Source organism: Sander lucioperca, chromosome 7 (genome assembly GCF_008315115.2).
Source record: "Sander lucioperca isolate FBNREF2018 chromosome 7, SLUC_FBN_1.2, whole genome shotgun sequence".
In the NCBI taxonomy this organism is placed as follows: Eukaryota; Metazoa; Chordata; class Actinopteri; order Perciformes; family Percidae; genus Sander; species Sander lucioperca.
The window spans coordinates 26,287,512-26,343,393 of record NC_050179.1 but is presented as its reverse complement, the minus strand read 5'-3'; the positions used below and the strand labels follow the sequence as shown (position 1 = coordinate 26,343,393).

General features: G+C 41.3%; 1 protein-coding gene across 4 annotated transcripts; it reads right to left on the bottom strand.

The window, feature by feature from the left end:
- Positions 1–1,270: 1,270 nt before the first annotated feature.
- On the bottom strand, positions 1,271–47,121 carry LOC116046495 (cytochrome P450 2F2-like). Of its 4 annotated transcripts, none has more exons than XM_031294842.2 (11): positions 46,903–47,121; positions 15,411–15,570; positions 11,442–11,594; positions 11,055–11,215; positions 8,728–8,796; positions 8,374–8,478; positions 6,561–6,699; positions 5,283–5,368; positions 4,921–5,022; positions 4,415–4,556; positions 1,271–2,381 (listed from the first exon to the last, which is right to left on the bottom strand). In XM_031294842.2, the coding sequence occupies exons 1-11, from the start codon at positions 47,062–47,064 to the stop codon at positions 2,194–2,196; spliced, it is 1,467 nt and encodes a 488-aa protein (XP_031150702.1). In that variant the 5' UTR covers positions 47,065–47,121; the 3' UTR covers positions 1,271–2,193. The 4 variants fall into 4 exon arrangements, with proteins under 4 accessions (XP_031150702.1, XP_031150700.1, XP_031150701.1 ...); XM_031294840.2 differs by lacking the exon at positions 46,903–47,121 and adding an exon at positions 17,355–17,607; XM_031294841.2 differs by lacking the exons at positions 1,271–2,381; positions 4,415–4,556; positions 4,921–5,022; ... (5 more) ...; positions 11,442–11,594; positions 15,411–15,570 and adding exons at positions 23,874–24,603; positions 24,729–24,870; positions 25,848–25,949; ... (5 more) ...; positions 36,702–36,854; positions 46,155–46,317 and having other exon boundaries at positions 46,903–47,118.
- Between the last annotated feature and the right edge of the window lie 8,761 nt (positions 47,122–55,882).

The following is a 55,882-nucleotide window of genomic DNA, read 5'->3' as shown; positions in this document are numbered from 1 at the left end:
ATGTTTGGAATTCCTTATATATAGCTATGCAGTGTTATGAGCTGCCTGAATGGAACGCGACAGGTGATTCAACACTCATTAGAACCACCAGAGACTTGAGACTTGACTTGGACTCGAGCTCAAAGACTTGAGACTAGACTTGGACTCGAGCTCAAAGACTTGTGAGCATCTCTGCCTGTACTGTCTGCTGAGAGTTGGTTATCACAAGGTGGGGGCTGTGGCTCAGGTGGTAGAGCTGTCGTCTACCAATCAGAAGGTTGGTGGTTTGATCCCTGGCCCTGCAGTCCCAAGACGAAGTGTCCTCTGCCAAGACACTGCAACCTGAATTTCTCCTGATGCTGCACCATCGGTGTGTGAATGTTTATCTGATGAGCAGGAGGCAGCCTCGGCCACACTGTGTGAATGGTGAATGGTTTCTGTACTATGTTAAAGCTAACCCTAACCCTCAACACAGAGACTTAAACACAGGCATATCTTCATATACAAGGCTACTTTAGGTCTACTTCAATCCTACCTTCTGACCTATATCAGTGTTGGGACATACAATCTTCATTCCCAGGGTCTTTTCCTTCTGTCTGTTCCAAAGGTTAGAACTGAACTGGGGAAAAAGGCGTTTAAGTTTGTTGCTCCCCCTACCTGGAACAAGTTAGACATCCATGAAACTTATTGAGCTGGTCTTATTGGTAGGTTTTTAGAGGATGTTTATTGACTTGGAGGCAGCCACATCTGGCTGTAGATGTTTTGCCTGATGTGTTTAGGATTCTGGTTGACTTTGAGGGATTTAATAATTCAGTTGTTTTATGTTTTTTGTGTTCTTGTGTATTTTGTGTTTGTACGTATGTGTGGTTGTACTGCTGCCTGTCTTGGCCAGGAAACTCTTGAAAAAGAGATTTTTAATCTCAATGCATATCATTAAAATGCTATTGCAGTTAATGTTGCACACCAGACTAAAAAGATGACGAATCGGCCAGAGTGGCCTTCATCATATCAATCCCAAAGCGAGTCATTCTTGTTCCTCCATGTTGACTCCAACATGTTCCAGATGGATGAAGTAAACAAAACAGAACCTTTTGCCCCCCTGATTGGATAGTTTGACTTCTCCTCTGATTGGATGGTCAGTGGGCAATGTGCTGATTGGCTAGTCAGCTCAGGGTCAAATCTTTTGCTTGTAACTTGTAGCTTAGTCTGTAACTTCAGGGCCGCACACAAATGCATAATAGCAAATTTGTATGTCCGTCGCTCACACTTTGTGAAATGTCACTGTTGAAAATATTCCTCCACATTTTTTATTTACACATGCACAACATAATTCTTCAGCTACAAAACATTTTACACATTTGCAAATTACTGTATATCTGTGTGCACAAAACCTTTTCACACATGCACACAATAATTCTACATCATTTCACAAGCTCAAAATATTAAAGACCCTTATTTGATTCCATAGTCATTTGAATACATAGGTAGGCCTGGTGGTAAGGACACATATCAAAGCATGTCATGGAATCAACAAGTTCTCCAAAACAAAGCAAAAAACATTGTTCATCCAAGCCCTACTCAAACTACTCAGAAGTGTTTTCCTGATCTGATGCTCCTATCGGCATGACAACATCATTTGTCTGTTCCTTTAAAAAGGTTACAAATCTCTGTTGGAAAATAAATCGCTTTTATGACTTTACAATGCTATGGTTAAGGTTTGGTTCAATTTAAGCACAAAAAGATCTTGGTTTAGAGAAACATTATGGGTTGGGTTAAAATAAGTACTCTGTTTAGGCTACAGAAACACCATGGTTCTATTAAGGTTAGGGGATCTTTGTCGATGTTTTGTTGACCATTCCACTCACCCGGACCTCTGCTATGCAGACTTAGTCGCTTTAAAACATCACCCGACTTCCTCCTTTGCTCTTATAATAATTTCTACTATTACTTGCTGAAACGACTGATGCTGTCGTTCTTCCTGGGAGGACAGTCTCAATTCAAAATGACCTAGTAAGTCTTAATGGAACACACAGTACATTAAAAGCACATTGTAGCCTGTGACCTAAACAGATATAATGTAGATATGACGCCTGGCATAATTCACTATGTGTGTTGTTAGCTGTCATAGCTTGCATTTAGATAGTGACTGCTGTGAATAGGGCAGCTGAAAACCAAGGAAAGAGCAAATGCCAGTCGGTGTGTCTGCAGACAGCCTCACTGTGTTGCCCTGAGTTCGATCTTCATGCGATAAGGTTTGGGAGTCAGTGTGACCCCATAGACTGGAGTATAGTCTGGCTCTCCTGCATCCTCAGGCCAGATGAACTTAAACTTCCTCAGCAGGGTCACCATGATGAGGAAGAGCTCCATACGAGCCAGACCCTCTCCGAGACACATACGAGGACCTGGGACATAAAAAAAGACTTCAAAGTCATCTAATGAAGCTTAGCATAAGTTCAATTCTCATTACCCCCTCTTTCTCTCTCACCCTCTTCTCCCTTTTCCTCTTATCAGCTAGGGGTGTTTTATAAGGCATGGATACCCGACCTGAGCCTGACGGGTCCCGACGGTACCCGACGGGCCGGGCCGGGTTCGGACAGATATTTAGAAATTATGGTTGGGTTCGGGTCGGGCTCGATCACATCAGCGCGATAAGGCATTTGTTGTAAAATGGTGCTGCGGCTCCTTTAAGAGAGCTCATTTCGTGTGTAAAGTGGGCAGAAGAGAGATAGAGAAAGAGGAAGCAGACGTGTAGATGCGACCGGAGCAGAGGTGGTGGAATAAGTTTAAGTTTTGTACACAGTATGTGCGGTGTCCGAGATAAACCCCAGACTGAAAGCCAAATTCATTCATTTGCTCACCAGAAACGGGATTTTAACCCTGACGTTATATAACGTCGGCCCTGGAGGTAACGAGTCTCCCCTGGTTTTCTGACCACGGTCGGAATCGAAGCTAGCAGGAAAGGTTAACACATTGAACATTTTAAATTAAACAGCTTATTAACGTGCGCTTGTTGCCCCGTGTGCGCTGATGCGCTCATCTGTTGACATTTCCGAATGCCTTCCTATAGTTGCTTAATAAAAGCGGGCTTTCCACACAAACAAACGTACATGTCATTAGTATGAGAAAAAAAACGAGATTTTAACTGTGTCGGGCTCGGACATAAATATCTTAATGCCTGTCGGGCTCAGGCCGGGTTCGGTCACGGCTCTGTCGGACGCGGGCCGGGTTCGGACGGAAAAATTCGGCCCGATCAGACCTCTAGTGTTTACTCTTTTAGGGCGCTTACACACCTATAGTTCGGTGGACTCAGTGGTGATTCGGGGGTAAAGTTGCAACATTGTTGCATTTTTCATATGGTTCGGTTTGCTTTTACACTGTACTTTGTCAAACGCACCAAACGCTGTAAACACACGTCACACGATCGAGGCGGTCGCTTGTTTATTGGACAGAATATCCGAAACTCGCCGATAATTCTGGTCTCAGAAATAATGGAGCAACACCACATTTATAACATCTTGGGTTTTCTGGTTCTGCTTTAGTGTTTCTAATATTGTATAAGAAGGCGATCAATGTGAGCAGCTGACACACAGCAAGTGAAGGAGAGAGAGATGATGATGTCACACAGACGACCAGCCATGGGGGCTCAAAACAGCTTATGGATATGAAAGTTATCATCCCTTAAATCATATATAAGTCCGTAAATTGTTTGCAAGGTTAAAATTGCAGGCTAGTAAATGCTCTGTTTTTGGTTTACTTCCTGTATTTGGGTAAGATCGCGTTCTCACCTGACCCCCGTTTTCAAGTGGACCAGAGTTTGTTTGTTTGAGCCGCACCATAGTTCGGATGAGCTTTCATACCAGCCCAAACCAACCGGACAATCCGACCAAACGCTCCAGGGTTCGTTTTAAACGGACCAAACGAGGTAGGTGTGAAATCAACCTTAGTTAAACTGCTCAGCTTTAGCCATAGTCTCTATCAGCAAATCATGTCCATGCTGTCAACATTTAACAAAAATGTCTCCTCTCTATTGCTGTCAGCCGTCATTTCAGTGTGAATCGTCACAACCTCTCTCCACCCTGCGTTTAGTACATCATTTCCAGCGTCCAGGTCTGAGATCGCAAAGCCCGCCCCACTTCTCAACCATCCAGATTTCAGCCCCCTCTTCATTCATCACCACCACCGTCAGTGTCTAGACTCCATCAAGGGTACCTTACACTACTCATGGCTTCTCTAAACCCTTTAAAATATGATTCCGTCACAATGGGGTCTAATCGCCAAAGACTTTTTCAGTTATCATCTGTTGTGCATGTGTTAATTAAATAATTGTTCACTTAAACTAGTCTCCTGACTTAACAATGGTTTGATTAAACCCACTGTGTCTGCATGCCACTGAAGGTGTGATACAATTGAGAGTTTTTTTTGGTCATGCGCATACCTGCAGAGAAAGGCATGAAGGCCTCTGGTTTAAAGAACTCTCCCTGGTCATTGAGGAAGTTTTCAGGGTTGAATTCATTGGGGAATTTCCATTGTCCCTCCTCATTCAGCACTGAGGTCAGGTTAGGGATGATCAGTGTGCCCTTAGGAGAAAATATCCCTGTTAGATAGAAGGCTAAATGCCGTAAACATATTCTTAGTAAAACTTTACAATCATTCACTGAAAAAAACCAACAATCAGGCCTGCCTTATTTCACGATTCAAAATGTCGTCAAAACTTACCGTTTACAACATTAGCGTTAGCTTGCTAGTTTTGGGTTGTTCCCTGTAGTGAAGGTGTTTTGACACAAATATAGCAGTAAGCTAGGGGAGGGGCTTATCCTATGCATTTCCTTGATCCAGACTAGAAAATGTGTTACCAACATTGAAAGACACTTAACTTTTTTACAGTGAGGTTTCTTTCCACAACACTTCACTATAGTGTTCACTATACCAGTTGCTTCTTACCCTGGGAATGGAATATCCCATGAGCTCTGTGTCTTTAGTTATACAGTGAGGGACGCTGAGTGGAACAGTGTTGGCTATCCTCTGCACTTCATGGATCACAGCCTGGATGAAGAGAAATTTAAACATGTTCTTATGCTTTATGTGACTTGGGGCAGAAGAAAAAAAATGAAGACTTTTTTTGTGTAAAAGTAGACCAATAAACTTGCAATATGGGAACCTGCCAGCAATATGCTGACAACCAGGCAAACAAGAGCATGATAAATGTGGTTCACTGTGGTTCATTCCCCTACCTACCACTTAGACCCATGTGTAAACATAAAATAAAAGTGAAATTATTATGTCAAATATGCCTGATGATTTACCTGCATGTAAGGCATGTTATGTCTGTCGTCAAAACTGGCCCGATCCTTCCCTTCCAACACCTCGTCGATCTCCTGCTGACAACGCTCTGACAGATACAGCAGAGAGATAATAATTAGCAATACAATTGAATTGAAATGGAAAGACGATGACACGATAAACATCATGACTGAGTGTGGGTGAATGGTAAACCTGGATGCAGGTGTAGAAGTAAAAAAATCCATTTACTCTTGTTACTGAAATAAAGTCGTTTTTTGCTGTACTTTTGAGTCCACAAGGTTTGTCCATCTTCCCACTAGAAAAAAAAGTCCCACAACACTCTTTGGCTATCATGTCATAGAAGTCTATCATTGGTCCGCAACGAATCGAACGGAATTGTTCCATATTCAAATGTATTGTCCCTGAACCATATCATAGTCACTGTATCTAGGTACACATTGGGTCGTCTTATATAGAGATGAAAACACCTAATCAATGTAGCTATCTTGTTAAGTGCAGATTTTTCATTCAGCGGAGCCATTGTGTGTGTATTGTAGTAGGAGCATTCAAATAGGCATCAGCCACCAGACAACCTCCTCCAACTTTAGATGGTGCACTAATATCTGGTATTTAAATAACTTCGTCCCATCTGGAAGCAGCAGGTTCTCGAAGGTTATTTTCAGACATGAACATTTGCTCAGGTCCGTATGTACAAAGTAAGGAATCAAATGTTTGGGCCCATGATATGAAGCTTCCATAATGGAGGCTTGTTGAGCTGGCACATATTGTGCTTTGGGCGCTGGGACCAGGGGAGGTCTGGTTGTTGTCCCCTGTTGCAGCTGATACCTTGAATAGCTAGAAGGTGGAGCCTCCAGAACATAGATACATTTACATACAACGATTCATTTGTACAGCATAGTGCGTTATTGTGATTAGCGAGCTATGGAATTTAATTAACTATTTCAGAGAGGACACATTTGTGCTAAAGTGTGCCTTTACTGCAGAAATATGGTGTACCTGAGCTGTTGCTGTGATTTACAGTATACTGTCCTTTTATAACTGAAGTGAGAGCTTTGTCCATATTTGCAGCAAAAAGTCAAGTGTATTATTGGTTGGTGTTGCATCTTGTCACTGCCTTTTTCACGTGAAAGACATTTTGAAATGTCTTTCATGAAAAATGCCCTTCTGTTTATGACTTTCATACAAATAATTCAAGAGCATGAAATGAATAGATCAACTTTTAGATAGAAAGACAATGGTAGAACTATGGAGCCGATGGCAATTTACATGTGCTTGCATACCTTGTATGTGTGGGTAGGTCATAAGGTAGAGAAAACCAGTAAGCAGGGTGTTGGAGGTAGTGTCTGTCCCAGCAAAGTGAAGATCTAGAGCATACATCCTCAGTTGTTCTTCTTCAAAGGAAGAACCATCATCGCCTCTCTTAAAAAATGGAGAATGATTGTTTTAATACAAACATACATTAAAGGGATACTTCACTGATTTAGCATTAAGCTTTGTATCAGCAGAAACACGGTAGTATTTTTGAATGACCGTGCTTCCCTCCCTCATGTCCCCCTGAGAGGAGAGATCTCTGTATTGTGGGTCTGGAAAAAAATTACAACTACTACTACAATTACTACAGCCAGTAGTAGGAGCTACTTCCGCATGTTTTCAACCAGCCCATAGGGGGTTGGAATGTTGTCTTTTTCCGAAAATTGCCGAGTCAAAAACGAACGTCAGCCATCTTGAATCCTCGCTTACTGCCTCAGCAGAAGACTTTTAGATAGATAGACAGATTGATTCATCCCGAAGGGAATCTTAGAACAACAATTATGTGCATTGAAACTACCGCACACGTGTACCACCAGGATACATTGGTACAGATCGGAGAATATGCAGGAAACTTTATTACGGACGGAATACTCAACACACTACGTGAGTTTCGCCCGCCGGCAATGGAGACCAGCTGTGTTGATCGATGCATCTGGCCGGTAACGGGACATCATCAGCGGGGAATGTGGAGCGAGTGCTGGTGGAACGCTAACGCTAGCTGGCCACCTGTTCCATCAATCCTGCTTGCAAGTGTCTGCTCATTAGACAACAAACTGGACTACATCCAACTTCAACGAAACTCCCAACGCGAGCTCAGAGACTGCTGTGTTTTTGTTGTTGTGGAAACATTGCTGTATCGGACTATCCAGCTACCAGGCCGGCTGCTCTGTCACCGGGTAAGACTAGCTAGTGGAGGTGAGCTGTGTTAACACGGACTGCCTGGTGCAGAAATGGGGTGCTTGTATCCAACTAACTGCTAACTGCTGGTGGAGTTTGTGACTGTTAAATGCCGACCATTCTACGCAAATTTACGGCTGTGTTTATACTCGGTGTTTACAGTCAACCAAGCGCTAATGCTAGTAGCTAAGTGTTAGCTGAACTTTACAGAGCATCAGAATCAGAAAAGCTTTATTGCCAAGTACGTTTTTTACACATACAAGGAATTTGTTTTGGTGTTGTAGGAGCATATTCACACATTCTCTAAAATAAGTTAAACAAACAGGTTAAACAGAACAAACAATATAATATAATAATGTGTGCACTAAATGTAGCCTGTTTCGTATGTCGTTTTTATATAATGTCGTTTTTATATATTTTAAATGTGTAACCACTTGAGCCATGGTGAAACGTTGTTTCGTGTATATGGTTGAAATGACAATAAAACACACTTGAGTTGACTTGACTGTCTCACTGTCTGTAAATAGTAGGCGTGGCTTGGGAGTAGACGCTAAAGCAGCGAAGCAATTGCATTCTAGGATTTGGTGTCTTTCATCCACATGAGCCAAAAACACATTTTCTGGCTTTTCTCGGCCTAGAATCCACCAATTTCTAAAACATTTCACATTTCTACTACATAAGTGACCCAATTTAAAGATATATTCATCTTTCCAACAGTGAAATATCCCTTTAAATGCAATCATGTCTTACTGATACACACAAATATACACTATGGGGCATGAAAACTACACACGCTTGTGGACACGTTTGTACATTTGAGTAGTGAGCTGAACTCTTAACATGACACACACACACACACACACACACACACACACACACACACACTTTATCCATTTCATCCAGATAGCAGTCAACAAAGTCTCGTGGCTCTCCAGGGACTCGGGTCTTCTTGTGCTCTTTCATCAAACGAATCGCAAGATTCTGACAAGTCTGAAAAACAGAGTTTTCAACATTCATAATTTGTATTAATTTAAATTTATTCCCATTCCACTGTCAAAATGCTTGCAATGTTTTAAATGTTGTCATTGTATATGTGTGTGAGACTAGTAAAAACATCCATTGTACCATTGTTTCTTTGTTTTATATTTAATCCTTAATTAATTTTTTTTTTTCAATTTAGACTTTTTTCCATGATTTAATATAGATATTTACATTAAGTTTTAGGTCCAATTAACATACCTCAACATTTTTAAAGGCCTTGGCGAAGGGCAGCGGCAGGCCACGAATAATGGGAAAAGAGTCATAGAGCTGTAAAAGAAGATACATAATTAGTTAATTTCAATCCAAACCATAGCCTGTATAAATCTGGAAGTAGTTTCCATAACGTCAGCCATAGGTTTCTGAAGAGCCAAAATGAAGCTCCAAGTGGGTGACTCCTGTTGGCTCTGACAGTCAAGGTCTTGGCAATGGGTTACGCTGCCTAACTCTCGGCTAATCCAAAAATGGGGAAAGAGGTGGAGCGTGGATTGCTTTTCCTAGGGTTCCCGGATGTTAACACTGAATTTTATACATTACATTTTGCAGCTGCATTTTGCCTATTGAATTTGAAAATATGTGAGTTGAATTTTATAAATTGTATTTTGCATCTGAATTTGGTATATTTAATTGATTCTGAATTTGTGAACTTCGAAAAATAAAAGGTGAGAATAAGTTGTTGAAAATTCAGAGGCAAACAATTCAGATACATAATTTCAATGCATAAATATTCAGTGCTAAAAATTCAATGGCTTTTTAATTTGAAAATCCGATGAATTCTTAATGGTCATGGGTAGCCTAAATGGGTTCCATTCAGACCTTAACATTAAGTCTTTTACTGTAAGATGTCAACAAAATTCAACAAGACATTTTCACCTGGCTATACCCAATGTTTAGATCTGTTGTTGTATTTATGCAAATTAGCACATATGTTATTAGATTATGCACCATTTGCCCATGTTAACAAACAATTTCAAAAAATTTGTAATACATTTTTTGTTTGTCTTGATGTAAATAATGAACTCAGTCATTTTCATGGTGATATCTAAAGGTTAACATTTTTACCCTATTCACGTGAGAAAAAGAATGAATAGGCGTATGAATAGGCTATATTTGGGTCTTTTTCAAAACTTTCCCCTAATGGGATTCTTCGGGGCTTTCTTTTCCTTACTCAGGACATATTGAGGATACAAAATCAGTTGAGTTTGCTTCTGTTGTAATTTGTTAGAGGTCGAACGATTCATCGTTTTGCCGATTAATCGGCACCGATAATTGATTGGTGGAACTATCGTTATGGGCAAAAATCCATACCGATAGTTTTTCCTGGTTGCGTCCGTTGCTGGAGCGGCTGAGAAGCGCGCGCTGTCATTCATTACACAATACGCGAGAGCTGAGAAGGGTCTGCTGGCATCATGCATTACAATAGCGGCCTCTAGAGGCGAAATAAAAACTATCACTGATGCCTTGTGTTTATTTTCGACACGTGTTACTGCGCGCTGCACGGAGAGCACATGCTGTGCGGAGAAGGCTGACATCAGATGCGCGTTAAAAGCATCGACAGCAAAAAGGTATGTATAAAGTTATTCATTTGTTGAATAGATGCTGCATTAGTAGAGAAAGAACAGTATGTTTGTTTGCTTTCGAGGCTGAGATGACGCTAAACATTAGTAGTAAAGTAAAACACTGACAAAAATAAACGCAAGTCCGACCCAAATGTCAGAATCAGAACCCTAAAGGATCGTCCACGATCCCAAACGGCACCTCTGATTCATATTTAGATAATCTCTCATGATGCCTTTGTTTATGTTTTCAACCAATGGGAAGGCAGGTCCGTCACACATTACGCCTTATATGGGCATCCAAGCGAGAACAAAGAGTATAAAGTGGGAAAGATAGATCCCTCCAGGTCAGAGATTGTCTGTTACCGTTCTAAACCGTTCTACAGAGAAGAATGGCGTCACTGTTTTGAGAATTGGCATACATTTGGGCCTTTTTTGAAGAAATGTAAATAGTTTGTCCTTTATATGAATTATAATGCTCATTATGTTTATTTTTGCACTGGATGACTCCAAATATATAGGAGAACTGTTTAGACAACACACATGCTTGTGTAGCATTGCTGTACAGTTAAACAGTTACATGTTGAGTTTAACTGTTTTTATTTGTTATTTATTACTTTTTGTTTGTTTGAATATCTTTTATTGACTTCAATATTTATTTATATTTATATATTTATTTCATTTAGCATGTTTTCATGGTTCAATACAGTTTTTTTATTTTTATAATAAAGTTCAGCACTGTTTTACTTGGAGTGTCATGTTTGTTTTTATCCCGTATCAATTCTAAATACTATCGGACGATTAATCGGTTTTCGGCAAATACGGCCCAACCTAGCTATCGGTAAAATCCACTATCGGTCGACCTCTACAATTTGTTCTACCTTTTTTCATAAAATCCTTTTGTGAATTTGAATATTAATCTTGTTGATATTTCTAAGCCAGGTTGTAAGGCAGAAACATGCTTTGACTCACCATAGCCCATGGTCCATTGGATATCTTGGCATTCTCAGTAAAGCATCGAACAATAACTTTGATGAACTCATCATCATACTCATAGCGTGTACCAAACAGAACCTGGCAGATGATGTTGGAGGCCGCATTATGAAACATAACTTGAGGATTCAAGGATTTGCCTGTAAAGACATAATGTTGACAAAAGTATAACATAGCATTGTACAATAATACAAGAAAATTAAATCGCACAATGCAAAATTAATTTATATTAATGAAAATGTATGATCAATGCCCACCTTTTTATATTATCAAACAATATTGGAGTATTTGTGCTGCTCAGATTTCCCTAATTAAAGTTTACCCTCCCATCTGTATGAAGATTGTGTGAACCCTCAGATGACATACCAATGCTCTTTTCCAGTGCATCAATGGTGTAATCAATCTCTCCATGAATCCTCTCCTCCATGGAATTCTTCCCCATACCAAAGTTCCTCAAGGTTGTAAGAGCAAAGCGACGATGCTCCTTCCAACTAGAGCCATAATCTGCCAAAATCACTCCTAGGTATAGTATAGTGACACAAAGAGCATACAGTATGAGCTTACATGTCATCTAATGTCAAATGTTATCACTGTCCAATGTGAGCATTGCTGTTCTATTCCAGAGCATATGTACTTTCCAACCTGTTTTAGTATTAACTCTTCACAGCATATTAATATATATTCTTTTTTTAACTAACTAACTTTTTAACAAACCTGAGACAGCTCTATGAGGGATTCAAGACAAGATTCAGTTAAGTTTATTCATAGTCATTTTCCAGTAAGTTACTAGTAGTAAGTTACTCTTGACCTGAAGTCAATGAGAAACTATCACCTCTTAAGCATGCTTTCCTGCGATTAGAAGATTCTGGTAAAAGTTCCTCATCTCAGGCCAGTTATTAGCAAATAATATGCAATGGCTATTTCACATGTTGCTACAAACAAATACTAGGAATTCTCCCAGTCATTGCTGCATCACTTTAGGCACAAAAAGCTTTTGATCAGTCTTGTCGAACTAGACCTGCAAGCAGGTGTGAACGGGGTCCAAAGCCCCCTGGCGCAAGTCGGCCCCGGCGGACTGCGGAGGTGATGCAAGTCAGACCTGCATGCCCACGGACGGGATGCTTGTTGCAGGTTGAGAGAAGAGTAGTTAGAAAAAAATAATTGTTGCACATTTTATGATTTTGCAACAAATGCACCTGGAACTGGCCAGGAGGTGACTGCCGAAACCTTAGCCAGGTTCGCCTGCACACTACATTGAGCCGCAACGTAACCTAGAAAGGAGATGAGGAGGCGTGGAAGTCATACTTCTCAGCCTTGACGAAGAGTTCTCCAGTAAGCTTTGCAGGACTGACTGGACATGGTAGACATGCTCCTCTTAGGACTTGGACATGGTAGACGAATACATACCGATGTCTCTCGGCACGTCATTAATCAGAACTTGGAACATGGTGGGGATGTCAGACCAAAGGGCATGACTAGGTATTCAGTTTCCAGTAGGGGTAATGAAAGCAGTTTTCCACTTGTCGCCCTCTTGCATCCTGACCAGATGATAGGCATACAGAGGTCGAGCTTAATTAAGATGGTCGCCCCCTGGAGCAATTCAAAGGCGGAGAAAATGAGAAGGAGTAGGTAGCGGTTCTTGATAGTTCTTAAAAAGCCTGGTTTGGAAGAGGGGTCTTTGGTTGGAGAAAGACAGAGAGGAAGTATGGCTCACCAGTAATCTACCCCGTACTGGTGAGCCCTGTCTTTTGATGGACAGCAGGAGGTATAGTTGCCAGCCTGACCACAGTATATGCCGAGATTAGCCTGTCATCGACGCTCCTTCTCTTCTGGAGTTAGACTGGTGCACACCAAGCTGCATGGGTTCAGGCCCTCCTGGCTGCATCCCCGTATAGACGTCTTGAACCCATGTGGTCAAATGGGAGGTTGGCGGCTGATAGGGTCTGCTTCTTCTTCTGTCTTCGAGCCTGGATAAGTACCGTTTGTAGGTTGTTGCCTGCTGGACGTTAGCGATGGCGTTAATTAATTTCGAAACGATTCTGCGGCATAGTGGTGTGTGCTGGGTTCTAACTGGCCAGACTGTACTGTTACGAGTGAGGTTAGGACCCAAATGCAGCACAACAGAAAACTGGCACAGTTGTTGTTAATTACCTTTATTTTTTGTCAGCAGGAAACACACAAGCACTGACTAAAAGAAGGCGCGCTCACGCTCATACACAGTTCACATAATCCAGGTTTGACAGACTCACACGAAACAAGAAGGGCTGAGACAGGACTTGTAGTCAGGGACGGCAGGCAGGTCTGGTTTCCAGGAACACGGCAAGGCAGGAGAAACAAGAACAGACAGGGTTGGTAACAGAGACTGAAACTGGAGAACACTGGAAAGTCTGGCATGTGAACCTGGAGAACAATCTAGCAATGAGTGAGTGAACTGGGGAGGCTTAAGTAGTGACTTGATCGCAGATGACTAGCAGCTGTGTGTCCAGGTGAGCAGAGTGGCTTATGAGGTGGGAGTGGCCAGTTGGCAGAGTGGAGCAGAGGTAGGGTAAGTGGAAAATTAGCAAGCAGCAGGTAAATGAGGTTGTGACACTAGACCTCAACTTCATGCAAATGAGGAGCGTAACGCCCCATCTCTCGAAACTCACTGCGGCACGAACCAAAATGCATTGGACAGCTGCTGGGAAGCGTGGAAAAGATGGTTCCTGTGGACACGTACCATAAGGTATGAATGAACTGCATGTGTGTCCGCATGACCAGTACCAGTCCGTGGAAGCTAAATGCGAAAAGTATGTTCGATTCTGATGCTTTAGTCAGTTTTGGCCATACCTTCTTTTCTGAAAACTAAATAGTATAGTTTACAAACATACACACGTTACAAAACATATGCTTGTTTCCCTAGTTTTGAGTTGTGTGGTGTTGGTAATCTGTAAAGTATTTAGTTATAAACTATTGGATATTAAATGAAAATGAAATAAAGACTTATCATGAAATATGTTTGCCATATTTCTTATAATACACTATTCTCTTGATAATTACTGATTTTCATAATATCAAAAGACATACATCATTTAGTGCACACTTTGTTTTTCTTAGAATGGCAAAGGGAACCCTTCCGTCCGAGGTGCTTGTTGCTCCCTTTTCACTATTTCCCAGCATGCTACAGCATGTGCCTGTGGATCGAGCTCATTTTCATTTACTGTGATACAGCAATAATGGCAATAAAAACTTGCACAACCATATGTTTTAAGATATATAGTAATCATGGTACTTGACCCATCTCTGCAAACCATAAGCAGAGTTTGACATTCGAGCCAGGGGGGCAAAAAAAAAAAACTCATTGTAGCAGCTGAGACCTGGCCTACCACTTGGGGAACACAGCACGAGCACATATGGACAAAGCAAACATGCTAAATAAACATATATGTTTATTTTTAATGCAGATTTTAAATTACATTGTAACAATTTAACAATTTGAAATCCAATCGCGGCACGGCTGTCTTGGAACACAATAGACAGACGGTGGCGGAATGCCCCGACACTTAAATTCAACTAAAATGTAACAGTGAACAATCAGTGTTCGACCTACAGTCTGTTGAGATGCCTCTCCAAACGCAGAAATGAAGCGCAATCACACCATAAAACGTTAAGACACGTTGAGAAAAAAGCTCCGTATTTTGCCATAATCCAATGACACGGAAAAAAAAAAGTAATCCACAGCGATCAGTAGATCCACAAAAAGGGTCACAGTGTATCGAGCAAGGCCTATACGAGCGTCACATTCACCAGCCAGCTCCAAACAGGTGAACGAGGTCTCTCCACAAACAAAGTGGAATAAACGTATAAAAGTCCAAATCTACACAAAATGCGCAATCAATTAGTAAGCTGACAGCAAATTTATATATATGGCATTTAGGAAACCTTTATTGCAACGTTGGCACGGCAAGATGTCCAGACTAGTGCAACAGTAACTTTCGTTTTTTGCGTCCTGCATATGCGTGGACAATAGTATCAGATGAGAGCCAGAGCCCTGAAAAAATTTATTTTTTACTAAAGCAATAGGCCTATATGAAATCCGATGTATTACCCACCACCATTTAGTTGTTTTGTGTTATTTCAAATATTTATAAAATATCTGGTAATGCCAAAAGTCCACTCATTTTTGCAACAATGCAATTACCCGTTTCAGCCACCAGGGGGGGCAGTGCTCCCCCTCCCCGCAAACTCCGCATATGCTGCAAACAGTACATGCATAGAATCTTTTTTTACCTAATCATTTTTAATTAGCTAAGTTTGATAATACATTCCCTGCCCTATAACATATCATGACTGTTCTACCTTTCTTCTGAGTGGCATTGACAAACAGGTCTTGGGGTCGTCCAGCAAAATCAGTGCCCTTGTTCACCATAGCCTCCTTCATGGACTTCATCCCATTGATGATTACAGCTGGTCTGGTACCGAGGAACAGACTGTAGACATTTCCATAAGACTTCCTCAGCTGGGAGAGAACAAGATAACATATCAGTGTTTAAAATATATATATATATATATATATATATATATAGTTTATATATAGTTTATAGTTTAATAAACCATCAATTTATCATTTATTAACAATGGTTATTATAGAATATTACCTTGCATGTCAGTCCGTGGGTCTGTGTAACGCTTATCAGTTAAATTTTCTAAACACAAACAGACATTTGGAAAAACAGAAAAATGGGTTCAAATATCCAATTTTTAATTTTTTTTCCGCCTTGACAAATTAAAACATTGGATCTTTAAACTGTTTTTCCAATTTTCTGTTTTTATTCAGAGGATCAGAAATTTTGAAAATTACAAAATTGCATCTGGGCTCCAATTATTCAAAACTGCAATGATATTCTCTCCCTCGTTCTGCCTAGCTACGCCCCGCCCCGCCCCCCACTCGAGGACAGCAGCCAGACCTAAAGACAGAATGAGAATGGACGACGTCTGGGAAGTCGAATATCCAAAAACATTCAGCGTTCACCGAGAGTTGAAATAATAATCAAGCCTGTGTATGTTGCGCTCTGTGCAAAACTTGTATAATGACGAGATGCTTGCCCCCCTGTTCAGTCCAAAGTTCGTCTCTAAGAAGTTTTGCACTTGCCCGCAAGTATAACCTAAATTCTCAACAAGATTCCGAATTATATTCTCGTAATTATCCAGCGGCGAGATGACTGCCCCGAGTCTTCTTGAATGCCTGCCTAAACACATCCAGACACACCCACGATAATAGCCAACCAAACTAGCTAGGTGGAACGAGGGAGAGAATATCATTGCAGTATTGAATAATTGGAGCCCAGATGCAATTTTGTAATTTTCTAAATTTATGATCCTCTGAATAAAAACAGAAAATTGGAAAAACAGTTTAATTTGTCAAGGTGGAAAAAAAATGAAAAATTGGATATTTTAACTAATTTTTCTGTTTTTCCAAATGTCCGCTTGTGCTTAGAAAATTGAACTGATAAGCGTTACACGGACCGTCCGTGTGTGCCTTATCCGGTTTGTAAATGTGTAAAAGCCTCTCTAAATACGTACTGAGATCTGTGAATCTGTACAGTTTAAATTTGTTTCATATTTCTGTTTTTCCATTATGCAAATTAGCAAAAAATCCATCATGGCGGGACGTTTACGGTCCAAGATGGGGTTTTTTGTAGAGCAGGGCGTTAACTACAGTGCTACTATGTGGCTGATTGGGCTCATATTTATTGTGAAGCATTTACACATGATTTCCAGTTAAGGTGAAAAGGTTGACCGATAAGACCCTATCAAGCGGTGAAACATTGGCGTCAGTGTCGGTGTTGCCAAAGGTCTTATTGACTTTTCAGCCAATAATATCCATGTACGCATCTACAGATTTGTCTACACATATACAGTTGTTCTACTCTCTACACATTTGGAAATATTGTTGCTACAGTGGCCCCATACCTGTACTGCATGGGTTGGCTATAGTCCAAGTGCACAGGCAGTCAACTTTGTACAGACAACCTGCTATGACTAACCTTTACCCTTAGAAGCATATTCTGCAAAGATTTTAGTGACTTTCCCACATCTTTATATTTTACACTAAAAGTGCAGTGCCACAGCAGTTTTGAAACTTGTATTATTAGGAACAGTAGCAGAGTGGCCACAAGTGTAAATATTCAACCATTGTAGATACATTTTAAGTAGCTACTAATAATAGTAATTACATCAATGTCATAACAATTTCAGGTTTTGGAAGAGCAAAACATCATTCATTTTAATGTTTTTTCTTACCCTCTCAAAGTCCTTCAGCGGGTTCTCTAGGCTCAGGTGCAAAATGTTCCCTAGTATCGGCAGTATAGGGGGTCCTGGTGGAAAGTTTTTAGGCCTCTGGGATTTGAATAGAAGAATGAGAAAAACAACACAGAGCCATAGCAGGATGATAGAGGCAAACATGGTTAAATTGATGTGGCTAAACTGAAGAGGAAAGCTGACTGACTTGCTTTCAAAGTGTAGCTCAGCTTTTAGTCCGGCCCCTTCTGGTTGTGTACCTTGCTCCCTTGTATTAAAGGTGAATGGGAACATCTAACAGAAACAGGTCACACACTTTTAGAGGCACAAGTTGACACAGACTTTGGTTTGAATTATCCACTATAAACACTATACTCAGGTTATACTGTATATTGCTAAAGTAGTTTTAAACAAGGAAATTTAGCTAATGGCATGGCTTGTCAATAGTGAAAGAAATCAATGAGTTCCAGCCAGTGGTGCAATGTAATCCAAGCACATTAACTCAATTCCTATACTTAGTGGACATTTGAAGTATTTTCTTTTTTATGCCACTTTCATGTCACAGCCCTTTCTGTGACATCTAGACTTCTCCAGTTTCTATGGAAGTTTCCTGTTTGTTTCCCTGCCTGTCTTTCCCTGTCCCCTCCTCTTTGTGTGTGTGTGTGTGTGTGTGTGTGTGTGTGTGTGTGCGTGTGTGTGCGCGTGTGTGTGTACTTCTCAGCAGGGGCCTGGCTCAGCAATCTTTACATGGCACACCTGACTCTTATCAACCATCAAACTCAGTATCAGAACCCTGGCTCTCCACTCACTTGTCGCCAGATTGTTCTGCTCTCTATGTGTAAACTCTCCAGGCCCATGTACATTGAAAGAAACTTGAATTGCTCTGTTGTGGAGATTGTGCTGAAAATATTCTCACCCGTTGTCTCTTCCACCTCCAGTATCTGCTAGAACCTGAGCTAAGCCTGCCACCTGCCATAACCTGCCACCAAACTCACCAGCCTGCACCAGTCCCCCGCCACAAGATGCCAGATCACCTTCCACCTGGATAGCCATCTCACCTGTTTATCATTCTAACACTCTGCTTGCAGGTATCGGCTTAAGCCAAATAAAGAACCTTCTACACTAAATCCAGTGTGTCAGCGTCTGAATCTGCCTTGGGGTCTAAACAGAGCTTAAATCAAATCGTAATATTTCTACTTCTGCTCATTCACAGAGAAAAAAAAAAGTACTTTTGTACTCTATTTCAATTATTTGACAGCTTGAATTACTTTACAAATTAAGACGTTTGCATACAAAACATACGAACAGCTTACAAATATGTTTTTTTCTAAATAACAGTAAATACAGCTGAAACACATAACTGATTAAGTGATTAGTCGATTGAAAGACTATTAATTGGCAACTTTCATAAATGTGTAAGTGATTTTTAATGCAAAAGATGCCAAACATTTCAGTTCCAGCTTCTCAAATATGAGAATTTGCTGCTTTTCCATTAACTTATTTCCATTTTTATTTATTTTCAATAATTTGGAGGTTTGGACTTTTAGAATGCTTTATATATTAATACAGTCACAGGGACCATTTGTTATACCTGTGAAAGGTAGTTCCCCAAGATCTAGGCCTCATTTATAAATGTGGTGTACGCACAAAAGAAGGCGTACGCCGCTCTCTATGCAAGAATTGGGATTTATAAAAAGCAAACTTGACGGGAAAATGTGCGGTCCTCCACGGACACTCTGACCCAGGCGTACGCACAGAAACGGGTGAAATGAGAAACGGCGACACTGATGGCAGATGGATAAAATACATGAAACTGTATGAAACTGAGACCATCTTGTAAAATAAATGGTAAGGTGGAGGGCGGGGGTGTCGCCTTGACCAACTGCCATGCTTCGCTCGTTTGCAAGCCATGATGTCTCTTTCTTTCTCATGGGCCAAATTCTCTGGGCGGGCAAAGCAGAGAAAGGGGAGGTAACCTTTCCCCTTATAACGTCATAAAGGGAAGATTCCAGATTGGCCCATCTGAGCTTTCATTTTCTCAAAGGCAGAGCAGGATACCCAGGGCTTGGTTTACACCTATCGCCATTTCTAGCCACTGGGGGACAATAGGCAGGTTTTGAATCTTTCTCTGTGTAGCGCTAGGTGCTTTTTTGCATCAACTTTAATACCGGACCATTTATTATGAAAGATGCTGTCAAATTTGCTGAAACTGACCCTATGTTCGAGTAGAACAGGGGTTAACTATGGTAGAACTATGAAGCAGGTAATTTAATTCCTCTGGCACCACCTACAGCCTGTAGTGCAATTTGCAAAAATCCACCGCTCCCTGTTCAGATTCACCAATCAGGGCCAGGGGGTGTGTCTAACTGCGTGTCTAGCTGCAGATGGGTTTTCTCCCCTTCCCCCCACTTCACACGCACTCTGTCGTGCACAGCTCTCCCTTGTGGGGGGAGGGGCTTAGGAGAATGGGCTTTAGCGAAAAGGGGGGAGGGACTAAGAAGTTGTCGATGTTCAAATTTTTTGGCTAAGTCTTGGATCTTCACAATCCTACCTACAGCACCTTTAATTTGGGCCATGGTCCAACCTCTGAGGCTGTGGCATTAATTGCGTCTGCAACATATTGTCACTCTACAGCTTTTTTGGCATTAGTAATGCCCACACTGTGCCCTTCAAACATATTCTGACAAACACCTCTCTGACAAGAACTACAACTTCACATCGAGTGAAAGTCCTTTACTTTGTTTTCTTCTGTGTGCATGATGTTGGTATGGATAAATATTAATTGATAATGATAAAATATTAAAGCCCCACATCATCACATACCGTTCACCATACCTAGAGATTGGCATGGGGTACTTTCCATAAAATCTCTCAATCCATCCATCTTCGTCCGCTTATCCAGTGTTGGGTCGCGGGGGGAGCAGCTCCAGCAGGGGACCCCAAACTTCCCTTTCCCGAGCCACATTAACCAGCTCCGACTGGGGGATCCCGAGGCGATCCCAGGCCAGGTTGGAGATATAATCCCTCCACCTAGTCCTGGGTCTTCCCCGAGGCCTCCTCCCAGCTGGACGTGCCTGGAACACCTCCCTAGGGAGGCGCCCAGGGGGCATCCTTACCAGATGCCTGAACCACCTTAACTGGCTCCTTTCGACGCGAAGGAGCAGCGGCTCTACTCCGAGCTCCTCACGGATGACTGAGCTTCTCACCCTATCTCTAAGGGAGACGCCAGCCACCCTCCTGAGGAAACCCATTTCGGCCGCTTGTACCCTGGATCTCGTTCTTTCGGTCATGACCCAGCCTTCATGACCATAGGTGAGGGTAGGAATGAAAACTGACCGGTAGATCGAGAGCTTTGCCTTCTGGCTCAGCTCTCTTTTCGTCACAACAGTGCGATAAATTGAATGTAATACCGCACTCGCTGCGCCGATTCTCCGACCAATCTCCCGCTCCATTGTCCCCTCACTTGTGAACAAGACCCCAAGGTATTTGAACTCCTTCACTTGGGGTAAGGACTCATTCCCTACCTGGAGAAGGCACTCAATCGGTTTCCTGCTGAGAACCATGGCCTCAGATTTAGAGGTGCTGGTCATCATCCTCCAGCTCTGCCTCTAACATAGAGGGCGTATCAGTCGGATTCAGGAGTTCCTCAAAGTGCTCCTTCCACCGCCCTATTACCTCCTCAGTTGAGGTCAACAGCGTCCCATCCTTACTGTACACAGCTTGGATGGTTCCCCGCTTCCCCCTCCTGAGGTGGCGAACGGTTTTCCAGAAACACCTTGGTGCCAACCGAAAGTCCTTCTCCATGTCTTCTCCAAACTTTTCCCACACCCGCTGCTTTGCCTCTATCACGGCAGAGGCTGCAGCTCTTCGGGCCCTTCGGTACCTTGCAACTGCCTCTGGAGTCCTCTGGGATAACATATCCCGGAAAGACTCCTTCTTCAGTCGGACGGCTTCCCTGACCGCCGGTGTCCACCATGGTGTTCTTGGGTTACCGCCCCTTGAGGCACCTAAGACCCTAAGACCACAGCTCCTCGCCGGAGCTTCAGCAATGGAAACTTTGAACATTGTCCACTCGGGTTCAATGCCCCCAGCCTCCACAGGGATGCACGAAAAGCTCCGCCGGAGGTGTGAGTTGAAAGTCTGTCGGACAGGGGCCTCCTCCAGACATTCCCAATTTACCCGTACTACCCGTTTGGGCTTACCAGGTCTGTCCAGAGTCTTCACCCACCCCCTGACCCAACTCACCACCAGATGATGATTGGTTGACAGCTCTGCCCCTCTCTTCACCCGAGTGTCCAAAACATACGGCCTCAGATCAGATGAAACGATTATAAAATCGATCATTGACCTTTGGCCTAGGGTGCTCTGGTACCAAGTACACTTATGAGCATCCCTATGTTCGAACATGGTGTTCGTTATAGACAATCCATGACTAGCACAGAAGTCCAACAACAAACAACCACTCTGGTTTAGATCAGGGAGGCCATTCCTCCCAATCACGCCTCTCCATGTGTCTCCATCATTGCCCACGTGCACGTTGAAGTCCCCCAGCAGGACTATGGAGTCCCCCACTGGAGCCCCATGCAGGACTCCATTCAAGGTCTCCAAGAAGGCTGAATACTCCGAACTCTTGTTTGGTGCATATGCACAAATAACAGTCTGAGTTTCCCCCCCCACAACCCACAAGCGTAGGGAGGCGACCCTCTCGTCCACCGGGGTAAACTCCAATGTAGCGGCGCTCAGCCGGGGGCTTGTGAGTATCCCCACACCCGCCCGGCACCTCACACCCTGGGCAACTCCGGAGAAGAAAAGAGTCCAACCCCTATCCAGGAGCATTGGTTCCAGAACCGAGACTGTGTGTAGAGGTAAGCCCCACCAGATCTAACCGGTAGCGCTCCACCTCCCACACCAGTTCCAGCTCCTTCCCCCACAGAGAGGTGACATTCCACGTCCCCAGAGCCAGCGTCTGCTGCCCGGGTCTGGTCCGTCGAGGCCCCTGACCTTCACTGCCACCCGTGTGGCAGCGCACCCGACCCCAGCGGTTCCTCGCCACGTAGCTTTTTCGGGCTGTGCCCGGCCGGGCTCCGTGGCAAACCCGGCCACCAGACGCCCGCTGACGAGCCCTCCATCTGGGCCTGGCTCCAGACGGAGGCCCCGGGCTTCCTCCGGGCAGGGTCACTCCATCTCTTCCTCGTTTTTTCATAGGGTTTTTGAACCATTCTTTGTCTGGCCCCTCACCTGAGACCACTTTGTCTTGGGAGACCCTACCAGGAGCACAAAGCTCCAGACAACACAGCCCTCAGGTTCATAGGGACACACAAACCTCTCCACCACGATAAGGTGATGGTTCCTGGAGAGTCCTGACAAAAATCTCTCAATCTCTCAATGCAAATCAAACCAGCTATTAGGCTAACTGAAATAAAACCATGCCAATCTCTAGGTATGGTGAAGGGGATGTGATGATGTGGGGCTATTTTAATTGCAAAGGCCAAGGGAACTTTATCTGGATGCATAGTATCCTGGATCCATGAAATAACTGGCCTTTAAAAATAAAAATCTGCCTGCCTCTATGGGAATTTAACATAGGGGTGTACTTACTTATGCCCCCTGTATTTTAAGGAAGAACATTTATTTATGTACGCTACATTATTCATTCACAAAGAAAATTGGTGTCCTTAAAGATTGGATTTTTCCTCATTTTTTTAATTAAGGCATTAAGATCAATTTCCTAAAGACGGTTTTTTTATTCCTCTTTTTAGTCAACTTTAGCATGGGTGTCCTAATTTGTTCACATGACTGTATAAAGGGAAACCGGTCTAGGACGTGCGTTCGCACGGTTTTATAAATCAGAATATTTCTGTGCATATTCACGTCCTATGTTTCGTCCGTATGCCACTTATGACGCAAATTCGCCGCACAGTTTTATGAATGAGGCCTCTGTTTTGGATTTGGTGACAGTTTCCACAGCCCCAATCTGCAGACGAGTCAGACATCTATTTTCCTGAAGTTATGTCCAAGTTGCCCGGCGGCTACGTTGACGTAGGATCCACAGGCCAATGCACAATATTATGTTCCTGCTATAGAGGAATCTTAGTTTCAGGACGGTAGTCCTAGGGCCGCATTTGTAGGTCCACATTTCTAGGACCATAGTTTTTGCGATGGCGCCACCTAGCGAATTGGTTGGCAGTAATAGCCAAAAAGTCACTTGCACAAATGCAGATACAGAAATACCCTTAACTGAGGAGCGTACCTATAATTCTTACATGACCACACTAATAACAATTGTTTCACAACCTATGTTTCTCATCCTGTCTCTAGGTATTTTGTACTTTTCCACTGTCCCATATTGATGTAACCTGTCAATACCAGCTCATCATGTGTTAACAGAGAGGATAATGATCTAAACAAGCTTGCACACATATTGCAAAGAGTACCATTGAATATCTAATCCAGTTTACACACATATTGCAAAGAGCATCATTGTTTATCTAATCAAGCTTACACACACATATTGAAATGAGCACCATTGCACTTCTATATTTATTCCACAGTTGCTATAAACATGTAACCTCTAAGTAATGCCATTTTGGTATTTAGGCACATTAGCTTGTTAACTTTCATTTATTTCTTCACAGAGAATGATATGATTTGGTTAATATTGCCATTTATTTTTTAACTCATAAATGCATATCATTGAAATGCTATTACAATAAATGTTGCACTCCAGACTAAAAAGATATATATTGGCCAGAATGGCCTACATCATATCAATCCCATATAAATTAATTACATATCAAACGACTCATGCTGTCATTCTTCCGGGGAGGACAGTCTCAATTGAAAAGTATCTAGTACGTCTATATCTACTTAATGGAACACACAGTACATTAAAAGCACATTGTAGCCTGTAACCTAAACAGATATAATGTAGATATGACGTCTGGCATAATTCACTATGTGTGTTTTTAATTGTCATAGCTTGCATTTAGATAGTGACTGCTGTGAATAGGGCAGCCAACAACATAGGAAAGAGCAAATGTCAGTCTGTGTGTCTGCAGACAGCCTCACTGTGTTGCCCTGAGTTGGATCTTCATCCGATAAGGTTTGGGATTCAGCGTGACCCCATAGACTGGAGTATAGTCTGGCTCTCCTGCATCCTCAGGCCAGATGAACTTAAACTTCCTCAGCAGGGTCACCATGATGAGGAAGAGCTCCATACGAGCCAGACCCTCTCCGAGACACATACGAGGACCTGGGACATAAAAAAAGACCTCAAAGTCATCCACAACAGTTTGATTAAACCCACCCTGTCTGCATGTAGCTGCATTTTTCATACAGTGAGATCCATACTGTTGTTGTTATTTTATGCTCTTATACCTGCAGAGAAAGGCATGAAGGTCTCTGGTTTAACAAACTCTCCCTGGTCATTGAGGAAGTTTTCAGGGTTGAATTCATTGGGGAATTTCCATTGTCCCTCCTCATTCAGCACTGAGGTCAGGTTAGGGATGATCAGTGTGCCCTGAGGAGAAAAGAAAGCAAAAGAGAAAAGGGCATAGAGGAAGGCAGAAAACATTTGTTAGAGGATTTATTTAAGTTACCATAGTAAGATAATGTCCCTACCATTATTGAAGTATGGTACAAACAGTATTGTAATCTGTTTGGAAAATCTGTAGTGTCGCATTGCCAGACCTTCACAGCGCTGCGGAGTAAGGTCTGGCTACACCAAGGATACATTCTAGGAAAGGAGGAAATAAAACGCTCTGGGTTGTTTGCATTTCTTTAAACCAATTCCAATTGCCTTGGCAGCGATAAGTTCCAGACGCAGCAACGGTGGCTCTGAAAAATGTTCTCGAGAAGGAATTTGTTTTGTGGAACATTTGCCTCCCGCAAAAGAAAACACTACTTAAAATATTAAATGAAGTGTTAATGTTCACACAATACAGTAACGTGAGCTATTTAAATTAGCTGGATACATGTCTAAACATGATTTGCTTTAATCGCTGCATGTACTTTGTCCACAGCAATCCCTGCCAATCGGTGCAAAAACATCCCAGTTAGACAGTAAATTCCATAAACATATTTTTAAATCTTCACAGTCATTCCCCAAAAGGACCAAGCAGGCCTGCACTATTGCAAGATTCAAAACTACGTCATACCCTTCCATTCTGAACATGTAACGTTAGCTTGCTAGCTCTGAGGATGTTCTTGTTGTTTCAACACACAGATAGCAGTAGGGGATGGGCTTATCCTGGTAATGTACTTCCGTTGATCCAAACTAGAAAATCTGTAACCAACATTAAAGACACTAAACTTTTTTCTTACAATAAATCAAATCAAATGAGAATTAAAATTTGAATTAAGAGTCATGTTTAACTTGGTTCCCTTCAGAGGTTACCATACCTTGCCTCCACAATAAGGTACTGTGCTGATACAGTACAGTGAGGTTTCTTTCCACAACACTTCACTATAGTGTTCACGATATCAGTTGCTTCTTACCCTGGGAATGGAATATCCCATGAGCTCTGTGTCTTTAGTTGTACAGTGAGGGACGCTGAGTGGAACAGTGTTGGCTATCCTCTGCACTTCATGGATCACAGCCTGGATGAAGAGAGATTTAAACATGTTTTTATGCTTTATGTGAATTTACGGAGCAGAAGAAAAGCAATGCGGGCTCTCAGAAGCTCAGCCACAAAACAGTAGACCAATAAACTTGCAACATGGGAACCTGCCAGCAATATGCTGACAACCAGGCAAAAAATATCATGATAAATGTGGTTTAAAAGCAGAGATTATAACTGATCTAACCCAAGGATCCCAACCTAAACAGATTATTTTACCAGATTCATGGTTGATTTTAACACGTTTGCAAATGACCCCCTACCTGTAGCAAATGCTCTAACAAACATGCAGACCCATGTGTACACATACAATGAAAGTAAAATGATGACCTGCATGTAAGGCATGTTGTGTCTGTCATCAAAACTGGCCTGATCCTTCCCTTCCAACACCTCGTCGATCTCCTGCTGACAACGCTCTGAAAGATAAAGTAGAGAGATAACGATAATTTGCAATACAATTTAACTAACACAAATTGGCACACCTTCTAAAATGAACCCTAAATAAAAATATAGCCATTAAATTACCACATCATTAATTTAACAATGAATACCAAACTAAGCAAACTAACACCGGGAAATACTAAGAAATATACAGACACTACTCACAGGATGTACACTTTTTGGATAAAGTCTGCCTACTTCAACCAGCATTATTCTCCCCTTGCGCTATCTCCGCTATCTATTTTGCAAGAGTACCGTCTCTGCATCCGGGGCTTAGCACCACCAAAGACTATTGTGATTGGTTTAAAGAAATACAAACAAGCCTGGATGTTTTTTCCCCTATCTTGCCTTGTGCAGCCAGACGGGTTTGTAAATTGGGTAGGTAGCTTCTCACAAACTGTGACCAGAAATGGTTAGCAAGCATCAAGCTGTATCTCCAGCGGTGCTTGCTTAGCTGCTCCATTGCAGGGTAAATCACTTGAGGAAGTTCACAGTGCCTTGACGCATGATTAGCAAGAGCTTTGGGGTTATTTTTAAAGAGATTCTCTTTACTATGCACCACCAAAGTGCAGGGCAGCTATCTTCTTGCTAGCAAAGGGCTGTGGGTCAGATACAAACCCGACCATTGCCAAGGACTCTACCGGGTGAGCACTCTAACCGGGCGGGTGGATTAAAGTGTTTTTTGGCCAGTTGGTCTTTCAACTTGGTCTAGACTTAGGTTGACTCAGTTTTGTCTCAACTTTTTCTCCCTAGCATAAAAGTTCTGCAGGGGTTCCTCGGCGGGCAGTAAATCTCAGCGCCATGAGAAATTAATCCACAATGATGTTTGCATGAGCACTTTGTCATGCTTATTGTGTTTCCACAACAATGTTAGTGAGTAAATCTACTGAAATGGCCACCACACCATAACAGAGGGCTGGGACGTGTAAAATGAGAATGCAGAGGTTAACTCCTGTACATTGTGGCTGTAAAAATCAAATGGTATCTGTACTTCTTTGCTAAGTGCAAACTTGCACGCGAGGGGAGGGTCATTCCTTTTTTTCAAATCATTTTGGAGGGTCATAGGAAAATTATTACTGACGAGGGGAGGGTCAAGTCTTTTTAGGTTAGAGGCCACAAAACTCCTCCGGTGGCCCCTTAATTAAATAACGAACAGTCCCTTATGACTTTCATAGAAAAAAATTCCTATGCATGAAATGAATACATATTTTAGATAAAAAGACAATGGTAAAACTATGGAGCCGGTGGCAGAAAAGCAATTTACATGTGCATGCATACCTTGTATGTGTGGGTAGGTCATAAGGTAGAGGAAACCAGTAAGCAGGGTGTTGGAGGTAGTGTCTGTCCCAGCAAAGTGAAGATCTAGAGCGTACATAATCAGTCGCTCTTCTGAAAAGGAAGAACCATCATCTCCTCTCTAAAAAGAGGAGAATGATTGTTTAATATAAACAGGCATTAAATGCTATTATGCCTTACTGATACTGTTCTGACCTCTCTTAAATAAATTAATAAAGTGTTTGGTTTTTTTAACATAATTTTGTGTGCAGCAGTGCCCCCGTTTGGCTAACCAGCAGCAGTAGCTTTAGTTGTAAATTGTCATCAGAAATCAATTGATTGTGCTGCAGAGCAGAGTGCCAGTGCTGTTTCTCCTGCTGCATTTTTTCTTCCTACATTGTTGCCTTGGATGCTATTTGTCCGTAAGTACTGTATATATTACTAAAAAATGTTAAAAGGAATTGTACATGGCATATCTTTGGTTTATTGGAGTTTTCTAATGTCAAATCACTAAATTGATAGTTAGCACGGCTATTAGTTAGGACTCAGCATTTTCTGTTGCTATAAGTTGTGGGTTTGCACTATACTTTGGGTATCTGTATTGGTTTCATCTCATTTCTGTGTGTCTTTAACTCTTTGTTACAGTTTTACAGTATAAAACAATAAGGAAAGTAAAGTTTCTTCGTCGAACCCCAAGAAAAGTTATGCCTTGTGTTTTTTGGAGAACTTTACACTGTTACCTAACTGTAAAGCTTTGAAGAAGCAACTCATTGCAAGAACAGTATAGATACACACAAATACACACTATGGGGCATGAAAACTGCACAAACTTGTGTGCACACGTAAGCTAAAGATACATGCATATCAAGCGGCGTACATCAGTTGTAATCTAAAAATCTTTTGAAAACGGCACACACGCACACACACACACACAGACCTTATTCAGTTCATCCAGATAGCAGTCAACAAAGTCTCGTGGCTCTCCATGGACTCTGGTCTTCTTGTGCTCTTTTATCAAACCAATCACAAGATTCCTACAAGTCTGAAAAGAATTCAAGTCAACATTCATAATTTGAATGAATTAAAAAATATTCTTCCCACTGATAAATTTCATGTTAAATTCTTAACCCAATATATTTTTATATATTTTTAACATACCTCAACATTCTTAAGGACCTTAGTGAAGGGCAGCGGCAGGTCATGAATAATGGGAAAAGAGTCATACAGCTGTAAAAGAAGATAAATCATTAATTTATTTCAATCCAAACCGTAGTCTGTATAAAACATGGACGCTAGTCCGTAACGTCAGCCATAGGTTTCTGAAGAGCCAAGATGAAGCTCAAAGCGTGTGGCTCTGACCATCATTGTTTTAGCAGTGCCTAACTCCCGGCTAATCCAAATATGGGAAAAGAGGTTGAGCGTCGATGGAGCCGAGACTGGCCGAATGAAGCCTACAGTCTATGCTAGCCTCCTGTGATGCCATCCACCTGTCACTCAAAGCAACCATTCCTTAAAATATTAACAGGAGAGATAAAAAAAAATCGCCCACCGTACAGTTGTCATGAATGGGGAAATTATCTAGAGCAGGGGTCGGCAACCTTTTTGATATGAAGTGCCCTTTTCAAAATGTCTTGTTTATTAGTGTGCCATGTCAACATTAAGTTTAATTATGACATCACATCAAAATGTAATATCCAGGGAATCTGTAATTTTATTACATAGCAACATTTTATAACATTTATTTCTCATAATCAGGACATTGTAATTATTATTATTGTATATTATTTATTGATTATGGAAACATGGTTGTAGTATGCAGCGTCCTGATTGGTGGAAAATGCTTGCAGAAAGAAACGACTGTTGACAGGTAAAAATGTTACTGTCAAAGAGGCTGAAGCGAAAAGTTGACGTGGAAAAGCCCAGCTTTAATGATGAATGGACTGATAAGCAGGTCCTGTATGCCTCATTTGCAATGAAACAATGCTGTTGCAAAATAATACAACCAACATCATCATCAAGAATGAAGAACATAAACATAACAATTGCGTCATTCACGTGCATATTAAGTAGCCACATGCATCTGTTTTGGTCTTAATACGTCCATAGATTTACCGCTCCGGCGGAGAGGATGGTTTGTTTAGCCAGCTGTTAAGTTTATAAAAATATGTCCAAATTTCAAGATTCCCGGCAAACTAAGATAAACAGTTAGACTACAAACCGACAGCTTTTCTTTTAGCTTGTTTGTAAAAATTCACTATTTGCAGAGTAGAGCTGTATTTGTGTAAAACAGCGCGGTGGACAAGTCTGGATTGAGCAGACAGAGCAGATTGAAATATCGCTTTCTACATGTTAATGCCTGTCTATACGGGTGAGTGCATTGATAAGTATTGGCTTTTTACTCACAAAGGTTTTATTGTAGCCTACTTACAGTAACGAGACTAGCGTTAGTTCATCTGCCCCAGCGGCCATTGGTAATCCTCTTTGTATCGTTCCCAGTCAGAGATATGAGTCAATTAAACTACCGTAAATAACAGGTCGCGCAACTGTGAATGTTGTAATTTGGCATGCGGATGAGAGAGTGCTTCAGCATTTCAACACATCAATAACTCTCTTGCACACATATTGCCAGCGTGCCAATGGTGAAGGGCCCACGTGCCCATGGTGGCACGCGTGCCTAAGGTTGCCGACCCCTGATCTAGAGTGAACAAAACCGTTTTTGGTACCAGTTTGTAAATATGTTTTTTTTTCTGCTGTAAAGTTAGATATTTTAACATGGGGGTCTATGAGGACTGACTCGCTTTTGGAGCAAACCTCAAGTGGACTTTCGACGAACTGCCGTTTAAGGCACTTCTACGTTGGCTTCATTTTTTAGACCCAGAAGGTTCTGCTTGAGCCAAAAACACAGATTCGGCTTCCTGGAATAATTGCTGTAATTGTTTTGGCCACACATATTTTATTTGAATGGAAAGTAGTGCATTAGTTATACAAAGTAACTGCTGGTAAATTTGCAAGCTAAGATTCTGTGTTTATTTAGAAACACTTCAACGTCAGTGAGGCAAGGTGAGGAAGTTTGTCAAGCTAAAGAAAGATGTCTTCAGAGTGTTAGGGTTAGGGTTTGCCACAGGTGGTCCATCTGAGAAATACCAAGACACTATCAGCTACTGCAGAAGTGCTGCAGAACTATGGATGGCTTCAAAATGCAGTCATTTACGGTAGTCTCTAATTGGTTCTGAAGAATAGTACGGCCACACCCCTCTCATTCAAACCCTAATCTTCAATGTGCACTGGGAAAATTTGCAGGTGATTATGATAAAGTGTTGCCATCTTTCCTCAAGCCTAAATAGCACGGACACCTGCTGCAATCGCAGAGTTGAATTAAATGATGAAAGGACGGACAATCCAAAGTTAGGATTCAGATGCAAAGTTTATTCTGACCTCGTATTCATGCAGAATAGTCTGAGATGCTCTGTTGGAGCACCTGTCTCTTTAAGCCCCCCTCCTGAAAAGCACAGTCTGCTCTGATTGGTCAGGGTTACCGCATCTCCACGACTCTTCTAGAATCTCTGTAACTACTTTGTTGTTGCACTACAAAAGAGCAGGAGACTAACCCGCAATTTTCACCAACTGCGGAACGGCTGCGGATCCGCTCCGGAAGTCAATAGGTTTCCATTAAAGTCAATATGTGTATTTTCACTGACTGCGGAACGGCTGCGTTCCGACTCTGTCCTAGCTCTGGCGATCGGCAGAGCTTCTATTTTTGCCGGATGCCGGAGAGCTCCGTAGCAATTCAGCACAGCGCAGATTGTGCGGGACAGGAAGTCGAGCACAGAAACAAAATAAAACATCTGGTTAATTTTCAAAATAAAATACACCGTGCTCACGGCGGATCATATTTCCCTGCACTACACCTTGAAAACGTCATAATGGGCGGAGACAAGCCTTAAGTCAAGTTTGTGGTTCTGTTTATAGAAACTACATCCTGTTATATCGCGCGATCATACGTGAATTTGCGAGATCTCGTGGGTCCTCGTGACTTCAGCTGTCAGTCATGGCCGCAGCCGTTCCGCAACAAATCCGCACCTGGTGGGTATTGAAGGACGCCGGAGCACGGAGCCGACATGCAGCGGAGCCGAGCCGCAGCCGTTCAGCAGTTGGTGGAAATTGCGGGTAACTGCAACGGAGCATATAGCAGGACGTTGTAGTGTGAAAAATCACCAATAAAGGCTTCTAAACCAAATACTACAAAAAAAGACATGTTTCAGCAGAAATGTGACCCGAAATTGGGGAGAAATTAATAACATTGGCAGCCAAGAGTACAGCTTTATCTGGCGTTAGCATGCAGCTACTTGTAGTTAGTAGTGGATGTAATGGAATAAAGCAGCACTTTCTACCGGAGGGGTCTCAAACTCAATTTACCTGGGGGCCGTTCAAGGCAGAGTGTGGGTCAGGCTGGGCCGCGTCAAGTATTCAACAAAAGTATTCTTTGTTTGCTTTCTTAAATAAATCTTGTTGCCTCAATAGACATTTTTTAAGACCCGATTCTTTCTCTCATCTCCCTGGTATTTTGTATACTCCTCAGCATGTCTAGTTGAGTAATGACGTCTGATGTCATATTCCTTGTACACCGCAACTTTCTCTGTGCATATGAGACATGTAAGGGTGCTCCTGTGCTCGATAGAAAAAATATTCCGTCTCCCACTTTCACTGAAATTGCCTGTGCTCGTCGCCAACCTTTCTCTTCACGGCACGTTTTGAGAGAGACATGACTGGAACTGGGTGATGGCATATATTTTCCGTCACACAGGTACTTCACGGTTGGCTAGCTTGACAACCGTTGACAACAAACGCCGCAGTCACGAGACTAGCTATGGTAGCCCGTAAGTGCTAAACAAATAAAATAAAAGCGTGGCAAGCGCGGCACACACAACGACTCAGCAAAAAGGCGCGTTTCAGAACAACGCGCGGACTGCACTGACACTAAACTTTGATGTCAAGTAGGGGGGCCACAAAATATCAGCCCGCGGGCCCCAATTGGCCCCCGGGCCGCAAGTTTGAGACCCCTGTTCTACCGTCAAAAATCACAGATAAAGGCTTCTGAACCAAATACTACCCAAAAGGACATGTTTCAGCAGAAACGTGACCTAAGGTACAGTGGTCGCCCCATAACCACAAGGTTGGCCGTTCAATCCCAGGCTCCTCCGGCCACATATCAAAGTGTCCCTGAGCAAGACCCCAATTTCTTCCCGGATGCGATACTGTATATAGGTGTCTACTGCTCCTAATATACTTAGGATGAGTTAAATTGCAGAAATAAAATTTCACCACATTGTTCTGTGTGTATGTGACAATTAAGAATACAGTTTTTTTTGTTTGCTTTCACTGACTTACCATGCAGCTACATGCAGGACAATGTAAACACAGCAGTAGCCTAAAAAAACAAGCAATAGCCTGCCTGGACCAATCATAGAAATCCAGAGAGTATAAAAAAACGTTGAAACTGGAGCGCTCAGAACAGTGGGAAATCTGAGGTTTTTGCTCACAGGGATTTCTCTGAACTACGTCTCACTCATTATTTGAAGCTCTGGCCAAGTTTAACATGAAAATCAGACCTTGTAACATTATATGACAGAAAATATGGAAAAGCATAATATTCCCTTTAAACTCTTCTGATGTTGAATCCGAAATGGAGGAACAAATTATTATAGCCATCTTTGGGCACACAGAGTTCTATAATAGTAACTCTATTTGACACCGAATGTTCAAAGAAAATTACAAGGAGAAAAGTAAGCAAGGAAGTGGACTGCCTGGTAAGTTCTGAAAGTAGGTGTCTGTAATTGTTGTGTTAAGGGAGCTGCTACAATGTTAGCATAGCATAGTTCTGATAGCTCTGACCTCCATTCAGAAAAAAATGCATCTTAAAAGTTGTTTGTCTTGTGGACAGATCTGACCAAGCATGAATTCAGACTTTTTACTATCATCATCATGATGTAGTTATTTCGTCATACTTCTGATCCGTTAATTGGAAATAAATCACCTCAAAACCTGTTTATTTTGGGTTCATACTGCTCATACTCCTATCACGCATCTCGATGTGGGCAGCGCAGGATGTGACCCCAATGCCAAGTGGGGTCATCTACACGTCTTTGAGGTTTCTTTGTTAGTTGAGGCTGCAAAGTTGAACTCCACACAATGCAAAGATGCGAATTTGCTTTGCTCCCTGAATCAAAAGTATTCCCCAGTATTGAATGGAAGTGAGGGGGGGATGAATCTTCGCAAATGTTAATTTTATGCATGTGTGACCGTGCTTTGATTCCGTGGTCAACACATGCCAGCAATTTGTGTGCGTGCATGTTGTTAGCATGCTAATGTGCTAAACTAAAATAGTGATCACCGGTAAACATTATACCTGCTAAACATCTGCATGTTAGCATGCTGAAGTTAGTATTTATATTACAGCATTACTGATCCGAAGAACAGTCACACGGACACGCTTCAAAAGAATGGATTGCGGCCATTGATAGCATCATGAATTGTGCATCACTTGTAACCGCTATCTGCCCTGTCTCAAGGTCCGATTCACAAAAGATATTGAGCTAATGATTTTAATTTTCTTTTTTTATATTGCAATTTGCAATTTTTTACATCTGATCGGTGCAGGCCCAGACTATATCTGCAGCATCAGGGGAAATCTCGGTGGCCTAGCTAGCTGATTGGCCCGGAGTGTCAGACCAGTGTAAACCCCTAAAGGCAGCCAGCGATTTCTGCCGACACTACCATCTTTACAAGGCTGTAGCAGGCTCTAAAATGATCCGAATTATGATATTGGTATCATATGAAACTTAAGTACGGTCACTACATAGCTACAACCCTGGGAATAACTTGTCAGTGTCTAAGCTTCCAGAGTTAGGTTTACTCGTGCCTTTGAATCTATGAGAGCTAAACACTCGGCCTGCCAGGCTAAAAGCAAGGATGAAAGGCCTACCTTTGTCGCAGCCGGGCCATTGTTCCGCTCTTCGGACCAGCCAGGTCATTGGCGCGGTGTGAATCAGCCTCGACACTCCATTGACAGTTAATTTGTAGACATTTAAGACGCGGACAAAACGTGAACACAACTTGATGGGGAAACGTCACGTCACTACAAACTGCTACTTCCCAATCCTCATATACCCGACGTATTGACGTGGCACAGTATGGTTTCAGACTTCCTATATGGGGTGCTCAAAATGTAATTGAGGTCCCCTCCTTTCCTCAACACTCTGTATGGACCAGTAAAACCAGGTCTCAACTGATCACATGGTCCTTGAACCAACACCAAGAGAAGGTCACCTGGATAAAAAGTGCGCAAAACAGCCTTCTTGTCATACCTGGTCCTCATTTGAGCCTTGGCTGCAACCAGGTTTTTCCCTGCAACTACACAGGCTGACTGAAGCCTGGCTCTTAAAGAAGAGACATACTGTAGGATCCCCTGGTTATGTTGGTTTAATGACCTGATCCTTAACCAGGTACAACGTGCCCCTCACCTCGTGACCAAAAATGAGTTCAAAAGGACTGAAACCCAGAGACTTAGTGGGAGCAGCTTGAACAGCAAACAACAAGAATGGGATGGCCTCATCCTATTTCTTTGGCTGTGCCTCAACAAATGTTCTCAGTGTGCTCTTTAATGTGCTATGAAACTGGCTTTCAGTTCAGCCATGACATGCTTATACAGCTTGGATGTGAAATTTCAACAATGAAAGGGCCCCACCTTAAAGAAGTCTGAAAGAATCTGGGCGCTGTATACAGACTGATTTTTTTTAAGTTGCACATTGCTTAAGCCTATATCATGGGTATGATTCAGGCATGGTATTGAAATGTTCCAGAGAGAAACCGTATTTGGGATTTGAATATCCCAGTCTGTCAGTGCTGTTGGTGTTTTCCAAAAACACACCATCAGACTTAAAAAAAAAAGATGTCATGATTTGAAGCAGAGGACATACCGAATTAATGAGCTTCATTACCACCAACTCTCTGAAGACGCCAATAATTTCCCTGTAACTGTGTGTGGCTATTAGTGCTAATCTTTGTGAGTTGAACTGTTTTTGCAATGAGGCTCACTTGCATCAAAATGGGCTAATTTTGCACTGAATGTATGCAAATTAATCAATGCAAGAGAAACCTGGCTAGGATAGCCAGACAAGCCGTTAAGATCATAGGCATTCCACAAAAACAGCCATCTGATCTTTATATACAAGCAGTGGAAAGAAAATCCAACTTCATCATCCAGGATGCCTCCCACCCCCTCCACCATAGCTTTGAGCTATTACCATCAGGAAGAAGGTTCAGAGTGCTTCTGGCTAAAAAGTCATTATACAACAAATCCTTCATTCCCAATGCAATACATATACAAAACTCATGCCACTGACACATCACACACACTCTGCCTTCAATCAAAAGAACATTTTCTAACATGGCAACATATTAGACAATAAAGCTTTTTAAATATTGAATATTGAAATTACCTAGGGTTCATTTTACACTTTGCTTTGGGAATTACATTGTGTCTTTTTGTGTTATTTGTACAGGTTTAGCTGTAAAAGAGTACAATCCTTTTGGGAATTTGAACATTATACTTGTTAATATTTTTGAACCAGGTTTGAAGGCAGAAACATGCTTTCACTCACCACAGTCCATGGTCCATTGGTTATCTTTGTATTTTCAGTAAAGCATTGAACAATCACTTTGATGAACTCATCATCATACTCGTAGCGTGTACCAAACAGAACCTGGCAGATGATGTTGGAGGCCGCATTATGAAACATAACTTGAGGATTCAAGGTATTGCCTGTAAAAGACGATGTTGACATAAAGTATGATACAGCATTGTGCAAGAACACAAAAGATAATTAAACATAGCACAATGCAAAATTCATTCACATCAATCAAAATCCATCTTATCAATGAGTAGTAATGAGTATTTGTGCTGCTCAGAAAACCCTCCCATCCGTATTAGGATTGTGTGGACCCTCAGATGACATACCAATACTCTTTTCCAGTGTATCAACAGTGTATTGTATCTCTGTCCGAATCCTCTCCTCCATGGAATGTTTCCCGAGACCAAAGTTCCTCAAGGTTGCCAGAGCAAAGCGACGATGGTCCCTCCAACTAGAGCCATAATCTGCCAAAATCAATCCTACAGTGTAGGACAACAATGAATATACAGTATAGGCTTACAGGTCTTCTTAATTTACTTTCAAACCTGAGACATTGCTATCTATTCGAGAATTATCCAAGTCATTGCTGCATCACTGCTGCTGCAACACAGAAAAAGCTTTTGATCAGTCCTAAATTAATTTGTTAAATTAAGGCCCTTACAGTGCTCCTCTCTCATTTAACTAATTATATTTTCTCAGAACTCTTTTAGTACAGCGCAGGGTCTGGCATGGCTGCCCATACAGTCCCCTGCTTCTCATTTTTGGCATTGAACCATTAGCATGTGCAATTAATGCCTACAATATCTAGTGTGTAAATCTTCATGATCATGTTTTAAAATTAAACACATATGCTGATATGTTTCTGACTACAAACAGACCAGATTCTTCTACACCAGCAATTCTTAATCCCATCCCACTACTATAACTGGAGAGCGGTGTGGTCGTTAGTGTGAACGTGCATATTATGAGAAAAGTCCGATTTGATCTCACACTTTGCAGTTTTATTGCTGGACACCTAATCTCGCATTGCCAGACCCACTCTACAGCACTGCGGAGAAGGGTCTGGTCCCTCCACATACACTCCTGAATAGAAGAAAAAAACAGTCAGGGGTTGTTTGCTAATCACAATCGTCTTGGGTGTTGCTAAGCTTTGGACACAGCAACCCTGGTCTCGGGAAGGAATATGTTTTGGTGGAACATTTGCACACTGCAAAAAAACCCGCCACATACAATATTAAATTAAAGCTACTATCGCATGTTTTCAACCAGCCCATAGGGGCTTGGACTGTCGTCTTTTTCGAGGAGCATCTCGCTGCAGTCTGCGGGAAGAGTCAGTCAAGCCCCGCCCACATCCAAGTCAGTCATTTTTATTTTTTTTACCTACATCGTCTCCCCATACGCTCGAACGGACTAATGGCGCGTTCATGCCACCTCGGAATAACAGGGACCGCCCCCGTGATTACGTTGTTTTTCCGACTACCAGCGTTCACATGGTCAGGGTGCATGTTCTTCTTCTTCTGTTATATTGGCGTTTGGCATAACAACTTGTTGCATGACTGCCACCAACTGTTGGCTACCTAGAGCATCAGGTGTGTGAAAACCTGGTGAAAACATGGAGGCCACAATAATTTGCTGCTGTTTTCTTATGCGAGCATACAAACAGCACATCGTCAGGTGTTTGTGTTATCTGCAGGACAACGAATGGGAAAGGACACGGATAAGGTGTTGTTGTTTTTTTTCATACATAGGCCTATTTATGAATAATCTGAAACATGTCATGTCTGTGTATGTTTCTCAGCAGAGGCGTTTGTCCACAATAAATAAGTTTATTGTCATTGAAATATGTTCAGTGAACCAAAGTCGCCTACATCAAACATCAGCTGTCAACAACGCGTCACCAACTGGGAAACTCGGTTAGCAAAATCTGGCCCGAGTTTCCCACCTCTGATTCCCACAGGAAGGGACGTGAATGGTGACGTTTTCACTTGGAAAAACGTTTTTCCGATGTCCGTGAACGCACGGCAAGACGGTAGCAAAGCTGATATTCTCTTGTTTCACATTAGATGACAGAAACTTGCAGAAACTGATGTAAGCTAAACACAAACAACATTTCATGCAACAACAGTGAACTGTAATTGGGCCTGTGTACTTTTTCGTTCATTTGATTTCCGACTTTGAAACGAAAAGAGTGGTTCGGAAATAACGTAAGACTGCTCCGGTGAAAGCTTTGTTTTCATGAGCTTCTGGGGCTAGCTGCTAGCTAGCCCGGAAGCTACATCTGATGGCAGGCAGGTTGCTAATTAGCCAATGCTAAAAAGTATGGAAGTAGCCTACTAGTTTCCCCTGCTTTCTATCAATATTCCTCAGAATTTGTCTTTTGGTGTAGTTTGCTAACATGCTCGTAGACATGTAAATGAACTGTTTGCGTGCTAGCTAAGTCAACGGTCAACACCTTTTATATTGTAATGTGAAAGCTCAGGCTGCGTTAGCTTCAGCTAAACCACAGCCGCAACTTGCACTTGCAATTTCAACCCTCGGATATAACGGTAATCACGTAGCGATTTTACTGTATCTAGACATCTGTATGTGTGTTCGACCTTTTGAAATACTTAGATTAGGTGTGTTACTGTGCAGGTAATATCTGAGGAGCATCTCGCATGATTGTGAGTTCTACTGAACCAGACTGAGAGACCATTTAAAGGCTCAGGAACCCTTTGCAGGTGTTTTGGATTAATTAGCTGATTAGAGTGGGACACTTTGAGCCTAAAATATTGAACCTTTTCACAATATTCAAATTTTCTGAGGGTTTTCATAAACTGTAAGCCATAGTCATCAAAATTATAACAAATACAGGCTTGAAATATCTCGCTTTGCATGTAATAAGTCTATATAATTAGTTTTACCTTTTAAGTTGAATTACTGAAATAAATGAACTTTTGCACAATATTCAAATTTTTCGAGTTTCACCTGTATGCTTCTGGTTCACCTGTTAATTGTTAAAGCAAAATAGCCCCTTTGTACATTTGGTTGTGACTGAATTCTTGCTGTTAATATGAAAGTCCATAACGAAACAACACACCATTCTACTTTTGAGGGCTAAATTAAATGAAAATAGCTCGTTTTCCGTTTGAACACATTGTCATCAATATTAACAAGGTTTAAAATTACCCATTTTTCAAATTTGGATATCATTTCAAAATCAGAAATCAGTACATGAAAACTTCACTGTTGCATGAAATGTCGTTTGTGTTTAGCCTACATCATCAGTTTCTATCTAATGTGAATCAAGAGGCTATATCAGCTTCGCTACCAGGCTGTCTTTTTTTTTTTTTTTTTGTCTTCAAAAAACTTTATTATTCAAGTACAGATCCATAAACACATTGAAAACATTAAATGCATACATACATACACGAAAAAGGGGCGCATTAAATTTACATTAAAGAGGTTGTAAGGCATTGTAAATGTTCAGAGTCTGGATGGCTTTCTTATTTGTTAGTCCTTTTTTAAAGTTTTAAAATATAATTTCATGTCATTTTTAAATTGGTGACTAGCCTATTCGGTTTTCTTTCAGATCATTTACATTTATAGATATACAATTTTCAAATAAAATTAAAAGATTCAAAATAAAAAAACATGGCATTTATCCAAATAATTTTCTTCATAGTAAAAAATGCTACCAGGCTGTCTTGGTCCGTTCGAGCGTATGGGGAATGACGTAAGCAAAAAAAAATGGCTGACTTGGATGTGGGCGGGAGCAAGCCCCGCCTTCCCGCAGACTGCAGCGAGATATACTTGTCTTTTTCCGAAAATTGCCGAGTCAAAAACGAACGTCAGCCATCTTGAATCCTCGCTTACTGCCTCAGCAGAAGACTTTTAGATAGATAGATAAATAGATTTATTCATCCCGAAGGAAATTTTTTAACAATAATTATGTGCATTCAAACTACCGCACACGTGTACCAACGGGATACATTGGTACAGATCGGAGATTATGCAGGAAACTTTATTACAGACGGAATACTCAACACACTACGCGAGTTTCGCCCGCCGGCAATGGAGACCAGCTGTGTTGCTCGATGCATCTGGCCGGTAAAGGGACATCATCAGCGGGGAATGTGGAGCGAGTGCTGGTGGAAAGCTAAAATAAAATAAATTGCTTTATTTCCATTTATGCTCCAAATCAGTTTGATCCAGATTTCTATAACAATGTCACTGCACTTTTATCAGATATGCAAAGCTTTTTTTATTACTGTAGGAGCAGACATGAACGCTACTCTGAACCCTGAGCTCGACCGTTCTCAATGGGGCAACCAGCATTCTGATAATTTTGCAACTGCTGCATTTCAAGGTCTTATGTCAGATTTCAGCCTGACTGCTTAATTCCGTGCCATTAATCCCTCTTATAGACAGTAAAGCTTTTATTCTAATAGACATAAGACTTATTCTAGGATCGATTATTTACTGGCTTCTTCATCTGCTATATCACAAGTTCATGATGTAAACATTCTCCCTAACCCACTGTCTGACCATGGTGTAGTAATTGGTAAATTAACCCTCATGGACAACACCCATCAGCAACAAGATAGCACTTTAACATAACTGCTTAGATTTCTGTGAATACTTTAGAACGGCATTGAATAACTTCTTGGCTTTGAATGCTGGTTCTGTTGATGATCCACGTATGCTTTGGTACGCAATCAAGGTCTGTATTAGAAACTCCTCTATATCTTTTTCTTCCAACCTCAACAAAACTAGACTGGGTGAAATATCTGAACTTAAGTCAAAATTACATTATTTGGGGCAGGAACAACATAACCTGGGGTCTCATTTATAAACGTGGTGTACTCACAAAACGGGGATGAAAATGTGTGTACGCCACTTCCCACGCAAAGCTTGTGATTTATAAAAAAACAATCGACGGACGGCAGAATGTGCGGTCCTCCATGCAAACTCTGACCCATGCGTACGCACATTTTGGAGACAATGGGAATTGGCGACGTAGATGATGAGGTGGTAAACTGATGTCAGACTGTAGAAAGTAAATGTGGGAATAACGATTACTCCTAATATTTTGAAGTACTGATGTCTCACACACATTTCGTCACTCCATATCATCCACGTTATCATGAAGATTAAATCCAGCAGTGTTATTTGCGCTTGTACTGAGTGAAAATTGTTCCAAAAACACCACCCAACTCAAATCTTAAATGAAAATCCATTCTTAATATTTAATCGGCGCTGTCTCACCGTCACATTGTCCGCTACGGAGCGCAGGAGGAGGAGATGGCCCGACTGCATGGAATACAATGTTCTTCTAGGATAGCATTAAATACCCTACCATTAGATAACTGCATAACACAGTGTAAATAACTAAATATCTGTCTTTAATACTGTGCATATATCATCAAATGTCAAAGTCTGGAAATACAGCTGTTAAGCTCTCGCGCAATCGTTACACTTAATGTCCTCGTTTTTGGTCCGAACTTTAATACTTTTGGTGACAAAACCTGCATGAAGAAACATATGTTTGCCTAATAGACTTTCGTCTTCAAATTGTATCTCGTGGGTGGGGCATACCACTAGTTGATGCTGTGATTTTGGAAAGGTGTAAACAATCACAAATTGTTGTAGACATGTAAATACTGCTGTGACCCCCGTGCATAATGCTGCATAATGGCACTGATGGCACTGCAGGAGGACTTTGCCAATGGAAGAATCAGGAGAGAAAGAGACTTCAGGGACCATGACGATGACTGGCTAATATGCTGATTTAAATTCCCTAAAGCTGTGCTCTTGGATCTATGTACTGAATCGGTCCAGTAAAGAGGGCAACACACCGGAACCGTGCCATCCCGGTCCAAATACAGGTCCTCCCCACTATGGGGGCAACCGGCTGTTTGCAGAGGGAAATGGCAGCTAAGCGGATTTTTATAAATATTTTATATAATCTTCAACTTTATCACTAAGTCTTGTTAATAGTATAATAATATGTAGTTCTGCTAAATCTTATTTTAGTAAGGATCCTATGCACAGTTTTATAAATGAGACCCCAGAGCTTCTCAGAGGAAAGAAAAAAAAGCCCTTGATTCAGTCAAGGCAGACTTAAATATGGTCTTGAGGACTAGAGCAGAATTTCAAATTCATAGAACAAGAAGGAATTATTATTTTAATGGAGCTAGAACAAGTCACATCCTTGCGCAAAGATTGCTGAAACCTGACATCCGATCTCAGGTAGCCCTTCTATCCGATCCTATAGATTAATAAAGAATTTTGTTCATTTTATGCATCACTATACTCCTCTGAAATCTCTCCGGACAAAGACCAGTGTAAAAACTTTTTAAGCGATTTGGAGGGATTGATATCTATCCATCATTTTGCAACATGACCACCAACACATTTTAACACATTTTTAGCCAAATAGAGACCGACCTAAAGAGATGGTCTCATCTTCCTCACTCACTGCGGACCCCTGTCTCTATTATTAAGATGGATGTTCTGCCACGGGTGAACTTCTCCTCTATTGTTACCCTTACCTTCTCCCACCAATTACTGGGATAAAATACATTCACTAGTCTCCAAATTCATATGCAACCCCGGCTTAAGATGTCTATGTTGCAGCGCCACAAATCTGAAGGTGGTCTTTCTGTTCCAAATTTCAAACACTACTTCTGGTCATTTGGGCTTCGTCCCCTCTCATCATAGCTCAACCCTAACCCTAAGCACTCCATGGTCAAGCCCCTCCGTATATTTTCGATCTCCTGTCCACTTACTCTGCCACCAGGGCACTCAGTTCCACAACCCAACAACTCCTTGTCATCCCCCAGACACGCCTAAAAACAAGAGGGGACCGAGCCTTTTCTGTAGTAGCCCCCAAACTCTGGAATTCCCTCCCACCCCACATCAAATCCTGTAATACAATTGCCAGTTTAAATCAAACCTGAAGACACACTTTTACTATCTTGCTTTTAACTCCCTTTAATTCCTTTTTTTTCTTCTTTTTTTTTTAAGATTCAGAGCAATTAACTGAACTCAACCTTTTCTTATCTTTTTGTATTTGCAAATTTTGTTCCATTGTTGTTTTATTCTGTGTTACATTATTTGACTTTACCTTTGCCTAACTTTATTCATGGAACTTTGCACACTTGATTATGTATCTTTAAAGTGCCCTTATTATGAAAAAAACACTTTTCTGGGATTTGGGGTGTTATGTTGTGTCTCTGGTGTTTCCACACACATACAAACTTTGAAAAAAATCCATCCATGGTGTTTTGAGTGAGATACGGTTTCTGAATGTGTCCTGCCTTCAGTCTCCGGGTGAGCTGTTCAAAATCGGCACGGCTTGTGACGTCACAAGTCGAAATGAGCAGGCTAACCGCAACCATTAGCTCGTAGCGTTAGCGTTAGTATGCTAACGCTAATGCTAACGCTAGCATGCTAACGCTAGCATGCTACCTCATTATCAATAGCAAAGCACTGCTACAACACACACAAATTCACCATAATCTACAAAAGAACTACTTCCATGTGCGCCATCATTTAGAAGTCTCCCAGCTAATCCTGCCTTGTAACTGACCGAAGTTGTAGAAACAGCCTCTTTTACTGTCTATGGAGCTAGCTAGCTGACATGATCTACAGCTGAGCTACTGCGCATGTGCAAGTGCAATCAAAGATAGTACAGAAGAAGAAGAAGAAAAGAGGTCTCACTCTGTAGCTAAAACAGAGACCAGCTGAAAAGAGGATCTGCAGCAGTGAGAGAGAGCACTGCAGTACAACAAAAATATGGTGTTTTTTGAAAATTAAACCATGTAAACCTATTCTGGTACAACCTTAAAATACAATTATCAACCTGAAAATGTCCCCTTCTCGTTTCCTGCCTAAAGCGACAGAGGCATACATATATTGAAAGATGTGTTTGATGATAATGGTGTCTGCGCCTTTAATGACCTACAAACTACATATAATTTCGGTGTCTCTTGGAATACACCACTCATCCCTTACGCTTTGCACAGTGTTTTAAATGAGGGTCAAACCAAGAGTTTGGTATCTGTACTGTACTCTGCTTACAAGACGTGTACAACATGTGTGGTCTAGGGATCTGGGTCTTCCTGTTGATAATAAATCAATACTATGGAACAGAGTATGGGCCGCTGTGGTAGAATCCTCTAAGAACCCTGATCATCAGCAGGTCTATTTGAACTTTATCCATAGGACTTAACTTACTCCAAGGAAATGCCACGTGCACTGTTTCTGTACTGGATGTGTTTTTCTTGTTCTCTTTAAGAAAATAAAAAACATTTGATCACAAAAAAGTGGTATCTGTGCAGCCCCACTTTTTTTTAATCTATCATAGCAGGAATATTTTTTTATAGATGCAGCATGGGTGGAAGCCCAATCCAAATTTCATACAATGTAGGACAATAAAGTGACTCTAATTCTTAAGTCTAACTGTCTGGTTGAATGTTATGGTTGTGATAATGGGAGACTATGAAGCTACATGTATACCTTCCACATGTCGACAAGGGTCCAATTAGGTCCATGTGGTGTAAATGTCAGCAAGGCACAATGACAGATGGGTAATATTGCATGTCAACGTCCGACGAAGTTATGAACCGTTGTTCAGTTTTTCACTATACAGGTCACAGTTCCCTTTAAACATAAACTTTAAGCATTTTTGCTTCCTACAGTTTGTAATCTTAGGGGGTTTTCACACCTACCTCGTTTGGTCCGGAATCACAGACTTTTCAGTTTGATCCAAAACCAAAATTACAGGTGTGAAACCTTTTCCGGACCACGGTCCGGACCAAGAGCCGAAATTTGGTTCGACCACAAGAGTTAGTCTTGGTCCAGATCAAGCTGCTCCGGTTTGTTTCTAGTGTGAAAGCATTTTTTGGATGGTTCAGACTTTCGGACCAAATAAAGGAAGCTCTGGCAGGCTATCTTGGTTTAATAAGACTGGGGAAGGTCCTTAGGAAGGAAGGAATAGCTCAGTGCTTAGCGTGTTCTTGAGAGAGTGTGACGGTGAATGTGCTCATAGCAGACAGCTTGCGGCTATCAGAGCAGAGAATAAATTCAATTCAATTCAATTTTATTCATAGTATCAAATCATTACAAGATTATCTCAAGACACTTTACAGATAGAGTAGGTCCAGACCACACTCTATAATTTACAAAGACCCGACAATTTCCCACGAGCAAGCATGGTGCAACAGTGGTGAGGAAAAACTTCCTTTTAGGCTTTTAAATCAGTTGTTCAGAATCAGAATCAGAAAAGCTTTATTGCCAAGTACGTTTTTTACACTTACAAGGAATTTGTTTTGGTGTTGTAGGTGCCAAAGACTTGAACATTGGTCCGGACCTTGGTTCAGACTTTCAGGTGTGAAAGCCCCCTTAGTCAACATGGCTGAATACCCTGTGCAGTCGCATAGCAGGTTACTACTAGGCAATCGGTACGCACCTTCTGCTTTTCTTAGAGTGGTGAAGAGAAGCCTCCTACAAAGATAAACTAGGCAACATGTGACCGGTAATTTCTACCCCAGGTGTTTGTTTCTCCCTTTTCACCATTTCCCAGCATTTCATTTACTGGGATACAGTAATGATGACAATAAAAATGTAAACTGCACAACCATACATTTTAGCAATATATATAGGATTCATGGTACCTGCCCCATCCCTACATACAGTACATGCTTAGAAAGAGATACATTACTGACATACAGTATGTACTATATGTAAGTTCAATTAAACATGATCTGCCCTATGACATATCGTGTCTGTTCTACCTTTCCTTTGGGTGGCATCATTGACAAACAGGTCTTGGGGTCGTCCAGCAAAATCAGTGCCCTTGGTCACCATAGCCTCCTTCATGGCCTTCATCCCATTGATGATTACAGCTGGTCTGGTACCGAGGAACAGACTGTAGACATTCCCATAAGTATTCCTCAGCTGGGAGAGAACAATATGACAATGTCAATGTTAAAATGCATATATATCACATAACTTCAGATGGATATCACTCACTGAAAGGGCAATTTACTAATAAACACAAACAAAGTTCAGTCTTTTATCATCTGAAAGTGCAATTTAAAAACCAGCAAATGAGAACACGTGGATTGAGATACAGTTGCAGAAATCTCCACACACAAATTTGCAATAACTTTGCTACAATAATGACCCATACCTGTACCACTGGTTGGCTGTTGTCCAAGTGCACAAGCAGTCAACTATGTACAGACAACCTGTTGTGAGTAACCTTTACACTTAGAAGCATATTGTGCAAAGATTGTATTGGCTTTCCCAATTGTTTTTTATTTTACACTTAAAATACAGCAGCCAATAGGTTTTATTCATAGTCAGAAGTGCAGTATGGTCCAGCAATTGCTTAAACTATTACTATTAGGAAAAACACAAGTATTGAACCACTGTAGACACCTTTTAAGTAGCTACTATGATTTATTAGTAACTACATCAATGCCATAACAATTTCAGGCATTGGAAGAGCAAAACATTAATTTCACTGTTTTTTCTTACCCTCTCAAAGTCCTTCAGGGGGTTCTCTAGGCTCAGGTGCAAAATGTTCCCTAGTATCGGCAGGATAGGGGGTCCTGGGGGAAAGTTCTTGGGCCTCTGAGATTTGAGTAGAAGGATGAGGAATACAATGCAGAGCCATATCAAGAAGATTGAGGCAAACATGGTTGATGGACTGGACTGAACTGAAGAGGCAAGCTAATTGACTTGCTTTCAAAGTGTAACTCATCTTAACCCTGCCCCTTCTAGTTGTGTACTTTGCTCCCCTATACAGGGAGCAAAGTAAATAAGCAAAAGGTAAACAGTAACATCAAGCAGAAACAGTGTATAGTGCTGACACACCGAGCAGACATCAAAGAACTAGTGGCTATAAAGTCTAATTCTGACATTTCTTCAACTCTCCTCTCCTTGCCTGTGTCTTGGCCAAAAAGTTGCACTTGAACACACAGCAACGACTACAGCCGAGTAGCATGTATGTTCTGCGCCTGCATAAGAGGAAAGAGGAAATGGGATATTTCAACCGCTTCACTTCTCGCTGGGAGAACAGCAGATACAGTATACTCTGGGGAGCTTATTCCCCAGAGTATACGCTCTACAGTGCCCTGCTACGCCCTGCTATGTTCTGCAGTGCCCTGCTACGTCCTGCTATGTCCTGCAGTGCCCTGCTATGTCCTGCAGTGCCCTGCAGTGCCCTGCTACGTCCAGCTACGCTCTGCTACGTCCTGCTATGCCCTGCAGTGCCCTGCTACGCCATGAACTACTACAACTACTATTTCTAATCATAGTTCCATTATCTTTATTGTGACTAGATGCCACTGTTCATCACTGTTCACCACCTACCAAGACCATGGGTCTGTCAGAGGTTTCTCTCTAAAAGGAAGTTTTCCTCACCACCCGAGGTTCCCCCCTAATAGGAATTTTTTCCTCACCTCTGTCGCACTAAATGCATGCTATTGGGGGAATTACTGGAATTGTTGGGTCTTTGTAAATTATAGAGTTATCTATCTGTAAAGTGTCTTGAGATAACTCTTGTTATGATTTGATACTATAAATAAAATTGAATTGAATTGAATTGAGTATACTGGGAAATGGCTAACCAGATAGTCCTTATCCTGGGCTGTGTATTGACCTCCCTGCAAAGGAGTCTCCCTGCGGTGGGGGAAGCGGATGGACCTAGCAGCCCGCTGCAGATACCTATAAATCTTGCTAGCAAGTCAACATTATCATAGCTATAAGTGTGTGCGGCTTAAAGGTGCACTATGAGTTCCTGCATGACGTCACTTCTGTTGCCATTCCAAGTAAATACCAAACAAAACAGAGCAAGCTCGCCCCTCCCCCCATGTTTCCGTAATGACAAACTGACTGTCACTAACCCCCATCCCCTCCCCCAACCATCTTGTCGGTGATTGGTTTGTTGTATTTTGGTGCACAGCCTGTGCCCCTAGTGTTTGTTTGACGTTTATGACCCCTGTGTTGTCTTTTCACAATGTATTCAGGGGGCAGGCAGCTAGCGGATCAAGGAGAGATGCCTACGATTTGAGACAAAAATGAAATCGCGCTGAAACCATCCAGGAATTCATAGTGCACCTTTAATGTCAGGAAGCACCTGTTAAAAACGGGATTTTACATTATGTTACTTCTTCAAACGGCACAACAACAACAAAAGTTAGCCATCAGAGTGAAGCTGCTAAAACATTAGCAATGTATCATGAATAGCCTTTTGGTGAATTCCTAAACTCATCTAGAACTGTCTGTTACAGACTTCAAGATGATAGGAATTTCACTTTACAACCTCTTTAACCAACACAGTCTCACTCCCTACTCGTCAAATGTCTGACGCATGGTCAAGGACGGGGGTACCCGTTGTGTTATTTTTCGACGAAGGGGTCCGTCAGACAGACATTCATGTTTTCCCTTGGATATAGACGAAAGAAAAAACACGCCCCCCTTAACTCAAAATCTGTAGCAGTTTTATTATTGGTATTTTTAACTCAATAACAGCTGTTTTAATCAACATTTATTCACGAGATCTTATCATGGTTAATATGTATTTCTTTTAATGTTATTTGTTGGGTCTATTTGGGTCTATTTGGAAGCTGGGTTGCTTTTTTGTTTATATTTTTAAAACTATAACGCTACATCTATCAACATTTATTTAGATGTTATCATGGTATTCATTTCTTTATTTTAATATTATTATTTCGGTATTATTACCAGTGAAATATTACAGTATGCTGTAATACAGAACATTATGATATGATCCGAGCTAGACGCATTCAAAGCCGATATCCCACAATGCAATGCGGGCATTCATTCACAGAATCGGACAGCGATCAGCGGGTCTTTAACGACAGTATTGCTTCAATGTACATATATACAGTCAGTGGTTTTGTCACCAGCAACAACACGTTGCTCAGCTTTGTTCCAGTAAGTTATGCATCGTAATAACGTTTAAAAAAAATCAGCGGAATTGACGTAGTAATTACCCCTCCTCGTCTGTGAAAGAATGTGCACTTTGTACGTGGAATTTACACAATAAAATACCAATAATGAAAAAAATAGTGTTTTATGCTAAGCACTTTGATTTGCCTTATATATACTATATAAAAAACCTACAGTTGAGTGTTTATAAATACAGCCTAAGTTTGACTAATTAGCATTTGTTTGAACTTGTACTGTTGTGAAAAAAAATAAACTAGATAGATAGATAGATACTTTATTCATCCCGAAGGAAATATATACAAAAACTATATACAAAGAGATGCATTTTTTCATTTTATTTACCATGCATAGTTATTTAAAAATGCAATTTTCTAATTTTGCAGTTGATGAATATTAATAGCAAAGACTAAAGGGAAAATAAATCTGTATGTGTGGGACTTAGTTTGATTTAAAATCACACTGCATTATTAGTTGTTTTAAATAAATGACTTTTTTGAAATATCAATTTATGGTAGGCCTAACATATTAATTATTATATTCAGAAGATGATCCTCATATCAATCACTGTGGTTACAGATTGTAGCCATCCTAACCTTTGTAGCCTTTTTCAAGATTAAGAAGTGACTAGGAAGCATTTTCAAGAAATTAAAAGGATAAGCAGATTGTTGCCGAGGTTTTTGTTCACAGAGTAAGATGTACTTTATATAGCTTTGTATATACAATGTGTTTTGGCATTTTTAGCACACTTCTGCCTTAGCCTATATACTGCACACAGACACAACTCACACATCTCATTCAACCATTTCACAAACTGAGGAAAGGGTCTTGACATGGGTCAGAGGGTATCAGAGGTCATAAATGATGAACCAATCAATCGGCTCTGCTCTATAGGCACCTTGGTGTTTATATGGACAACACCTTTGACTGGAAGGCCTGTGTTGAAAGTGTGTGTTATCATTTAGAGCAGACACCCACAGTGAATCAGAGGGTTTATGTTATACAACGCTGCATTACAGCGCATTGTAATATGACTGTCATGAAGGTTGTGGAGAGGAATAGAAACCACCCCAGTCACCCCAGGCGAGCACAGAGAATATGGTTTGATCTATCTTTATTCTCCATGCCAAGTGTGAGCTCTTATCCTCTGGCAGAATATACGGGTACCCCAATCTAAACTTAACATTTCTATAAACTATAGTCCTATTCGGACCTACCTCAATTAAAACTTTAAGTAATGTTGCTTGAGGCTGCAGGGGTTGTGCAATAGCTTCATGATATAATGCATATGGTTGTGTGTTGCTCTTGTCACTGTTTGTGAAAGATGAGCAATAGATTGTGGCTGTGTGATGTGCTTCAGTCTGACTACATATAACTTTGTTTATGTTGTTTTTTATTGTAAGTATATGTCAGCTGTGTGATAAAACAATATGTCAAGTGTTATGTGTAAAGCATTTGAACAACGAAATGAAAAACGTTGTCAGAGGACTACTATAGCAAACACATCATTGGAAAGGTTTCAACCTCGACAGTAACATATGTCAGTCTGGAGAGGATACATTACTCCTGCTTTGAAATATTGACCTCTGAACTTTGAACCCAGTCCATTTTTGAAGGCTTGTCATTTAGCAACAGGAGATGCTAGACACATAGGACCAGCTGTTATTGAAAGCTCTGGACCTCAGCTGTCATGTACATATGGTCACCAAAGTTTACCCAATGTAAGCACTGTGAAATATGGTAATAAGCTATTTTCACCTATTTAACAATTTTTAAAATCTGATGACCCCAGTGTGTTCCCCATCCCAAAAAACCCCAGGGTGTATCCAAAATTCTACACTGCCAACTTCTAATTATGAGAAATATACCAATATACCTTAAAACTACAACTCCCATAAGAGACGCGCAACAGAAGCTGTTACAAAGCTTGTGCACTTGTAGTTCTTCCGGGGTGGGTGGGAGGACTTGTTCGACGCCTGTGTTTCTGCTGTCTGCCGTGAATGGGCTTCATTCCATTTCAGATTGCTGCTGCCCGCCGGTCGACTGAGCAAACAGTACATGAGACAAATACATGAAATTGTATTTTATTATTATTGTTAGCTTTATTGTTTACATCCTCAAATACAACGTTAGACAAAAACATCAATATTACGAATATTATGTATTTTTTATCTTCTTATCCGCTGAGCGGCACGTTTACGTCACTTCCGGAGTATTCCGCAGATTTTTTTAAATGTTATTACGATGCATAACTTACTGGAACAAAGCTGAGCAATGTGTTGTTGCTGGTGACAAAACCACTGACTGTATATATGTACATTGAAGCAATACTGTCGTTAAAGACCCACTGATCGCTGTCCAATTCTGTGAATGAATGCCCGCATTGCATTGTGGGATATCGGCTTTGAATGCGTCTACCTCGGATCATATCGTAATGTTCTGTATTACAGCATACTGTAATATTTCACCGGTAATAAGACCGAGATAATATTATTAAAATAAAGAAATGAATACCACGATAACATCTAAATAAATGTTGATAGATGTAGCGTTATAGTTATAACATGATAACAGGATAACATGAATGTCTATTTGACGTACCCCCTCGTCGAAAAATAACGCAACGGGTGCCCCCCGGGCGTCGAAACTTAACGCCAGGGGGGCACCCGTTGCGTTATTTTTTCCTTGACCATGCGTCAGACATTTGACGAGTAGGGAGTGAGACTGTGTTGCTTTAACACCCAACACCCTGAGAGCAGACGACACAACTGGATATCCTAATCTAGAACAAAATACACTGATGTTTACATTTTAAGTACTTTTCCAAATGCATGAGCTTTGTCTCACAGCACCCCTTCTGTGAAGGTGGAGACTTCAACATGAACCCAAGAAAAGCATGTGATTTCATCAAAGTGTAACCATTTATTTTAATTTTTAAATTGTGCAGACGCACATACTCATATATATGTACAGACATAGGAATGCCTTGATCTTTTGTTAGGTAGTCTATATCGACGACGTTTCATTTCCGGTATTGTTCAGGTGCCGGCGAAAATTCCGCCGGATGTCCCTCATTTCGGCCTTCTACTTTCTTTGTGTTGGTGTTTTAAACTCCAGTCGATTTTTGACGACTATGGTTAACTGCTCCTCAGATCTCTGCAGGGTAAATCCAGACAGCTAGCTAGACTATCTGTCCAATCTTTGTTTTCTGATTAAACTAAACTAATTCGACTAAAACAACCTTTGAACGTACACGTTCCACCAAAACAAGTTCCTTCCCGAGGCTATTTTGCAGAGGCACAGTTGCTATGTCCGGTGCATAGCGCCACCCATGACGATTGTGACTGGTTTAAAGAAATGCCAATAAACCAGAGCACGTTTTCAAAGCTTCGCCTGCTGCTGCAGAGAGACAAAAACAGCCAAGCTGCGCCGAGGGAAATAACCAGCTGAGAAAACCAAGTTCCCGAGTGTCTTTATCTGTCCATCCAGCCACCCATCTGAGTGGGTCAAAACTTTGTTTGCCTGTGAACTGGGATGATGCCTTGGGTTGTGTAGGGAAGATAGGGTGAATATAGGGCCTTCATGGTGTTAATTTCCTTTTAGACTTAAAGCAACACTATGTAACTTTTCCCTCTTCGGTCCCCCTACAGGTTGTCTCATTGGAACTACAGCTCATGCAGGTGTAGTTCCAATGAGATGACCTGTAGACCGAAGCGGCGGGCCGCGCGAGCTGTAGTTCCATTGAGACATCCTGTAGGGGGAACGAAGAGGGAAAAGTTACATAGTGTTGCTTTAAGCCGCTGTCCATTTTGACTGATACTGCATAAACGGTTGCTTCATTCATTGTTTGCCATTCAAACATACATTTAGTAGTGTATATTCTTAAGTAAACATTCTTTATTTATAAGGAACCTGAATACGTGAATTTGTGTTTGAAATCTTATGCCACTGTACACCGATTTATGAACTAACTCTTGTAGCAGACCTCCAGATTATGAGTTTGAAAAGGCATTGTTTATCAGTTTCTCTTTATTGAGATGGTGCTCCAAATGTAATTTTTGTTTAAATTACATTTAACAACTTTTGCCAATAAACAACATAGAGTGCAGGCATTCTGCAATGAATTAAATAATAATTACTGTCAATAAATTAACTACCCATATATACTGCAACAACAACCACATAGACTAATAAATATGCAAAATTAAATAACCCTGGGATGCATGCACAACTGTCTTGATATTTGTAGGTAATTACAATTTTTTTACTTGCGTGTCCTGTGATAACACGTGTAATTAACCCACCTGTGTCCCAGAAGAGTAGGCTCGGGCTCCTCCATGTTGACTCCAGCATGTCAGATGGACAAAGCAAACAGAACCTTTTACCCCCCTATTTGACTTTTCTCCGATTGGATGGTCAGTGGGCAACATGCTCAAGTTCAAGTTCAAACAATTTTATTTACCCCAAAGGGGAATTCAGTTCAACAGTCTGCAGACCAAACAAACCCATTTACACATAAACAGCTGGCAGGGGTATGTCAGAGACAACACACGAGGGCCAAGCAATGAGTATACACAGTTCAGTTCAAGTTAAAAACAATGATAAAATAAATAAATACAAAATAAATAAGATTCCCAGACAAAAGGTACACAAGCAAAATAAGCCTTAGAATAGTAAAATACAGTAAGATGTTCATTCCAAGAGACTATTGTCAAGGTTTTAAAGTCTGATAGCATGAAGGACTTTGCATAGTGGTTTGATTTCCTGAGAGATGCTGAAGGTAAAAAATGTGACCGTTTGACCGTTTCTAGTCACACCTTTAAGATTTAAGTGTCCGTTGACTGGTAGATCAGAAATAAAACTCAGGATTTGCTTAGTTAAAATATAACAAGCTTTAGTGAAATGACATTGCAAGTAAATACTAAGTATATGGACGCAGTTCTCCTTCAAGTCCGTCTCCTTCGCCCTATCAACAGACAGTCTCCCCAGGAACTTGTGCCCGCTACTCAGACCCTCGTACTTTTATACATTTTCTCTGCCCATCCTTGGTGGTGCTGTTATCGGTTGGATATGGTCCAGATCATCTCGGCTCTGCTGTCCGGTCTTTCGGCCCCTTTGGTGATGTCGCGCCATGCATGAAACACATCGACTCTCCCCACTCCAAGGCCAAACAGTTTGTTACTGTCTTGGATCTACAAATTGGATCTACAAAATGTTTTATGATGTTCATATTACTGAAACATCTGTGTCTTATCTTTTCTGCAGACCTAAGAGTGATGAGAGCCAAGTTCACCCTATGACCTGAATCTTACCTTTCAGTTATTTCAGACACAAACCTCACTGTTAAAAATCTTCCTCCACAATTTTTTATTACAAATGCACAAACTAATTCTACAGCTACAAAACGGTTTTACACAAGTGCAAATTATATCTCTGTGCACAAAATGTTTAAACACATGCACAAAATAATTTTAAAGCTGAACATTATTTCACAAGCTCAAAATATTCATGACCCTTAATTGAGTTCATATTTGCCTGAGTAATGCCCAGCACCCCCCTCCACCATCATAAAGTGTTATAAGTGGTTGGTCAAAATCTTCATCGTCGTCTCCCTCCCAGACTTACTGGACCCATTGGAAACTGGAAATGATCTAAGCTATTTTGCAGCGGCACCGTGGCTCTTTCCGGCGCTTAGCACCTCCCATGATGATTGTGATTGGTTTAAAGAAATGCCAATAAAGCAGAGCACATTTTTGTCCACTCCCGGAATGCATTGTGGACTAGCCAGACCCTTCTTTGCAGTACTGTGGACGAAGGTCTGGCAATGTGAGACTAATACCTACCTAACCACTGGGGAGCTATTAACAAGATGTCCTAATGAAATTCTGTTAATGTTGTATACGGGAATCAGAGGCAATGGCGGAAAAGTGTACACAAGCCTATTGGCTCTTGAGACAGAGCATCAAAGTCCATCTTTACATCCATGGTTTTGATTGAGAGACCCCTAGTGGCAGAAAATTACACATTGTATGTTCAAATTAACTTTCTGATCTTCAGTGAGACCTCTGTCACAGTCACTCCATAATGCAATTGTACTGTATTTTTGTATTATATTTTATTTCTTGCCTTTTGGTTGTGTAATGTACAGTCTATCAACCAAACAGAGACACAATGGGAAAACTGAGACAATTTGGTTAATATTGCTATTTATTTTTGTAAATCATAAATGCATATCATTAAAATGCTATTGCAATACATTTTGCACATCAGACTAAAAAGATGACGAATTGGCCAGAATGGCCTCCATCATATCAATCCCATATATATCAATTACATATCAAAGCATGCTATTTGAATACATAGGTAGGCTAAGTGGTAAGTATACATATCAAAGCATGTCATGGAATCAAAAAGTTCTCCAAAATAAACAGCAAAATACTTTGTTTGTCCAAGCCCTACTAAAACTACTCATGAAAGTGTTTTCTGATTTGACGCTCCCATGACAACATTATTTGTCTGTTCCTTTAAAAAACATTACAAACGT

Coding starts and splice junctions, on each gene's coding strand:
- LOC116046495 (XM_031294841.2), bottom strand. CDS start 47,064: ATGTTTGCCTCAATCTTCTTGATATGGCTCTGCATTGTATTCCTCATC. Junction 26,386..27,688: donor GACCTACCCACACATACAAG/GTATGCATGCAC, acceptor TTTATCTTTCAG/AGCGTTGTCAGCAGGAGATC. Junction 25,950..26,299: donor ACAACATGCCTTACATGCAG/GTCATCATTTTA, acceptor CTCTTCATCCAG/GCTGTGATCCATGAAGTGCA.